Source organism: Gossypium hirsutum, chromosome D02, assembly GCF_007990345.1.
Source record: "Gossypium hirsutum isolate 1008001.06 chromosome D02, Gossypium_hirsutum_v2.1, whole genome shotgun sequence".
In the NCBI taxonomy this organism is placed as follows: domain Eukaryota; kingdom Viridiplantae; phylum Streptophyta; class Magnoliopsida; order Malvales; family Malvaceae; genus Gossypium; species Gossypium hirsutum.
Genome location: NC_053438.1, coordinates 808,341 through 877,535, shown reverse-complemented (window position 1 = coordinate 877,535; position 69,195 = coordinate 808,341). Strand labels below are relative to the sequence as shown.

Sequence of the window (69,195 nt, the reverse complement as noted above, 5' to 3'; positions counted from 1 at the left end):
TAATGTGCTTATTTCAGTGGATTTGCATGCAATCATAGAAATAGGACGACATAAATATACTAGATTAGAGTCAAATCTAATAGGGGAATCCATAGATCGAGTTAATGTGACAATAGGGGTTTTAATTAGAAAGAGATTTCAATTAATCAACCTAGAGACAGTTATTCTTACTCTTGAAAGAGATATTAACATAATTTAGGGGTTTCTACGGATCAAGACACAAGTGAATAAATCGTTTAATTTAGATTCATAATAATAGGTGAAGTCTAGGTGGTTTCTTTCTTGGGTATTGTCCATCTCATTGGTAATCTTCGAATATTTTCCTATTTCATTCTCTGTTGCATTCTTAGTTAGATTAGTTTAGTAATTTTAGATTAAAAGCAATCACTCCAATTTGTTGGCTAAATAATAGAAAAACAGTAATTACTAGTACTTTTAGTCCTCGTGGATACGATATTTCCTACTCACCATAACTATACTATTGTTTGATAGGTGCACTTGCCTTTGTCATATTTATAGTTAGTTTAGTGACCATCAAGTTTTTGGAGCCGTTGACTGGGACTAAAATATTAGGAACACTTTATTTTTATTAATTTAGCCATTTATTTTTATTGGATTTTATTTTTGTTTTTAGTTTAATTTTTGTTTTCTAATTTTTGTTTTACTTGCTTCTGGCAGGTTCCTTTAGTTTATGACTAGAAGAAACCCGTCGGGACCATTACTATTTGACAGGGAAATTGAAAGTACAGCTTGCAGAAATCGTTGAAGCAAGGCAGAGTCGACAGAGTATAGTAGACAATCAAAAGGACGTTATTATTATTACTGAGGAGATGGGTGATAATCAGAATAATCAGCTACCTCCTGCAGTTGCTGCAAATCTAGATCTTGTTCCTCATACTATGTACGATTATGCCAAGTCCACTCAAACTAGGGTTGAATCGAGTATTGTGAGAACTATTATTACTGCAAATAATTTTGAACTAAATCCGAATAACAATTTGTTCAATTCGATGGTTTGCAAGATGAAGATCCAAATACTCATTTGGCTAATTTTCTGGAAGTCTGAGATACTTTCAAGATAAATGGTGTTTCTGACGACGGCATTTGCCTATGGTTGTTCCCTTTCTCGTTGAGGAACAAAGCTAAACAGCGGTTGAATTCTTTAGCACGAGGTTTTATCACTACATGGGATCAAATTACTGAGAAATTTCTGCTGAAGTACTTCCCACTGGCTAAGACGGTCAAGTTGAGGAATGATATTTCTTCCTTCGTTCAAATCGACTTAGAAACGCTATATGATGCATGGGAGAGGTATAAGGACTTATTGAGATGGTGCCCTCACCATGGGCTACCTTTATGGCTACATGTTCAAACCTTCTACAACGGTTTGAATCCCTCGACTAGACAGTCAATCGATGCAGCAGCCGGTGGTACTCTAAACAATAAAACATCTGAAGCGGCTTATGAGTTTATAGAGGAGATGTGACTGAATAATTACCAGTGACAAGTCATGAGGACAAAGCCAATGAAAGCAGTCGGTGTTTTTAACTTAGATATGGTCACCATGTTATTGAATCAGGTAGAATTTTTTAATAAGAAAATCGATGGTTTATGTGTTTCTAAGAAAGTACATCTGGTGGTGTAGTGCGATACGAATGGAGGAGGAATGAACGATCCAGAATATTTACCCTAAGGTCTTAGCACAGAGAACGAACAAATCAACTATATGGGTAATACTTCTATGCCTCAAAATAATCCTTACAGTAACACCTATAATGCAGGTTGGAGGAACCATCTCAATTTCTCTTGGGGTAGTCAAGGAAATCAAAGAGCATGTCCCCCTCCAAGCTTCCAACAACAACCTTACCAACAAAAGAAGAAGCTGAACCTTGTGGAGATGTTAACGAAGTTTATCTCAGTGTCAGAAACCCGTTTTCAAAACACTGAAACAACGCTTAAAAATCAACAAGCATCGAGTCAAGAGCATTATGGTTTTGGATTCCTCTAAGACGAATTATCACTGATAGCTATTATCTTATATTCGTTTTACGATTGATGAAAATTAATCTTTTAAGAGTTTGTAATTGTTCTCTCTAATAGTGTCATTTCTAAACTTAAAATTTAAATTTTTGCTTTAAAATATCTTATCACTGTACTCATAATTATCAACTATAATGTTTTATATATTAAATAAGGATTCTTACAATGCTTCTTCAGAAGATTCCTAAAATATATTAAATTTATCTCGATTTTGGTTGATGTTCACGTAATAATAATATATATAACATTAATAAATTTATTTTGATTTAATCTTAAAAAAGGAAAATAATAGTTCAATCATCATTTTTGTCTTTTCTCAATAGAATCCATTATCCTTTAATAAATAATAAAAATTAAAAATGTGGACTGGTTATGGAAGTCTGAAAGGTACGAGTGATGGGGCCTTAAAAATTGTCGATTTTTTTTCTATTTATCTCATTTAAGTACAAATCATTCACATACATACACACATAAAATGAATTTGAAAATCGATTCTGCATCATAGGGATGGGTCAACATCTTTTAATCAATGAGCCTTCATGCTGATATTTATTAATACATTCTGAATTTGTTATTATTATTATTTTGATAATTGGGAGAGGAGAATAAAATTGTTAGGGAGCAAATTCAGGCTCTCATACCTATGATATAATGTTTTTGTCATTGGGGCGAGTGGTTGTTGGCAAAATAATTTCTAAATTTATTAATTAGATGGAGGGAGTTGTTTAAATTAAAGTAATTCAAGTTCGATTATTGAAGTTTCTAAATTTATCTAGCAAACTAAGCAAAGCAGTTACACTTAATGGAAATGTTGAGGATTATGATGATGGTAATGAAGATTAATATTTTCGGAGTTTTTTATTTTCTTTTCAATAATTTTATCTGTAGAATTCAAACTTGAATTCTCTCTTTTAAATGGGGTCTTTTGTGATTGATGGAATATCATTGCTATGAAATGTATTAATTAATAAAATCTCTAGAAAATTATATTAACACATTTGGTACACTAACACTTTACTGAGAATAAAATGTTACTTACAAAATCACCCTTATTAAATAAAAGATAATATTAATATATTTTAACATTTTCAAATATTTGAATTAATCCACAAAAGTATGATACTTGAATATTAAATCAAGATTGTGAAAAGATAAAATTTACAATTTTTTCCACATATATATAACTTGAAAGTATTTTGATATTAAAAATAGATATTAATAAAAAATATTTTAACATAATTTATCTTAATCCTAATTTTTAGATATCAGAATTAGATTTCAACTAATTAAATTTATTAAAAATGATAATTTTTCATAAATATGTGTGTACCAAATTTGATTTGGTCTTTAACAAAGGGGACAAGATAATTCAATGCTATGCTCGTGTTTGTCTTTTCTCGGTGTCATCTCGTTAAAAATTTGTCCTTTCCCAATATCATGAATTGACACAAAGTTGAGAAAATCATGTGGCCTTAGGGCATAACATAATCAGACTGTGTCTTTTTATGTGCATCTATTAAGTTAAATTAAATAAATGTGTGTTTCTTTTATGCAATATTATGTTTGTTTGAATATTATGTATTAATAATCTCATGTACTTTTAATATGAGAATGAATGAATGAATAAATAAATTAATGTGTGGTGTTTCCTAATTTTTCATTATTGTAGTCTCGTATTTATTGGGAATGATATAATGTTATATGTCAAAAAAATTAATTTTTAAAATCTTATTTATTTAGACTTCAAAGGAATTTAATGAGATAACTAAACATGTAATATGGTCGATCCCTCCCTAAATTTTTTTTTTCAAAGTTTCACTATCATAAATATGATACATACATATGTTTGATCAATTACAATGTAAAATTAAACCAATACACAGCATAATCGACGAAGAAGAATTGGACAAAACCCACACATAGGCATATGCACATGAGGGGACTCGAACTTGGATATTCAAGCCCAAGGATGACAATAAAGCAAGGCAGGAGAAGATGTTGCTAAATTCACTGCCACTCCGTAATTGACATGCTTCTCCATTATCCAACTCACTCCAATATGGATGTAGAGGTAAATTACACTTTGCCCTCTAAAAATGATAAAAATTTGATTTAATCCTTTAAAAATTATAAAATTATAAAAATTTAAAATTTAATTTTGACCCCTAAAAAATTTTCTACCTTCACCCCTGATTATAATAATAATTAAAATTAACAAAATATTCAAAAATTTTTGTGTGTTAACTTTGAGTTTTCATATCAAATCTTTCATGCAATCTATATATTTATTCATTTCTCAACACATTGGATAATAATTATACCTACATAAATTGATTAAGTGCCAAATTAGATAAATTTCATGTTTAAAATTAATTAAAAATAAATAATAAAAATATTTCGATTAAGTGCATTATCATTTATTCAACGGGCTATCTTTTTAGGTGATTTTGCTTCAATTCTTTTATATTTTTTTCGATTTTTCAGATCTTGAGATCTGCATCACTATTCCATATATTCATCACATGCAACAATTCATGGACCAATATGGTTGTCAGTTGTCACTTTAATGTCTAATTGCTGCTACGTTAATCTGCAGAAGATCTTTAAGTTTCTTACGTCGTTTTCTTCTATCATTAATCAATATTCCATTATCGTATATGTCCAATAATTGATAGAATCTTGAATATTTTTTATTTGGTAAAATCTCATCACCATTGAAATTAATTGTGTTTGTCATGATAAGATTTATGTACATTGTCCTTTTCCTATAAAATAAAATGTAGGTGAACTATAAATATTTATTCAGTCTGAGTGTTTCTACTAATTAATAGTTATTAAACTATTATTTTAGAAATTGAGTCTTAACTTGATTGGTATGAATATTGTTATCAATGTAAGAGGATGCAGGTTTGAGTGCGTTGAAATGCATTATCCTCTTATTTATGGGTTGGGGAGGGGCTATGGGTAGTTCTAGGCAGTTTGTCAAAAAGAACTGATATGATCGGAACCTATAAAAGATTGTTAAAAAAAAGTATTATTTTAGATATTGTTTTATTTTATACTTATTGTATTGTATTAAATTTTAAAAAATAATATCGATTGAACCTTAGTTTACTTGATATTATTACTAATGAAATAATTAGGAGGACATAGATTCGACCGCATTTAAGAGCATTTTTTTCTCCAATTTAATAGTTGAGAACAATTTTGGATTGAAGGAGGCATTGTTTAAAAAAAAATCATTTCCTTAATAATTGAGACGTGCAAATTCATAAATTACTCTAGGAAGCTAGAATTGAATTATAAAATTTTGAGAGATCAAAAAATAGTTTTACCATCTATTATTGTAATATCCCTAAACTGGGTCTGGTAGTTTCGAGTATATTTTTTGCGTACCGAGTGTGAAACTAGGATGGTTTCTAGTAATTTTTAATTTAATTTAGGAGGTTAATTTTATCTAAAATTTATTAAATAATAATCCAGAAAAATAAAAATATTTTTGGAAAATTAATTTTAAAGTAATTAAATAATTATTAGTAAAAATAATTAATTTGGGTTGTAAAATAATTTTAAAATAATTTTTATTGGGGGTTAATTTGAGTTAAATTTAAATATTAATTAAATTGGATTTAATTGTAAAATTTGGAATTTTGAATGGAAATGATCAATTGGTTAAGTGGCCATTAGGCGAATTCCCCAATTTTTAAATTTCTTGTGGGTTGTTTCAATTTTAAAAAGAATGCATCTAGCTTACTTTTCACACAATTTACATCATATTAGAGAGCTATAAATTTCATTTTATTTGTATGGTTTTAAAGATCTATCATCAGAGAATAGATCCAACCAATTTTTTTCTCAAAATACTCTATCAATTCATCCTAAATCATTCCTAAAAGTAGCCAAAAATATTCTAAAATTTCTCAAGCTTCTTAAATCAATATTTTCAATCAACGAATTTATAGGGAATCAAAGGTAATTATTATTTCTAAACTTGTTTTTATGAAGATTATAAACATTTTTACATGATTTGAGAGTCAATTACATGGGTTTTTTTATCAATGTCATCTTCAAAAACTTAAGGTGCTTTAATGGTGAATCTTGAATTTTAAGAGGAAATCTACAAATCAATGGATGTTATAACTCAAAATGGACCTATTAAAAGATTTTTTATCTTATTTATCAAGATTAAAAATAATTTGTGAGGTCGTTTGAAGAAATCCGAATTTCATCATCTTCATGAACCGATTTTCCGGATTTTTGTGAAGTTGATTTAAATGTGAAATTGATGCTTAGTTTATGTGTATATGGTTTATTATAGATGTTTGGAAGTGATTAGGAGGGCTGGATAGGCCGATTTTGTGAGGAATTGAGTTTTTGACTTGATGTTACAAATCTGGTAAGGTATCTTTATGAGGGAATTTCAATTAGCATAGTTAATTAAAAGTTATGTTTAATCTAGATTTAGAAAGATGGTAATGTCTACTTTATCTCTGTTGAAGCTTCAAATCTTGAAGAGAACCGCGACAACCGGAATTGAAGCTTGAAATTGCATAGTTGATCTTATTGTGGTAGAAAAAAATTGTGCGGTGAGTGTTTCTTAGGGCGATTTGGTAAATTGATCCTCAATTATGTTTAATTTAACTTAATTGATGATTAAAATTAATTAATTATGGATGAATGATTAATTTTGCAATATTGGTATTAAATGTGCAAAACTATTGAATTTGTATTGAAAAAAAGGTAAATCAGTTTTTGGGTGATGTTTTGCTATTTAATTGGATTAATTTTAAGGATGATTTAAAACATGTGTACTGAAATTTTTGATCATGATATGTTGGTGTTATATTTGATAATTGAATATGGGAAATTGGTGTATGAATTGCTAGATTTAATTTAATGCTAAATGACTATGTTACATGTTATACATAAGCATATTGTCACATTAAATTGATCACCATAATGGCTGATTTATATGCTATGTTTGACTGAATATATTGAAAACATGCATTGTGGATCCATTGGATATAGTTGGCATGACATAATATTTGTAAGTACTCACCATTATTTATGACATTGTGAGCATATGGCTCTAGGTGGACTGATTTGTTTGGAGTAGATAAGGGAGTGTTGAGCATGAGTCTCCACTCAATGGGTTATTTGAGGCGCTATAAGGGAGTGCGTGCTTCAGCCCATTCAACTCGGTGGATTGTATTGATATTTGTGGGAGTTCAGAGATCCGTTTATCCGATGTATAATCACCCGATTAAGCCATGAAAAGTGTATGCCAATATATATTTATGTGTGATTGTTGCTATATCAATTGATAATTGAAAGCCATGAATAATTGATTTTTGGTATGGAAAATGCTTTTGGAAATTAAATTGGTATGTTTAATTATTTTAGCTGACAATTGGTGAATGATGGATGGTGAATTAAGCATGAATTGGATGTTAATTTGTTTGTCTTTTTATTACCATTCACTGAGATTTTTAAAGCTCACACCTCACAATTCGTGGAGATAATCGTCAGGATTGAGGAGCTGAGGAGTCGAGTAAGAGAGTTCCAAGAGACTTAGGCTTTGTAGAGACTTTAATATACATTTTAGAGACTGTAATCGAGCATTGTGGAACTCTCGAGAATTAGTTTAATTTTGGTTGTAATTGGACATTTTATTTGGATGGTTTTATAATAATTTTAAGGCATGTTTGAGTTTAATTATTGAATGATTTACAGTGTTTTGTTGCTTGATAACGCGGTGATTGATAACACGGTCTGTGAAGCATGAAATTTTTACTAACGATTGTTTAAATGAAACTTCCATGGAGTAGTTTACTAGCGACTAAGGTATGCCACTTGTTTGATTTATTCGGTGTTTGACATGCATGAAATTGATTGCCTATTTCTATTAAATTGAGGCTTAATTGATGTCAATAAATACAATTGAAGTTGTGTGTATATGTATGTTAATTAAACGTAGTTAAATCAGATTTACTTGGTCATTAAAATATGCAAAATCGGGTTTTAAAACGAGGTTTTTGCAAAAATAGGTGCAGTGGTTTTCACACGGGCGTGTAATTGTCGACTTGGACATGTGGAAACTAGAGTTATCACACACAGGAGTGTGGGATTTCCACATGGGCGTGTGCGATCTGCCAAAAAGTTTTTCATGACACGAACACTGGCATTTAATGACACATGGTCTGGGGGACACGGCCATGTGGGATTTTGGGTGTTTGAATTTTTGTCTTTTTAAATTGATATTTTAATTTGTTTAAGTTACAATTTAGTCTTGCAAATTGATTAGTCTAATTAGAGCCCTAGATGATAAGGAAACTTGGTAAAATTTTAGAATTGGCCTCGTAATGGGTAAAATTCGATAGAAACACACTTAATTTGTAATTTCAAATAGGTTTTAATAGTTTGTATTTATTATAATTTAGTCCCTAATAATAAAACTTGAATTAGACATAGTAAACAAACTCAAATTAAGCTAAAATTTTTAGGCTTACATAATTTTGACTAAAAGAAGGTTGGTAAACATCTAGATCTAAAATCAGATTAGTTTTACCATAGGTGGTAAAATGATGAAAATGCCCTTAGGTTAAATTACTTAGAAAAGTTTTAAAATTGGCTCGTAATTTGCTTCCGCATTAATAATTAACTAATAATCAGATAAGATTGAGGTGTTACAAGGTCGTGGTGTGTCTTGGGTGGTCGTTAGCCGGAGAGTCACTTAGGTGGCTAATGTAACTCTTCGAATTCGGGCCAGTCCGTTCCGATTGGGTTTGGGGTGTCACAATTACTTTATGATTTCATCATTTTTTAAAGGATTGAAAATGACTATTTAGGGACTAAATTAACAACTTATGCATTGTCCGCTTCAAATTTCAAATTTTGAAAAGTGTAGAGATTAAAAATGATCAAATTAGAGAATATGAACTAAATCAATAACTTACGCAAAGTACAAGACTACTTGCAGAATTTGATATAATGAATTTAATTGCTATTATTTGGTTCATGATCAAATAATTTTATTGTTGAATGTATTATTATATGATAATAACAAAAATAACATTAATTAACTATTTTTTTGATATAATTGGATAATAAAATAAAAATAAAAATTAAACCCCAAGATAAATGATAAATAGATATTACATATATATTATTAATTATTATATGATGATAACAAAAGTATTTTAATCATGATGCAAACTTTTACCTTCATGTTTTTTTAAAGGATTATTAATATAAAATTACAATTATAATTATTTTATTAATATTATTTTTTATAAAAAGAAAATAATTTAAATTATATTTATTTTATTAAAAATTTCATTATTAATAATTTAATTAGACATTGGATCCATATTAAATCATATTTATTATTTTAAATTGATTATCTACAGTTATATGTGAATTAAAACTAAGACTTAACATGTTTGATTTTTTGTTATTTTATTATTATTTGACATGTTCGATTTTTGTTATTTTATTTTTAATTATTTATTATAATTTGATATCTAATAATATGTTTATTATTTGATATTAATAGTATTTGTTTTCCGGAACAAAAATCAAATTAGAAATTAAATAAGTAGACAAACAACAATTTCTCTTGATGCAATCATTCAAAAAGACACCCTAACATTTACACCGGTTCAATTTTTTTTTGAAATGGAAAATGTTAAAGGAAAACATGTTTAATTAAAAATTTTAAATTAAATAGTTGTAGTTATTCGAGTTATCTGAGTTATTCAAAACCATTCAAATAAACGAAATTAAATTTTTCAGTTTAACTCGAATAGAATTACATAATTTGAGCTATCAGAAAATCCAAATAAGAAAAAGTAAAACTACATTATTTTGATAAATGTTTACTTTTTCTAAAGTTAAAAGTCAAAACCATTAAGTCAAAAGAGAAAATTAACTATGTTGTTTCGATAAATGTTTACCCATCAGTCTTACTTATGTAGTTAAATAATCTTATACTTCGTCTACTAGTTAAATTATCAGTCCATGTAAACGCAACATTGAGTATAAATAATACAATGTTCCCTTCACATTCATGCAAAAGTACACTCTTCGTAATGGGAATACTTTCGTATCCAAAGTGGAAGGTGGCACTTTCACCGGTTCTAATTATTGCAACATTGACATTCTTAGCAAAGAAGAAAAGCTCAGCTCTTCGATTTGAGCAACTACTTTTACCGGCAGCACGACAGAACCTGAATCAAGCAGTGTGTGTTGGTGTGCATCTACTAAATTAAATAAAACTGTGCTTCCTTCATGGAAGCCAATGTCTGCGTGTGAGCGCTCTTTACTTATTATATATTGATAATCTCATGTACTTTTGATATGAGAATGAAATAAATAGATTTGTGTATAGTGTGCTCAAATAGTGTAAATATCATGTACAGAATTTGTTCGTTGAAACTCATAAAGCGAAATATGCTTAAGCTTGATCAAGAACCGCAAGGAGGTCCATTTTCGTGTGGAAATGCTCGTCTTGGAAAGGCAAATTTATAATATCAAGTATGATCTTAATAATTCTAGGATATACTGTGAAAGCATCCTTCATGTGGCCAAGAATTCCGCCAGTAATTATACCCAAAAATTAGAAAATTTACATGTGAAACTCTGTTAAATAGAAACCAGGACTAGCAGTTGTATTGCTAATTTTTCACTCAATTTTGGAGCGAAATACACTTTCGACATCGACCTTCCACTCGTTTCCACTCATTTCTAAGAGCCAAATTCAGTCATCTGCAGAAATACGGTCAGGAATTGAGAGAGGATAGACCAAGACAATGACCTTCGCAGTGGAAGTTGCACACAAAGTTGTGCCCCCGATGACCAAGGTGAAATTGCAACAAAGGGTAAATGTGATATTGTTCCTTTCACATTTATGCTAAAGTACACTCGTTATAATGGCGACTCTTTATAATGGAAGTTGTACACGTTCACATTTACACTAACACCGGTTTTAATCACTGCAACATCAACTTTTGTTGAAAAATATAAAATTGGTAATTTGGCGTCAAAGACAATGCTCACTCCGGCGCTCACCAAGTCTGTGAAAGTTTCCATATTTATGATAGTAATTTATTGAACCAATGATTTGAGCTATGTTATTGTAGATATCTAGCTCATTATGAAAGAGTCCATATTTTCCGTATGTGTTATTATTATAATGTACTATTCTTATGGTATTATTGTTGTTGAAAATTGGCCAACCATGCTGCTGTGATGTTTTTGGTTAAGTGCATGCAGCTTGTAAACATACTGCACAGACCTGTCCATGGGCCGGGCCGGGCTCAGAAAAAATTTTGGCCCGACTCTTAGGCTCTGGCCCAGCCCAGCCCGAAATATGGGCCTGAAATTTTGTCCAGGCCCGACCTGAGAAAAAATAATAAGCCCGAGCCCGGCCCGGCCCTGTTTTTAATAAACACAAAAAAAAATAAAAATAAAAAAATAAAAATATTTTAAAGTATTTTAAAATTAAAAATTAAAAAATAAAAATAAAAAATATATATTTATTATATTCGGGCCGGGCCGGGCCCGGGCCAAAAAAGTTGAGCCCAAGCCCGACCCATTTTTTAAACGGGCCTCGTTTTTTACCCAAGCCCATATTTTGGGTCTATATTTTTACCCGAACCCTCCCATATTTCGGGCGGGCCGTCGGGATGGGCCGGGCCGCCCGGCCCATGGACAGCAAATATGCTTGCTGTAACAGCAAGGTTTTCTCCTTAGGGTGGGTTTGGATGGGCGATTGGGTGCGGTGCGGTGCGGTTAGCTTACTTTTTGTCTCACGCTACAGTATCTAATCTCACCGCCACCGTTGTTTTTACACTAACCGCAAGTAAACGTACGCACCGCCCATCCAAACTCACCCTTAGTTTCATTGTAATCAAACTAGTTGAAAATGAACAAGTTGATGACAACTTGATGCATTAGGTGTTGAATGACTAGTTTAGGTGGCTTGTTTATGTGTACAAGCAATGTTTATCAAGTTACTAGCTAGGCTACTTAGTGGTAGTAGGTAGTATTTGGTAATGTATTTGACTATAAATGTATTGTTTTTCTAGTTGAATAATGAGCTGAATTAGCTATCAGCCATAAGCTCCCTTGCTGCACATTTGTGAGCAAGTAAAAATATTTCTTGCATCTTGCTTCATCTTTGTTCTTAGTTCCTAGTTCCAACAATTGTTTTAGTGGGATTGAATTAGATCTTCATTAGTAAGCAAGTCTAAAAATTATAATATATATATTTGAGAGACTTGCTTAAGTGAATGTATTAAGAGTCGGACACTTAATCTTTTCTTGTGAGACTATTATTGTAAGTATGTTGTTTTTGCCAAAGTATACTTAATTGTATACATATGAGAAGGGGAGCGATTGGGATTATTTCAAACCAAAGGCTTGAAGCCTTATTATATAGAGGGTAAGAGGTAGCTTAGTAAAATCAACCAAACACAAAAAATCTTCATCTTTGGCGAGTTATCTATTTCACTGAACTTTCAGTGTCTTCCCTTCCTCATCTCTGATGAAGTCATCTTTAATAGTGCCTCTAAATGTGCTCTTTGAGAGGAGATTCATCCATAGGTGTTTAAACATGAGGATATTAATCAAGTGAATAGCACACTGACTGTCACGATAAAGATGTATGTGACGTTGAACTACTCCCAAATCTTTTGACAATCCAATAAGCCAAACAGCTAGCCTCTTTAACAACTCTTGAAAGTGCCATATACTCTGGCTCTGTAGTTTTTAAAATTACAAGTATACTTTCAACTTACTGGAGCTCTAGCAAGAGTAAATGAGGATTTGGATTAAAAATATTAAAAATTAAATCAAATAATTTTAATGAATTAAAAAATATTTATTTTCTTACATTGCTAACGTACAATTTCCATGTCTTCTACTATATTCTTAACCAGTACATATCAATTTAGGTTTTTTTATATATTAAATAAAATTTTTTTAAATGAACATCATACAAAAATTGGGTTTTAAATATTAGTGGGTTTTGGCTTTTAAGAATATTAAGTTTTAATGAGTATTTGTATCAATTTAAATTTGAATTTAGGTATGTAAATGGGTTATGGCCTTAATTGGTTTATTCGGTTTAAAATGTCAAAATAAAAACCAACAAAAATTAATATTAATTGGTTTTCTTAATTACTTTAATTTTAGGGATTATTTGAGAACTCGTTGAAAAATCAAATCAACAACAAATTAATATTTTGAGTGATTTTATTTTTTAAACATGTATGATAAACCATAATAAAAAAATTTTTCATTTTTTAATGAAAAAGTATGAAAAATTATAAACAGATAAAAAGCTACTTATCATGTAATTTTTTTTATTTTAATTTATTTCTTTTCAATATTACTTTTTAAATATTTTTACCTTTAAAATTTTAAAAATTACATTTATAAAAAAATTAATTATATTCTGTACTTAATTTTAAATAATATATTTTATAATCTAATTCAATACTAATTTTTTAACATTTAATTTTTTTAATACTTAATTTTTCAATTTATCCAACCAATTTTCCTTGAGAAATTACTTTTGTTATGTCATGGGAATCACTTAAACTTAGTTTACAAGTGAGAATATGTACTTTTTACTTTAAAAAAGATGTAATGTTTTGGAATTACATTTATCTTTAGTGAATAAATTTTAATTTGTAGTCTGCCCCTTTTCTGCTTTGCTTAATCATGCCCAAAGAAATGGATAAATTAAAGAAAGAAAATGTTGGATTCCATAAATTCCTTCCTATTAACAATTTATTAATATTATAAATATAGCATTTTTATGAGTTCAAAGAAAATATTTTGATTTACTTTAATTTAATTGTTATTATTTTAGTTTATTTTTAGCAATTTAATTCAATTTTTTTTTTGAAGATTTAATAGAGAAGAATATGAGCAATTATAAAGTAGCCTATTTGCTTAAAATGAAAATTACAGTGGAACTACTATACTGCAATGGTCATTACGATTGTGAAAATAAAAACTTAAATAGCACAAAGGTTTATTTATGCAGTTCGGTTTCTTTACGTCTACAGAGCTTAACTTAATTAGCAAGTGATTTCACTATCTTTAATGTTCAATACAACAAGTGATTCGCATTCTATCACTTTCCAAGTATAGAGATCTCTCATTTGTACCTAATTAAAGATGAGAACACTCACCTCCAAATCCTCCCCTGAGAACTGATTGAGTAATAAACACTTCAACAATGTTTGCAATAATAGTTTGCACTCTCTCACAAAAAAATAATTCATCAATGAACAAATTAGAATGTACTGAATAAGCTCTCTTACAAAACCTAGATAAGCCTTAAAGCATATATTAATTTCAGCTTGCTAACATAGCGTTTAAATGCATACAAAGTAACTCCTTGAAAATGACTACTACATCAATAACAATCAAAGTGCAATCACTCAGAGATATGCTCTCCAAAATCATCAACATTATCTCAATCAAAGCACAATAACATAGATGTAATGTTTATGGATTGTATTCTACATTGTTATGTCATAGAATTCACATTTAGTGTTTTAATAATAGGATCGATGGTTGAACAGGTCAAATCAATGATTCCTGATTCAATTATTCCAATCAATTCAATTGCTAAACCAACAATAATTAATTAATTAAAAATTCATAAAATTTTTAAAAAAATTAAATCGGTTCAACTTGTTCAATTGTTGATTTTTGTCTCGGTTTTCGATTTTAACCAATTTTAAGTAGTTTTTGAGTTACTTCGTTCAACCCCTTTATTCGGGCTATTATATCAATCAGTTCTCAATCTATCCAACCTAGACTTGTTCCAATAATACAAAGTCACATCATCAAATCTTGACAAAATCTAAATTTAAGAACCAAAGTAGACATAGTTACCAAGTTTAGGGACCAAAAATTATTTTATTTGTTTTTACTACTTTGCTATGCGAGAATTCACTTTTACTTTATAGTTTTTACTTTGAAAAGATGTAATGTTTGGATTGCATTTTCTTATTGGTCTCTCCAATGGTACTTTGCTTGAACATGCGGGAAAGAATGTGATAAATTATAGAAACCAAATTTTAGTTATAAATTGTGAAGTCGAGGAGGTTGTGGTAAGCATAAGCAAGAAAGAAACGAAATAGAAGCTAATTGGTAGAGACTCATCTATCCGTTCAAGTTTAGATTAAAAAAGAGAGAAAGAGAGAGGGGCAGTGAAAATGGCAATTGCATGGCCAAGATTTATGGTGCTCAAATGTGAGGCGAGGAACAAATATTTGAGCTATATGCATGAGAGTTCCAATTGTCATGGGTATCTCAGATTTTCGGAAACTTTGGCTTGCAGTCCACACACAAAATTTGAGGTGGAGAGGGCCAAAAGCAGTGGGGAAGATGGGTTGGTGCACATAAAGAGCTGCCACAACAACAAATACTGCAAACGAGTCAAAAATGTTTCCATCACTGGAAACTCAAAAGAGCAGTATTGGATTTCTGCAGCCGCCGACAAGCCGGAGGAAGGCCGAACCGAGGAGTCGTGCACGTTGTTCAAGCTTATCCCAGTGGACACTGCAACAAATAAGATCCGAGTTATGCATGTGCAATCAGGTTGCTATTTATGCTTATGGTGGGTAAATTCTCCAACGTTTAATAACTGTGTGTTGGCAAACTACAAAGTTTTTGATGGTAATTCCTGTGATCTCTTCACAGTCATCGACTGGGAGTTGCTTGCGAAGCCATTTGCGTCGCCAAGGTTTATGGTGCTCAAATGTGAGGCGAGGAACAAATATTTGAGCTACATGCATGAGAGTTACGATTGTAATGGGTATCTCAAATTTTCGGAAACTTTGGCTTTCAGTCCATACACAAAATTTGAGGTGGAAAGGGCCAAAAGCAGTGGGGAAGATGGGTTGGTGCACATAAAGAGCTGCCACAACAAAAAATACTGCAAACGAGTAAAAAATGTTTCCATCACTGGAAACTCAAGAGAGCAGTATTGGATTTCTGCAGCAGCCGACAAGCCGGAGGAAGGCCAATCCGAGGAGTCGTGCACGTTGTTCAAACTTATCCCGGTGGACACTGCAACAAATAAGATCCGAATTATGCATGTGCAATCAGGTTGTTATTTATGCTTATGGTGGGTAGATTCTCCAACGTTTAATAACTGTGTGTTGGCAAACTACAAAGTTTTCGATGGTAACTCCTGTGATCTCTTCACGGTCATCGACTGGGAGTTGCTTGCCAATAAGCCATTTGCGTCGCCAAGGTTTATCGTGCTCAAATCCCATCAGAATAACAAATACTTGGGCTTTGACCGTGAAACCGAAGATTATAAAGATGGGTATCTCAAATTTTCTGAAACTCGGGTTGCGAGCCAATATGCAAAATTTGAGGTTGAGATTGCTCAACGCGGTGGCATAGATGGCTTAGTGCACATAAGGAGCAGTCAGAACAACAAATATTTGGTTTCCGATGAAACCAGAATCACCGCGACCGCCAGGAAGCCGGAGGAAGACCGATCCAAGAAGTCATGCACATTGTTCAAGCTTATCTCTGTAGATGATGCAGCAAATGATGTCCAAATTGTGCATGTGCAATCGAGAAAATATTTATGGGTAATACGTGAAACTCCCAACCTCTTCACGTCCGAACATCTCGATGAGTATTCCCGTGATATGTTCACAATCATTGATTGGGAATCGCTCGTGTTTTTGCCAAGGCATGTGGCATTCAAAGGAAACAATGGCCAGTATCTTTGTCTTCGTCAGATCGAGGGTCATCCGTATTTGCAATTTTCATCTGGTGATATTGGTGATGCGGGTGTGACCATGGAGGTTTTCATGAATAATGATGGAAGCATTCGCATCAAGCCTGCTGGTTCCAATAAGTTTTGGCGGCGGAGTCCGAATTGGATTTGGGCGGATTCCGATGACACTACCAGCAACAAGGACACCTTGTTTCGACCCTTCAAAGTTAACGACCAGACAATAGCTCTTCGCAATTTGGGCAACAATAACTTCTGCAAGAGCCTCAGTAAGGAGGGAAAGACTAATTGCCTTAACGCAGATGTCTCCTCTATTACAAAGGAAGTCCAGCTTGGAGTGGAAGTGCCTGTTTTGGAAAGGAAAATTTATAATATCAAGTATGATCTTGATAATTGCAGGATCTACGACGAAAGCAAACTTGTGATTGCGATGAATTCTGCTAGTAACTATACCCGGAAATCCGAATCTTTAGACCTGAAACTTTCTTACACAGACACCCACACTCGTACTTGGAAGGCTAATGTATCACTAAAGGTAGGGGCAAAAGCTACCATGAAATTCGGCCTTCCAAAAATTTTTGAGGGGAGCATTGAGTTATCTGGCGAAATTCAGACGGGATTTGAGTGGCAAGATACCAAGACAGTGACTTCTGTGATGGATGTTCTACACAAAGTTGTTGTGCCTCCGATGACTAAGGTGACAGTGAATCTGACTGCGATAAATGGTACATGTGATGTTCCGTTCACGTACATGCAGAAGGACACTCTTTATAATGGCAACATTGTCATATCTGAAGTGCAAGGCGGCACTTACACTGGTTCTAATTACTACAGTCTCAACTTTCAAACCAAAGAAGAATCACTCAGCTCTTCCGTTTAAGCAACTACTGCTACGGGGAAGGCACGACAGGATCTGAGTCAGGCAGGGTGTGTGTATGTACGAAACTAAATAAAACTGTGCTTCTTTCATGGAAGCCAATGTGTGTGTGCACTTTTATTTTTATTATGTATCGATAATATCATGTACTTTTGATATGTGAATAAATAAAGAGATTTGTGTGTGGTGTGCTCAAATACTCTTAAATATAGTGTCCAGAATGTGTTGTTTTGAAACTCACACAGCAAAGTATGAACTTCAAGGCAATCCAATTCAAAGAAATTTACTTCCATGGGAGCAATGTGTTTTCAAGCAATAAAGCCACACTAACACATGATGGAGCTCTCTCATCTGCAGAGCTCTCGAATATGGAGAAGGGTCCTTCTTTTTACACATACGTATGTATTAATAATAGTTCGAAATATAGTGGAGTTCACCGCTTGGCAAGAGACCAACCCAACACAGGTACAAAGTCATCAAGCTTTGCATTTAAAGGGGTGAAAATAGTGAGTGGGTGTGTTGAATAGAAAAGACTAACCTGTTTTAGATCAAATTTTATCATGTGAACGCAAGTACTTTTGATCAATTGTTGGAAGAGACGCATTTTATTTACTAGATCTAAATATCAAGAGTGAGTTCATACTCAACACATCAATTATTAATGTAAAATTTCAACAAAATAGAGAAGATGGTGGAGGTTTGGAGCGGTTCACTCTTGTAGGGTGGAGAGCTGTTAGTGGTTCCTAAAAAGTGTATATAGAAAAGTCTTTTGGTGGAGATGATTGTGGCTGGTGGAAATACGACTAATGTGACTTGAATTTAATAGATTATTTTGCGATTCATACTAATTTAAATTGTATAACTCTTACTAATTTAGATTGTATAGCATATGCATGCATTATTAAATTGATATCAATAAATGAAGTTCATAAATCTAAATTAGTATGAGTTATCAAATTAAATCAATTAATAGGTTATTTAAATTTAAATTTAATAGATATTTTTCATAAAATATGATTAATAGATTTTTTTTCATGTGAAATTTATATATTTTATTGAAATAATATTTTAATTAGGATCATTTTATTTAATAAATTATAATTAATAACCTCAGTGCCAAAATCAGAAAATTTTTTTAGGGGTGTCGAAATTAATTTGTAATTTTTACGATAGCAAAAAAAAGCAATTTAACAATTTTAATAGTCTATATATTTATAGTTTTTAAAGGATTAAATCAAATTTCTATATTTTTAGGGGGGGTAAAGTGTAATTTTACCTTTACTAATTTAAATTTTAAAAATTTTAAAGGGCCTAAATGAAAATTTTTCATTTTAGGGAGGTCGGGGCCCCTATTTGCCCCTCTAGTTTCGCCCTTGAATAGCCTTGATTATATGAAATAGCTATGATTTTATTTAAAATTTTAGATCATATGATGTTATAAAAAACTAATTTAATAATAAAGAATGTCACAGCTATGGTTGATGCTATTATAAGTGAAATGTTGTTATAGAATATTAAAATAAAGTATAAAAAACAATATTTCTAGATTAAATAAATAAATTTATATTTATGGTTCATTTTTAGGGTTCGTAATTATCCTTTTTAATAATGTCTTTTCTAAAATTCAAACTTACGTCTTCCTTTAAAAATACAATGTTCTTACCCTTGTACTTAGTTGTACTTTTTTTTTAATTATGTATATTTTGTGTACATGTTTCATTTATTATATATTAATAATCTCATATACCTTTAATTTTCATCTTAAACAATTTTTTTCATAATCTAACTTCGCTCAGAAGGGCGAAACTAAAAGAAATTTTTAGAGGGTCGAAATTAAATTGTAATTTTTACGATAGTAAAAATACAATTTCATCATTTTAATATCTAATATCTTTATAATTTTTAAAAGATTAAATCAAATTTTTATATTTTTAGGGGTCAAAGTACAATTTTACTTTTATTAATTTTAAATTTTAAAAATTTTAAATGGTTTAAATATAAAATTTTCCATTTTAAGGGGGTGGGGGCCCCCGCCAGCCCCCTAGTTTCACCCCTATTCACTCGACTCTGTATTAATGATTTTTAAGGGATAAAAATCAAATTAATACTTGAATTGGCCTAATATGTAATTTCAAATATGAACTTTTATTTAGTGCAATTATACACATCAAACTTAAATTGTGATTCATAGGTATACATGAAACTTTAGTTTTGAATCAACTGTACACATTTAAAGAAATGAATATAGATATTTATTTCAATATCAGATTAATATAATTGTTTATGCAATATATCAATGTAAAATGGTATTAACTCAATAATATTGTTAGTGATTTATGAAAATTGAATCAAATCAAAATCCATTTATAAAACCGCACAAAATCAAAGTCCATATATGACATTACACATTGAATCAAAATTCATGGATAGTTTTGATATTTATCTCTATTTTTTTTAAAATGTTGAATTTTTACTCTAACTCTTTGTTTTTAACGTTATTTTAAAATATGATAAATCAATATTTTTTTTAAAAAGTGAATAAAAAATTAAATTTACAAAAAGTAAAATATACTTCTAAACTATATAATTGTAATGTAATGCAATAAAATTCTTTTAATATGTTTCAACGCACCCGAATCTATATTCTCTAACATTGGTAATAATACTTATACTAATTAAATTAAAACTCAATCGACAATAATACAATAAATTCAAATCATACACGTATATATAAAATCAATAATATTATCACTTTCATATTTTCTTCAATTTGTCAGTATTGCCACAAATTTCATTTATGGTCGGTCCAATATATTGAATGAAAATCCTTTCAACATCCCGTAGCATCCACAACTATTGAAATTTTATTTGTATTTTAAATTTATGTATGATTTTGAATTAATCCAATAATATTTTCATTTATATCAATTTAGATATTATCTTTATTAAATATATTTAAAAATAGTAATTTTTTTATAATAAATAAAAAATACACATGTTAAATTATTTTCTTTAATGAAAATACTAACTAAAACATTAAATTTTTAAACATGGCGATCCACATGTATTTCATGTTAACTTTTTTGAATTTTTATATTTTTATATTTTTGAAATTTGAAATTTTGTTTATTTTTTGAATATTTTAATTTAAATTATTTGATGTGCATATAAGAAAAATAATATCATGTCAGCATGAAGTACACGTGGACTATCATGTGGATCATCATGCCAACATTGTTAAAAGAAATTAATGTTTTACTCGCCAGTTCCGTTAAAAGTAGCGATTTTAAGTCTTTTTGAAAAATTAATGGTCAAATTTAACTCTTAACAAAATATGCAAGCATTAAAGTCTACATTTATCATTATGCCTAAAAAAGATTATTTATTATTTATTTATTGGGTAAACTACACAAATGGTCACCCAACTTATAAGTTTTCATTTTAGACACTCCTCTTACTATTTGTTTTCATTTTAGTCATTAGGACAATCTCGGCTTCTGTTAACAGAAATATCATAGAGTGACTAGAATGAAAACAGATAGTAATAAGAGAGCCTCAAATGATAGAAAAAGTTCCGAATGCCTAAAATAAAAACTTATGAAAATTGTGTCATCATTTATCCTTATTTATTTGGGTTTTAGCTAGGAAACAAAATATATATTGTCTGGTTAAGTGGTGTATGGTCCATATGTATTAGAAAAATGAGTGAAGTATAATTTAATTTCTATGTTCCATAAATATCATTTCTGAAAATGGTCTCCCTTGAATCAATTTCACTTCTTCTTCCCTTGTGTGGCTAAGCAAATTATTGTTTATTTGGTGTTTCTAAAATCTGAAAATGGAGAAAAACCAAGCTTACAAAGCTATGCAAAGACCAAAGCATGGCTCTTCTGCTGGATCTGAAGACATGGAAGATGCCATGGTTTGTACCCTTTCCATATTTTCAAGCAATTTCTCTTCCTTTTATGTATTTTTAAGGTTAAAATATTTCTTAAGTCTTTGTATTTTTCAAATATTAGAAATTTAATTATTTGTACTTTTATTTCTAAAAATTTATTTTCTCTACTTTTTAGGTTTCAAAATTCAAATCTAGTTGGTAAGATTGCAAAACTTTCTAGGTTAAATTTGTTATTATTTCATTTTGAATTTAAAAAAAAAACCCCTCAATTGGTAGCCATATAATTAAAAAAATATCGTAATTAACCAGAATTTAACAAAAGAAAATTTAGCAATGTGGACGGTTAAACCTGATTTTTGACATCTCAAAAGTAGAGGAATTTAATTTCTGAAAATAAAAATGTAAGAACTAAATTTCAAGTTGTTGAAGAGTACGGAAACTTATAACATGTTTTAACCTTACTTAATTTTTACCATATTCGACTAGTTTTCTTTTACCCTCTCAACGGTTCTCTATTTTTATGGTATCGATTAGACCATTCATTTTTCAGTTTAACCGATTAAGCCTCAGGTTACACAGCGGTCAAAAGTGAAGTCTTGGGACTGTAGCTCAAGTTCCTCCTCCTCCTCTTCTGACTCTGATTCATCATCGTCCTCAGAATCTTCGAATAGCGATGATGAAGAGAGAAGATCAAGAATATTGAAGTCAAAATCTAGAAGAAATAAGAAAAAGAAGAGCAAATCAACAAAAAATAAGAGCTCAACAAGCTGATGAGGTCCTGTCTGAAGACTTAATGGTATGTATGTATGTATGTATGTATGTATGTATGTATGTATGTATGTATGTATGTATGTATGTATGTATGTATGTATGTATGTATGTATGTATGTATGTATGTATGTGTATTGAGTATTCGTAAGTCCAAGTTTATATTGTCTTATGGTTGACGTTTGTCGTTAAATGTTTAAATATTGAGAAGTATAGGATTGGATATTATCCCTTTGTTATTAATAAAAAAGGTAATTGTATAATTAAGAGGTGTCTCAATTATAGGGATTTGATGAAATTAGTCTCTCTATTATTAAATGAATCAATTTAGTCCCTGAATTATTAAAAAAATCAAATAATGTTAAATTAGAATAGAGTTAATATTTATTGTTTAACATCATTAATATTTTTGAAGTTTTTATGGTTCTATAGATGAAATATTTTGTTTAGAATTGAACTGTAATTGAAAAAAAAAATGATTTTGAAGATATTTTTTCATATAGTAAATGTTAACTTTGTTACAATTTGAACTTATTCTATTTTTAAAATAGTATAGAGGCTAAATTGATCCATTCAATAATAAATAGATTAAATTAATCTTGTCCTTATAAAATTTTTGAAAAAATCTTTCATATAAACCCAGAAAGAAAACCTCGAAAATGTGAAGTGAAGGGTAATATGGGCCCATCGAACAGTTAGTATTTTTTTTTTTGAACATTTATCTTATTAAGCTTTTATTATATTTGTTATTTTTTATATGATGACTCTTTTTAAAATGTTGATAATCAAATTTAAATTTAAAAAATAAGGGTTAAATTGACAAAAGTTACAAACATGAAGGGTTAATTTTGAAATTACGTCTATTTTCTTTTCTCCAAAATACTCGTCTAGGGTTGTTCAGTAGGTTAAACGACCGGTTACCCGACCCGAAATAACATTAACTGAATTAACCGACCTTTCAAGATTTTTAACCGTTAATTGAATTGAAATTTTTTAAAAAATTAACCGAACCGAAATTTTTTTAGTTAATTCTGTCGATTAACCGAATTAACTGAAAATTATATGTTTTTTTATTTTTGGTTAAAAATTAACTGAATTAATCAAATTACACTAATTACCCGAATTAATCGAATTAATCGAATTAACAAAATTAACCGAATTACTCAAATTAACCAAATTAACTGAATTAACCAAATCGAATCACTACATAATTAAAAACATTACATAAATCTTTGAATAACTACATAATTAAAAATATTACATAAGTCTTGAAATTAACACATAATTGAAATGCAAGTCTTTAATATTCTCCATTTGTATCCATTTCTTCTCTCCAAAAGATTTCCAATTGCATTAAACCTACACAAAAAAAAACGTGTAAAAATTTAGCATATAATAGAAATATACGCATTTAAAAAAATCAAATAATTTAAACAAACGAATAGATTATAAGTTAACAAGAATAAGATAGTAAGCATATCTTTCAACTCACAAAAGCTCATGAATTTAGGGTAGGTTCTGATGCATTCTAAGAAAAGTCTAAACATTAAATTAATTAAATAAGTAGTAGTGATATGGTAAAAAATTGAAGCTATTAAAATAAAACAAATAAATATACCATTTTCAATCTTGTCAAGCTCTTGAATTCGTTCTTCAATCTTTTTGATGTCTTCTTGTGATGATGATTGTCGAATCCAATCTTGAGTACACACAAGGGCTTGTACAATTTTAGGAGTTAAAGAACTCCTATATTGATCAAGCACACGTCCCCCGGTGCTAAATGCAAACTCTGAAGCAACCGTAAAAACCGGTATAGCTAACAAATCTCTGGCCATTTTTGAAAGAGTGGGAAATCTAGGGCTGTTCACTTTCCACCACAACAAAATATCAAAATCTTCAACAAATCCCTCATTAGCCTCAGCTAGATATTTATCCAACTCAGATGTTTTATCCTCACCACAAATTTCCAACTCACGCTTTTTATACAAAGCTTGTATTCGCCTTTTCATTTTTTGTTGTGATTCACCGAGAGAAACATGTGTTGGCACACTCGATTGGCTACAAGTACTATGAAGTGGAGGCTTATACTCATCAAACAATTCATACAAAGATTCCTTCAATTTTTGCATCATTTCACAAGCTTTTTCAGAACTAGACATTTCACTAAGTACAAATTCAAGGTACTTTAGTTTTTGCCTAGGATCTAAAACACAAGCAACAAACATAAGCAAATTTATCTTATCAATACCACCCCAATACTTATCATACTTCTCTTTCATCTTGATGGCCATAACATTGAAAGCAACATTACTATTTAACTGAGCATCTCGTAAAAGAATATCAATTTCAGAAAGCTCATCCAAAAAATTATTGGACGTGACATATGAAGTGCCAGAAATACGCAAAGTGAATTCATAAAAGTGTTCCAAGAAATCCCTCAAGTTTCTAACATTATTCCAATCATCCACACTAGGCCAACCCTCTCCCCTTTCAAGTTCAGCCCTAAAGTTTGTATCTTGCTCCTCAAATCTCTCAAAAGCTCTCTCAAAGTTCTGAGCAGTGTCTAACATTAAATTAGTCGAGTTCCACCTAGTACAAACATCAAGACACAACGTCTTCTTGCACTCTATCTTTTCCACCACAACACACTCCTTAAACTTTTGTAATCTAGCTGGAGATTGTCTCACATATCTAACAGCCCCCTAACACGTTCAACAGATTTATTCATTTCCTTTAAGCCTTCAACAACAATCAAATTCACAATGTGTGCCATACATCTCATACGAAGATATTTACCATTTTGAACTAAACCCCTCGAGGGTTAAATTTCTTTCTCAAATAACCAATAGCAACATCATTTGAATTTGCATTATCAACAGTAACAGTAAACAACTTATCAATCCCCCAATTCAACAAGCATTTCTCAATTACCATCCCAATGTACTCACCCTCATGACTAGAAATTGGACAAAAGTTTAAAATCTTTTTATTCAATTTCCAATCGTTATCAATAAAGTGAGCAGTGATACACAAATAATTAACTCTTTGCAAAGAAGTCCATGTGTCAGTAGTTAAGCAAACTCTAGAATAAGAACTTCTCAAAAGTTGTTTTATCTTGACCCTTTCATCTAAATACAATTGATAAACATCCCTAATCATAGTAGTTCGTGAAGGAATATGAAACCTAGAACATGCCACAAACATAAATTTCTTAAAACCTTCACTTTCAACAAACTTAAAAGGTAATTCATCAATCACAATCATTTGTGCTAATCCTTTCCTACATGTTTCTTGATCAAATCTCCAAGTTGAAAAATTTCCTTCCCCCCTTCAACTCTCTTTCTAGGTAAAACTAGTTGTCCTTGAACATTACTAGGATTTTTCTTACATGAACCAATATGATATTTCAATGACCCTATACCATTTTTTTTCATATCACAACAAAATTCCTTTTGACAATAATTACATTTAGCCTTACTTGCACATTCACTATTAATAATCTTAGTGAAGTGAGACCAAACTTCTGACCTTTGAGGAGTGGCTTTTCTTTTCCCGGTAGTCCCCTTTGTTTGGCTTGAAGCTCCAACTCCCGAATTTTCAGAATCTATCGAAGTAGGAGGTGTAACACTACCCTTAATAGATGTTGGTTCGGTTGACATTCTGCAAGAAAAAAAAGTATATAAATATTAAACATATTTTGATGTTGAGTTTTACAAAAAACATAGTTGAGTTGGATTATGTTAAAAATGTGAGAGATTAATATAATCTTTTGAACCGCCACAATTTTAGGTTTTTTATGTAAAGCAGCGATAAATTATGTTTAGCTGTATAGCGAAGCAAGAAATTTAGCTTCCTTTTGTATTATCTAACCAAAGTTTCCATCTGATATGTGACCCAAAATGAATTCAGATAATCTTGAATTCACTTCATTCATACCGCTGCTTTTAATCAAGGTAATGATGTTTAATGAGTTTTAGGTTAAATTTCAAAATCTATAAACAAGACCATTATCTCCTTTGCACTAAAATATATATACATAATAAAAAATCGAGTTCGAGCTTTAATTTAATTAGTTCATATCCTAAAAGTTAAAATTTTATAAATTTGGATTCGAATCTTGATTTCCGGACTACAATTTTCTTTGCTAAAAGGAAAAAAAAAAGTAAACAAAGAAGTTGAGTTTAGCTTAATTGATTGATACTATTAGCTTTTAAGACCTGGAATGCAACAAGTCTTAATTTGCAATCTAGACCAAAAAAAGGAATAGCAAAACAGGGATGGGGAAAAGAACTGCAAGATTTACTTGATATGAAAAAGGCAAAGAGACAGAAAGAACAGAGAAGGCCAAGAGTATTAACCAGTTCATGGCTCAAATAGAACCCAAATTTTTCAGGGAAAAAAAGCAAATCAAGATATCTCCATGTCTTTTTTTTTAATGGTCTAAGCTCTAGTCTCCTAACACATTATACATGATATTTTGTTGTAGTAGACATAAATCAACGGTTAACACAAACACAAAAAGAATATATATAAAATCTATATTAAACACAAATATGACAGGGAAAACACACACAATTGCTAAATATTACTGAATTCTTTAAAAGGGAAAAAAATAAAGGATTAGAGGAAACAAAAAGAAAGAAGAAGAATAAAAGGAAAGAAACTTTAAGATAAACTTTCTACCTTTTGGTGCTAGTTGTTTGGATTCTATAGTTATGGAAAGGGAAAGGTACTTGGCCTTTTGCGATAAGGATTCAAGTTGAACTGTAAAAGAAGGGCCTAAATGGACTTTTCTCTGTCTTCCAAGTTGCATCCTGTTTCTACTCTACCTATGTTATGGAAAGGGAAAGCTACTTCGATCCAATTGTGTGTAGAAGAAATAGAGCATAGTTGCAATTACAATGGATTCTATGTATCAGTTCATGAGAGATCTTTAAAAAATAAAAGTAAGGAAGATTCAGCCAACATTATCAAAAAAAAAAAAAAGACATTAAGATTAAGAGAATAAGAAGATTAACTTGAGTTCCCAAATTATATATATATATTTAACTACTAGTGGGATTTATGGTACAGAAACTTACTTGGCCCTACCTCTCACCATTTCATATATATATATATATGTATATATATACAGAACTCGCAAACCCTGCTCATACCATCAATGGAAAGAAAAAGGAATCCCAAAAACCAAATTAAACCCCAAAAAAACAAAACGAAGAAAAATCAGTTTCTACTTAAGCTTAAGTATAGCTGTATAGCTGTATGGCCAAACAAAAGGAAGAAAAATCAGTTTCTACTCGCCGATAATGTTTAGCTGTATAGCGAAGCAAGAAATTTAGCTAAAGGCGACAGGGAAGGGAAGGAGGGAATTTGACTCTAACCTTAGCCTTTGCTTAGCTTATAATGTGGAGATTGTTTCTCTAGTTTCATTCTTAAAACAGAATTTGCAGAAATGGAGGCTTTAGTTGGGGAAAGTACTCTTGAGCTAGTAAAAGCCTACCTCAACTTGCCGGTGAGGATGGTAACCTGGTAGACGCCGGAGTGCCGGACGAAAGGTGGCTGGCTTGGCAGAGATTTTGGGAGTTTTCAATTAGGGATTTTGGCAGAGAGTTTAGTTTTAGTTTTAACTTTAAAATTTTATTTATTAAATTATTTGTAATTTTTATGATTGAGTTGTATTGGTAATTGGGTTGGGTTGGATATTTAAATTTGAATTGGGTTTAGGTGAATAGTTATATATTATAATTTTATTTATTAATTTTTTCGGTTAAATCGAAAAATTTCGGTTAATTAACTGGTTTCGAACTGAATTAACCGTTAATCGAAAAAATAAAAAATAATTAACTGACTTCCGATAGAAAAAATTCGATTAACTAAATTCGGTCAGTTAACCGAATTTTTTCGGGTTCGGTTAACTAAATTTTTTCGATTTTACCCGAATTTTGGACACCCCTACTTAGCAACTTACATGTTTTAGGAGGATAAAAAAGAGTTTTACCTCCAAAAGCAATCGCAGCTGATGCACATCATCTCTTCCAGGAAATAATGGCTTCCGATCCATCAGCTCCATAAAAATGCAACCCACTGACCATACATCAACCGCTGCACTATAATTGAAGAGTTCAGCAACAGTTCAGGTGCACCATACCATCTTGTAACAACATATTCCGTCATAAAACAACTTTCGGAGGTGACACGAGCCATTCCAAAATCACATATTTTCAGGTCACAATTAGCATTCAAGAGAAGGTTGCTAGGCTTCAAGTCCCTGTGAAGAACATTTGCAGAGTGTATATACTTCAGCCCACGTAAGATTTGATAGAGGAAATACGGCAGAAACACAAAATATCCAGCATAAACTAAGGTCACTGTTCCTCAGAACCTGGCAGAGTATACACAACTTCATAAAAAGCAACCAAATGTCTACATTCGAACCTGACAATGCTCTTCTGATAAAGCTTGATTAGAATGGATTAGCTGATGCAGGTCAGTGTCCATCAGCTCATAAGCACTATAAACATCATTAAAGCATTCTATCCTGAGTGGTGGGATTATATCCCTGATCGCAATTACCAGTAATGAAAGATGCAAATGAGACTAACTCAGAATGATAACAAAAGAGATATTGCTCTCTCTACATGTGTCTCTCTCAAGGTTTTTGTGTATCCATCACTATAGAAAAATGAATCAGGACAAAGAAAGGACAAGTTATAATCAAATACTGATCCTAACAGCCCTTTAGTAGAGGAGGAGAGGAAGAAGATGATACTAGGAGAGCTTGGAGAGTGTTTATCCACACGTTTTCATGGTCCATTTGAAGAAGCATCTTGATCTCACGAAGAATTCTCTTTGCATAATTTAGGTTATCAAATGCATTCGCTATCTTCTTCAATGTCACTTCTTCATTTGTCTCGTAATTCAATACAGAACCAGAAGAAGAGTTTACCATACGATGCCATAGCCCCCCATACCAATGGGTTCAATAGGAGGTTTATATTTAGCAGTGACCTTAAATATCTTGCCGTATATATCATACCCAATAAACCTATTGCCGTGCCTAAGAATTGCCGGAAAATTCTCCAACCCAACAGTTTGTTGCGGTGGTTGCTGGTGACGTTGTCGGTTGAGTTTGGGGCTTTTATTTTTGGGTAAACAACATCCAAAGTCACTAAAACTATTAATAAATTTATATTTTGGTCACTTTAATTTTCAGAAAGTTACAAAATAGTCGTTGAACTATTTAAAATTTTTTTGAAAGTTTTTATTATAAGTTACTATGGCATTTCTATTTATACTGCTTGCACTAATCAAATGTTTTCCTTCCCCTCCTCTTTTACAACTAAATTTTTTTTTATGAAATAATTTTGAATATCACAAATCTACAAACAAAATCCAAATAACTTTCTCTCTAATCTCTGACATTGATCATTATTTCAACTTGAATCTAAGGTACATTCTTCTACTCGTTAATGGGTACTAATCCACCGTATCAATCGTTGTCATTTCAAGCTTACTAATCGGACTTCTACGAAAAAAAAAACTTAACCTAGTAATTCAAATAAAAACTTTTAAATAGTTCAATGACTTAAATGAATACTTTCGAATAACTTAATGATCATTTTGTAACTTTGTAAAGTTGAATAATAAAAATATACACTTACTAATGGTTTAATGTGTTTAAATGTAACTTACATTTATTTTTCTAATTTGATCCAAATGTTCAACCATAAAACCTACTCGGATTCAAACGTCCATAGAGCAAATAGAAAACCTTTACCTTTACATGAGCTCTAATTTTAAAGGAAAAAGGTCAAAGATACAAATTTTATATTGAAAATAATTAAATTAAATTATTAATTTTCGACAAGGGTAAAAGGTATAATTTTTCAAAGATCCTTCAAGTAAACAAAAAGCCTTTAAAAGAATTAAATATATTCATGTTAAATACATATCCAGCGCTCGGATTAAACAACAAAAGAAATCAAGAGAGCCATTACAAACACCAACAGAACTGTTTTAGTTTCCCGCATTCTGCCAATAATTAAAGTCATCTTCCATTCAAGATTTCATCCCGTCATGGATGGAACATATATACAGGAAGGAGCCAATCATAAAGCATTTTTAAACCACACCGATCGACGAATAGATGGCATGTAAATCATCACGGTTGCACATATTCCGGGTTGAATGTAAGCGCTTCCCGATATATTAGCTCCTTCATCTGCTCCTCGGTTAATGCATGTTGCTCGAAGTCAAAGTTAAATGGGGTCATGCAGACAGGCTCATCGCTTAGGTCATGCAGCGATGATAGGTAAGGATGAGCTAGTGCATCCTCAACTGCAAGATATACGGAAGCATGGTACATGAGTTCCAAGGTAAAAGTACAATGGAGGCCCCTATAGTAGGAGTCAGATTGCATTTTTCTTCCACTACTCAAAAAATTGGCAAATTAACCCCTATACGTTAAATCAAAGAGCAAACTATAGTCTTTTTGTTAAAACTTTCATCTATTCCTACAGTTAAAAACTGATTCGTGTACGCCAACATACCGTACATGTGGCACACCACATATCTATGTTTGGTTATTCCGTCAGTCACCTTAGTTTTTAACAGTACAAAAGAATGCAATTTTTAACAGAAATGACCAATTTACTCTTTGATCTAACATACAGCGACTAATTTACCCATTTTTTAAATAGAGGAGCCTCATGGTACTTTTACCTGATTTCCAACTCAAGAGTGAAAAGAATTGCGAGATGGAATAAGCATGAGGCAAGAAAAAATTAACTTAAAAAAAGGTGACTATTTTGCATGCACTGGCGAACTTTCGTAAGAGAATTGAAAAAGAAAAAGTATAACACAAGCAATGAACTCACCGGTAATCCTTAGTCTAGGATCAAATGTCAACATCTTTTCAACAAGATCAATAGCTAAAGGGTGGACAGTTGGAAACTTTTCGGTGAAAGATTGTCGGTGATAAAGAGGAAGTTGCTGGATGTATCTCCTGGCATTTGCATTCAAAAACCCCAACTCAGCCTCGGATGGGGTGCCAATCAGCTGCACGCAAAGAGTCAATCATTCATGGTGAAATGTTACAAGCATTTTATTAGTTTATCAAGTGAACCTACTTAGCAACTTATTTGTTTGAATTTCAGAAAATTTTATACTGGATGGAGGATAAAAAGAATTTACCTCAATAAGCAATCGCAGCTGATGCACGTGATCTCGTCCGGGAAATAATGGCTTCCGATCCATCAATTCCATAAAAATGCAACCTACTGACCATACATCAATAGCTGCAGTATAATCTGAAGAGTTTAGCAAAAGTTCCGGTGCACGATACCATCTTGTAACAACATATTCTGTCATAAAATCACTTTCGGAGGTAACACGAGCCAGTCCAAAATCACATATTTTCAAGTCACAATTAGCATTTAAGAGAAGGTTGCTAGGTTTCAAGTCCCTGTGCAGTACATTTGCAGAATGTATATACTTCAGCCCACGTAAGATTTGATAAAGGAAATACTGCAGAACACAAAAAAGAGGCCATTAGTTAGAGACAAGTTATGTTAGAAATGGTGCTGCTTTTAGTCATTTGTTCATTACTCAAGTTCAAATTCTGATAAGATTAAAATTACTAGAACTTCGTATTACAAATAAATAAAACTATCATTTAATAGAAAGAAGGTTGATTTACTTTTTGCAATGCTTTCCTTCAAAATTGTTTGAATCAACCGTAATCCTATGTACAAAGCCTTTGGTGCCTTAAACTAGAGACCTAAGAAAATAGAGGAGTCAAAAACTACGTGTCTTCGTTTTCGTTTTTGCTTATCATTTCAATTTCAGTAATCATTCCGATCTAAAACCAAGGTCATTGTTCCTCAGAACAAGGCAGAATGTACACAACTTCATAAAACTTCAAACTTCTCATAAACAATATAGACATCACATACAATATAAACTAGTGATTTAAGGAATATGATTCTTAACATAAAAAGCAACCGAATGTTAAAATTCGAACCTGACAATGCTCTTCTGATAAAGCTTGATTAGAACGGATTATCTGATGCAAGTCAGTATCCATCAGCTCATATGCAATATAAACATCATTAAAGCATTCTCTCTTTGGTGGCGGGATTATATCCCTGATTGCAACTACCTGCAATGAAAAATCTGAATGAGACTAACTCACAATTATAACAAAATTGAGATTGCACGCCTATGTGTGTCTCTCTCTAAATATAATAGTTGTTTCTGTGTATTCATCACTACAGAAAAAAGAATTGGTACAAAGAAATAAAAAGTTTTAATCATATAATTTCAAGGTTTAGATGGGAAAACTGACGTTCAAACAAAAAACTGCTAGCACTAACATTGGCATTAGCAAACACAAATCTGACAAACCTGTTCATCAACCTGAACAATTGAACAATCAAGTTTTGCCCAAATAAGACTTATACATGGATCGGTAAAAGTACCATAGAGATTTTGTACTAGGAGTCAAATTGTATTTTGCCCCTTCTTAAAAAATGGGCAAATTAATCCCTGTACCTTAGAACAAAGAGCAAATTGGTCCTTTTTATTAAAAAATTCAATCATTTATATATTGTTAAAAACTGACGCGGTTAATGATATAATTAGACAGTGACACATGGCATGCCACGTGTAACTCATGTGAACGTACAAATACCAGTTTTTAACAACAGAAATGGACGGAATTTTAACAGAAGGTCCAGTTTGCTCTTTAATCTAACATACAAAGACTATTTTACTCATTTTTTTAGTAGAGGGGGCAAAATACAATTCGGCCTCCATGATACTTTTACCTACATGGATCCTATTTATACATAATAATCAGATTAATGTAGCCACTGTAGGATCAAACAACACTGTGTTACAACTTGGTAATACAATTTAAGGGCTTTGAAGCTTTTTAATGTTAAATATAACCCAACTGCTAAAGGTAACATAGAAAAGCTCTTAATCCCTGTTCTTCATTCAAGGTTTCCAAATGCTGTAAAACAGCATAAACTAATACTTATCATTGCAATTCCCCTCTTGAATCATTCACAACTAACATGATGCACATTGAATGTATTTGATAATTATAGAAAAAGTATTAATTATGTCCATGCAAAGCGGAAAACCAATGACACTAATGAATTAAATAAGCTACTTTCGTATGAAATAACACCTGAGCATAGCTCATTCATCATTATGAGACGTTATTAACTCTAACCCTGTTGAACTCTCGAGTTAAAGTTAACTTAATACACCTATGATTCTTCGAATCCTTTGTTTTTCGCTAAAGTACCTATGTCGGCCACATATTCAACACCTCAAAATGCAAACGAAAACAGGTTATGATACTTCAAATATATGAAAAACTTTAGTTAAAAAACAAATGCACCCATATCCACATTCACACCTAAATTTGAGCAACATAGCCATCAATCAACAACGTTAAAACAGCCAAAACACAGCCAAAAAAGAGGGAAATATAAATACCAAATACAGAAAGGATTAATAACAAATGTATCGAATTAAATGCTTTTTTCTTTTTAAAAAAGGGGGGGAATTAAATCAATTTCCACTCACTGACGTTTTCATGATCCATGTGACGAAGCAATTTGATCTCACGAAGTGTTCTCTTAGCATCAATTTTGTTATCAAAAGCATTCGCTATCTTCTTCAACGCCACTTGTTCATTTGTCTCGGAATTCAACGCAGAACTACCCAAAAAAATGGGAAAAAAAAATTAAAAATCATAATTTCATTAATTAACAAAACCCAATCAAATAACTAAGGTGAAATCAGAAAGACGAAGAGTTTACCATACGATACCATAGGCTCCTTTACCAATGGGCATAATAGGAGGTTTATATTTGGCAGTGACCTCAAAAATGTTACCGAATATATTATACTGAATAAACCTCCCACCATGGCTAAGAGTTGCCGGGATATTCTCCAACCCAATTCCCATTTGTGGCGGCTGTTGCTGGTGGTGTTGTGGGTTGGGTTGCTCCGCCATCTCAGTGTCCGCCGCCTGTGGTGGTCCACCGCCTTCCATTATTAGGTGAAAATGAAAAAAAGAAACAAATTGGGAGCAGGTGGATGGCTTAGGGTATTTTATTGGTCAATGGATCTGTTCTTATTTTTGGTGGGGGATATTTTGCTGTCCCGTACATTTGTTTTGCTGTTTATTTTCCCTTTTTAGTTTCTTTTAGGTAAATTACACCAAGGGCATTAAGTTATTAATAAATTAATATCTAGTCATTTAATTTTAAAAAATTACAAAATGATCCCTAATTTATTCAAAAGTTGTCATTTAAGTTATAAAATTTTTGTTTAAATCATTAGGCTATTAATTTCATTTTTCAAAGATCAGCTACAGGGGCAAAGCTTCGAATCATTCGAAATCGTAATATTCAAATTCAAATTAAAATTAAAATCAAGAATTTACTAGTTTTATAATTGAAACCATAGTTTTCAATTCGAAACATAATCTTTTAAATACTAATTAAATCATTCAAAATTCATAAAAATAAAACTAATATAGTTAGATATAGTAATTAACTACTGATGACAAGCTTGAATATACATGGTTTATCAAGTTGACATCTTAAGTTTCTTGATTCGAAATTCATATAATTTTCGACTCAGTTAACCATTTTTTATTTCGTTTTCACCAGAATATTCATTGTTTCACAAGATATCATTTGATATAATTTTAAACAACAAAGTAGCTAAGGTTTTCTTTCTCCCCTTTACTTTGGCCGAAACTTACTATAACATCATCTAGCTATTTTTGTTTCGTTTTTACACTTCTAACAAGTTAGAAATCGTCTCTTAATTATTTTTTATCTAAAAACATACATATTTCACTTAATTCTATAACCTTCTATCAATATCCTTTAATGGCAACTTTTAATACACTTGATAAAATAAAATAAAAAACTATTGGTACATATATATATATATAACAAGGTTTAAATATTCAAAATCTATGAAAAATTTGAAGAAAAACATAGCTTATACTTAAATTTTGGAAGAAAACGATGGGGAAATAGGCACGAATATGAAGAAAAAAGATGATAAAAATATATTCATCTTTTTTTTTCTTTATATATATTATTATCATATTACTTATAACATAATATTATTTTAAGTACAACATTAAATAAATATTAAATTATTATTTAACAAAAATATTATTTAAAAGTTATCATGAATAATTTAACTTATTTAAGAAGATTTTCCTTTTATTTTTATCAAGAATAATTTTTAAATGGGGCCTACTTATATTTTTAGAGGGCTATAGTATATTCACAAAAGTGAAAATTACAAAAATCTTAAATCTTGGGTGACCTACTTATATTTTTGAGAGGGCCGTAGTATATCTACAAATGGCTAAATTGTAACAATTTTAAACCCTATCCAATAGATTGACCTCCATAAGACGCATTTTATGCAATAATCACAAACTTTGCACCTTGGCCCGTGACATAAGCCGCTCCAAAAGAAATGAACAAGATTATAATGTGTCTAATCTAAAGACACTTATCGTCGGTCTAGTATTAAGTTTTGTTTAAGTACTCGTATTCGTTGCAAGCAATTGATTGTTTTAGTGCCAGTTGCATTTACAATTACAATAAACTTAAAAAGAAAAGAAAACCATGTTAGATATCACCTAAATCCAAGTTACAAATCAGATAACATTTCTCTTGTTTTTTCTCATGAGTGTAGGCTGTTAGGAAAACTCGATTGAAGGCTTTACCATGAGAAGTTTCTTCTTGTTTATCATCTCAATTCAAGGAGATACACGTATGCTTGAAATGATATACATTACACAAGAAGCTGTGAAAGGAACATCAAGCTATGGAGATTTGTACTTTCATTCTTACTTTGGTTCAAGACAGGCCATTAAAGATAAGGTTTGAGAACTTTGGGATTTAGCCTGTTATAATACTGGAATTAAGCCTCTCTGTGATGAACTGATGTTTCAAGACAATGGGACATCACCACCCTTGATTTGACTATAGAATTCACACCACCAATGCTTGTGTTTCACAGGTTGATCAGTTTATTACGACATGGATGACACCCTATGCCGAGTCTCAGCACAGACCAAATTGGTTAGTCACTGGAACAAGTAGTTCCAGAAATCGGAACATTTGTTAAACCATGCATAAATGGAAATCGCATGCAGTGATGTTTCACTTTGTTTATCATAAAATCACATGCGGGTAAGAAATGATTCGAAAAGAAACATTCAGTTAATGTACTTTTGGAAAAGAATATGGCTTTTGAACAATAGATTTTCTGATATGCCATATATTGGAATGGAGATCAAATTAGGACACTTACAGATGACCACAGAACTTGACATGCAGAGGCAAGTAATCTGGTTTTCGTGACAGCCTAAACTCGATGGAAAACAAGAAGAGAAATGTTATCTGGTTTGTGAACATATTTTCGATTTCTTTTATTTTTTCTTTTTTTGTGAATGTAAATTGCAACGAATACAAATACTTAAACAAGACTTCATACCAGATCGCAATGTAGAAACTCCACAAGCCAAGTTCCTCTCCAATCAGCACCCTTATTATGAAATTACAATTCAACAAGGTTATGACATGCAATCACTGGATCGAGACTCGTTTGGAGAAGTTGTATACAAAAGCTTGAAAAACAAAGTTAACTATCCGGTTCCTCAATGGTTAAGATATCAATTTCAAAAGCTACATAAATATACATACACACATGCATATAAACCAACCATCAGATATACTATATGGCCATTAGTGAAATATATGTCACAAACAAGACATCTATACAAAACCAAACCAGACACTGATAAGTTCTAACCATAATATAAAACATGACTACAAAATCACAATTAGTGATTTCTTTGAACGCTTTAGTAACTGCAATAATTTGATTTGGGCTCCCCATTTCTGACTCCAAGTCAGGGCAGCCGTACTTATTTTGAGCTTTTCCAGAACCATTGCATTATCCAAGAAATAACTAACCATTTCAATCATACGTGGGTCAAAGTATGAAATTTCAATCTCCTTGAGGTGAAATGACAAACAAGAAGGAACTTTCATACGTAAAGCCTTCCATCGGGTTCCCGCATCATCCTAAACTCATGAAAAAAGAAGAAAAGTTATTTGGTTTGTACCATGAATTTAGGTGATCTCGAACATGCTTTCGATTTTTTTTAAGTTTATTGTAATTGTGGATGTAACTGACACTAAAACAATCAGTTGCAACGAATACACGTACTTAGACAAAGATTTCATACCGGAAAATTGAGGGTAAGTGTCTTTAGATTAGGCACACAATGTAGAAACTCCACAAGCCAAGTTTCTCTCCCATTAAAACCAACACCAAGATATTTGAATTCAATAAGGTTGTGAAATATAGGAAGTCCACTAGTTAGGAAAATCTGCACAGACAAAAACTTGGAGCTATTATATAATGTTAAATTGTATAATGTTAGAAGGAAAATCACACATGAATACTAAGTTTACTAACCGCTGCATCAGTGGTTAAACTTAGAGACCGCACATTGCAAATTCCTTGAATAAGATGAGTTGCACTTGTTTCACTATTAATGGAATCAAACTGATAGATGCTAATATCGGCTTTTTCTAGGGACTTCATGGTACTCAAAGTATAACTTGCAGCTACTGCGGCATGATATTGAAAATAAACAAGAATGGGAGCATTAATCACCACCACATAATTGAAATATCTGCCTTCTGTCACATCAAACTCTAAAACCAATCTCTTAAGCGAAGGACTCTGGATATTGACCTCACTTATATCAAAACCACATTCAATAAAAGCCAAATCTTCTAAGACATGGCAATTGGAAATTAACCTATGAATGGAATCACCGAAAAGTACCGAGTTTCTAAGCTGCAAAGTCTTCAGATTCCCTAAACAAACGTCAGATGGGACCTTAATCTCAGAATCTACTGCATCCAATTTCAGTGTCACCAGTGAGTGGCAAGTGAATAAAAGAGCTGGTAAAGTATCCCCAAGATTCTTTAAGTCCAAATCAATTTCCTTAACACCACGGCACAATGCAGCACATATCCAGCCAGAAACATCAAAATCATGCTCTTTATCATTCCATGAAACATTATCATTTAGCCTAAAGCAATCTAAACTTACCTGATCGGGGAATTTCAATAACCTATCAACAAAGTTCTTGAAGCTGTCAACATTTCTGTCAGTCAAACCACTCATTAAAGAACCATCAAATTTAATGGTGGAAATTGAAGCAAAGAGGTATCTCCACTTGGTAGAAATAATAGAGGTTCGAACTGCATCTTTAATGGGAAGGAAAGACAAAATATGAAAAAGAATATGATCCGGAAAACTACTTATCCTGTCTTCCACACACATCGCCATAAGGTAAGAAAACTACAGACCTGTCCGACGGCCGGCGATAGGAACCGGATTGTTTTTCCCTTTTGTTTTTAGGTTCAGCTTCACTAGCTTATGTCTGGCTTCTGAGCAAACTTTGAAGACTTGGGTATAGAGGAGGTCCGGGAAGCTGAGCTGCGAAAGCTGACGACCGTCGTGAGTGGCTGTGAAGAATGCTTTCGTAGAAGCAGCTAGGGATACAAAAATTTAGTGTTAAATGTGAAAAGAGATGACTATTTTCGTTTTCCCGTACCTTTATATAAAATTTAAGGTTAATATCAAAAATGGTCCCTTAACTTTTATCCAATGTGCAATATAATACATATACAAAGTAAATGTCATATTTAATACCTGTACTATTCTTTCATGTCTTTTCTTGATTGATCAAGTATGAAGTATGTAAGCCCCATCATCTCCAGAAGAAATGAACAAGACATGATATGTGTGCCTAATCTAAATATACTTATCAGCGATCCATTGATTGGCTTAGTGTCAGTTATATTCACAATTAGGATAAACTTAAAAAGAAATGGAAACCTGTTCGAGATCACCTAAATCCATGTTACAAACCAGATAACATTTTTCTTCTTTTTTCTCATGAGCTTGGGCTGTTGGGAAAACTATATTGAAGGGTTTACCAAGAGAAGTTTCTTCTTGTTTATCATTTCAATTCAAGGAGATGCACATATGTTTGATATTATATACATTACACAAGAAGCTGTAAGAGAAAAGGAACATCAAGCTATGGAGATTTGTACATTCTTATAAGCAGCAAAGAAGGCTTCCATTGTTCCTGTTAAGGGCTACTACTAACTTTGGTTTAAGGCAGGCGATTGAAAATGAAGGTTTGAGAACTTTGGGATTTAGCCTCTTAGAATACTGAAATTTAGCCTCTCTGTGATGAATTGATGTTTGAAGCTACTGGGACATCACCACCCCTGATTTGACTATGGAACTCACACCACCAATGCTTGTGCTTCACAGGTTGGTCAGTTTATTACGACATGGATGATTGGATGTCACCTTACATAGTTCAAGCAGAACAGACCAAATTGGTTAGTAACTGGAAGAAGTAGTTCCGTCCCTTGAGGCAAGCACCCTTGATAACCAAATAATCTTGAATGTCTGCAAATGGTAGAGCTGCCCGATGACTTTGGTAATCTACATATGTAAGTTCTTGAAATCTCAAAGTACCTTAAATGCTTTAGCCTGCCAATAGAGAGTGACAAGGAGACTCACAAAAAATAAGAACTCGTAAGCTTTTGAAGTCCCTTACAGCACGGATGGAGCTAGACTCGAAGAACAAAGAGTGCCACAATCTCACCCCATTAACAACATTTTCTTGTCTAATATGAGAAATGGATTTGCAAGATCATGAACTAAATCATTCATCTTACATGTTGTAATGCGACCATATTGATCCTGCTCCACCTCCTGCAATAAGGAATATGATAGCAACGCATTGAAGTTTGACTGACAGAAATGTTAGCAGCTTCAACAACTTTGTTGATAGGTTATTGAAATCCCCCAATCAGGTAAGTTCAGATTGACTTAGGCTGAGTGATGGGATTTCTTGGAATGACTGCCTTGTGCCAAGATGTTAAGGAAAGTGATTTACATTTAGCTAATATTGGGGATGTTCTCACTTCACCAGCTCTTTCATTTACTTGCTATGACACTTACCCTCACACTTAGAAGAAACCAAAAGCATGTTCGAGATCACCTTTACTTCATGGTACAAACCAAATCACTTTTTTCATGAGTTTAGGATGGTGTGGAAACTCCATGGAAGGTTTTACCTATACAAGTTCCTTCTTGTTTGTTTGAAATGATTACTTATTTCTTTGATAATGCAATGGTACTGGAAAAGCTCATGATAAGGATGTGAACCCTGTCTGGGAGACGGTAATGGAAAGTCTGCAAACAATTATTGCAGTTACCAAGTAATTCAAATAAAATTATATGCATAAATATATATATGTATTGTAACCAAAAGAAAGACTACGCTTCCAGTGTTCCTGTTGTAGGCTAGCTTTGATTCAGCACAGGCCATTGGAAATGAAGGTTTGAGAACTTTAGATTTTAGCCTGCCAGAATACTGGAATTTAGATTCTCTAGGAATGAAATCATGTTTGAAGATCCCTTAATTTGACTATAGAACTCACACCATTGACACCAAAGCTTGCGCCTTACAGGTCTGTCAGTGTTGATAATATCAACTCTCATCTTCATCTCTGGACTTCTGGTGCATTCTTCTGTCAAAATATCATCTCAAAATTAATTTGGGAAAAGTATTATCAAGGCGTTTTTACCAAGAGTTAGATTATATTTTGACCCTTTACTTAAAAAATAAGTAAATTTGTTCTTACATGTTAAATTAAAAAGTAAATTGGTCTTTTTATTAAATTTTCATTTATCATTCATTCCTACCATTAAAAATTGATTCTTTTAAGTCGTCAGCAAAGGGATGATATTTTTAACAAAATAACCAATATGCTTTTTGATCTAATATAACAAGATTAATTTACTTATTTTTTAAATAAAAGAAGAAAATACAATTTAACTCTTAGTAAAAAGGCCTTGATGATACTTCTACCAAGAAATTTCCGTCATTATGCTGTGAATATTATGGGAGCGTATTAGAGCAAAATTTGATTGGCAGATCTTCAGCCTCTTGTCGATGTTATGTTACACTGGTGTTATGTTACACTGAAGGGGTTTCTTGGTACTATTTTATGATATGGTTAAAACTTATTGGTACCTCATTTGGTTTTAACTACATCCCAGCTTACTAAATTTTTAGTAAATATACATTTTAATCATTAAATTTTTAAAAATTATAAAATAATCATTAAATTATTTAATTTTTTTTATAAAATCACAAGTTGCTAGCATATTTGTGACATTCAATCACAAGAACACCATATATACATCAAAAGTTGCTAGCAAATAAGAGAAGAAAGATGGATTAGATTATAAAATTTATAATTTTCAGCCACATAGATGCAAAAAAAAAAAAAATCCAAACCCCCATTAAATTAAAATATTTTGACTCAACCGAATTTGCATTTCACAAGAATCTGACCATTCAAAAGCCTTCAAAAAATGTTCAACACTGACTGACCTGTAAGGCGCAAGCATCATTTAAACATCATTTCAGTCCTAGGAAAGCTAAATTCCTGTATTCTAGCAGGCTAAAATCTCAAGGTCTCAAACCTTCATCTTCAATGGCCCGTGTTGAACCAAAGCTAGCCTATAACAGGAACAATGGAAGCCTTCTTTGCTGTTGGTAAGAATGTACAAATCCACATAACTAGAGTGCTCCCCTTTTTCTTGTTCTAAAATAGCTCCAAATCAATCTGATATTCTTCCTGTCAGAGCTTGTTGCGTAACGCATATCATACGATTGTTTCTTACAAATTAAAATATGTTTCTATTTTGCCAATCATGGGGCTACATATCAATTTCAAAGGCTACTTTCGGCTAAAATACATTATATACACAAGTATACATACACACATACATATAAACCAACCATCAGGTATAGTCTATTGCGATTAGTGAATGTATCGGATATTAACAGTGAAATATATATTACAAACAACACATCTATACAAAACCAAGCCAGACACTGATAAGTTCTAACCATAATATAAAACAGTACTACAAAATCACAATTAGACATTTCTTTGAACTCTTTAGTAACTGCAATAATTGGTTGATGACTTTCGTTTTCTGTCACAGTCATGCCCTTCATTTTGATTATGAGATTTTCCAAAACCATTGCATTATCCAAGAAATAACTAACCATTTCAATTATATGTGTCTCAAAGCATGAAATTTCAATCTCCTTTAGATGAAATGACAAACAAGAAGGAACTTCTATAGGTAAAGCCTTCCGTCGAGTTCCTGCAACATCCTAAACTCATGAAAAAAGAAGAAAAGTTATTTGGTTTGTACCATGAATTTAGGTGATCTCGAACATGCTTTCGATTTCTTTTAACTTTATCATAACTGTGGATGTAACTGACACTAAAACAATCAACTGCAACGAATACACATGAACTTAGACACAGACTTCATACCGGAAAATTGAGGGTAAGTGTCTCTAGATTAGGCGCACAATGTAGAAACTCCACAAGCCAAGTTTCTATCCCATCAAAACCATGACTATCATATTCGAATTCAATAAGGTTGTGAAATATAGGAAGTCGATTTGTTAGGAAAATCTGCACAGACAAAAACTTGGAGCTATTATATAATGTTAAATTGTATAACGTTAGAAGGAAAATCACACATGAATGCTAAGTTTACTAACCGCTTCATCAGTGGTTAAACTTAGAGACCGCACATTGCGAAGTCCTTGAATAAGATGAGTTGCACTTGTTTCACAATCAATGGAATCACTTTCCCAGATGTTAATATGGGCTTTTTCTAGACACTTCATGTTAGTCAAAGTATAGCCTTTAACTACTGTATCAGTATATTGAAAATAAACAAGATTTGGAGCATTAATCACCACCACATAATCTATATTTTCGAATTCTACAAGATCAAAAACTAAAACCAATCTCTTAAGCGAAGGACTTTGGATATTGACCTCCTCACGCAAATATTCAAAATCACAATTAATAAAAGCCAAATCTTCTAAGACATGGCAATTCGAAATTAACCTATGAATGGAATCACCTACAAATTCCGAGTTTATAAGCTGCAAAGTCTTCAGATTCCCTAAACAAACGTCAGATGGGACCTTAATCTCAGAACCTACTGCAACCAATTTCAGCGTCACCAGTGAGTGGCAAGTGAATAAAAGAGCTGGTAAAATATCCCCAAGATTCTCTAAGTCCAAATCAATTTCCTTAACACCACGGCACAGTGCAGCACATATCCAATCAGAAACATCAAAATTATGATCTTCATCATTCCATGAAATAATATCATTTAGCCTAAAGCAATCTAAACTTACCTGATCGGGGAATTTCAATAACCTATCAACAAAGTTCTTGAAACTGTCAAGATTTCTTTCAGTCAAACCACTAATTAAATAACCATCAAATTTAATGGTAGAAATTGAAGCAAAGAGGTATCTCCACTTGGTTGAAATAATAGAGGTTCGAACTGCTTCTTCGATGGGAAGGAATGACAAAATATGACAAAGAATATGATCAGGGAAACTACTGATCCTGTCTTCCACACACATCGCCATAAGATAAGAAAACTACAGACCTGTTCGACGGCCGGCGATAGGAACCGGAGTGTTTTTCGCTTTTGTTTTGTGGTTCGGCTTCACTAGCTTATGTCTGGGTTCGGAGCAAACTTTGAAGACTTGAGTATAGAGGAGGTCTGGGAAGCCGAGCTGAGAACGCTGACGGCGGCCGTGAGTGGCGGTGAAGAAAGAGAAATGTCTCTGCTTTCGTAGAAAGGCTAGTGATGCAAAAAATTAGTGTTAAATGTGGAAAGAGACAAGTAATTTCGTATTTCCATACCTTTATATAAGATTTAAGGTTAATATCAAAATTGGTCCCTTAACTTTTACCCAATCTGCAATATAATACATATACAAAGTAAATCTCATATTTAATACCTGTACTATTCTTTCATGTCTTTTCTTGACTGATCAAGTAAGAAGTATGTAAGCCCCATCATCTCCAGAGGAAATGAACAAGACATGATATCTGTGCTTAATCTGAAGATACTTATTATCGATCTGTATAAAGTTTGATTCAAGTATTCGTATTCGTTACAAGCAATTAGTTAGTTTAGTGTCGATTATATTTACAATTACGATAAACTTAAAAAGAAATGAAAAACATGTTCGAGATCATCAAAATTCATATTACAAACCGTATAACATTTCTCTTCTTTTCGCACATGAGCTTAGGCTGTTGATGCAAAAAATTAGTGTTAAATGTGGAAAGAGACAAGTAATTTCGTATTTCCATACCTTTATATAAGATTTAAGGTTAATATCAAAATTGGTCCCTTAACTTTTACCCAATCTGCAATATAATACATATACAAAGTAAATCTCATATTTAATACCTGTACTATTCTTTCATGTCTTTTCTTGACTGATCAAGTAAGAAGTATGTAAGCCCCATCATCTCCAGAGGAAATGAACAAGACATGATATCTGTGCTTAATCTGAAGATACTTATTATCGATCTGTATAAAGTTTGATTCAAGTATTCGTATTCGTTACAAGCAATTAGTTAGTTTAGTGTCGATTATATTTACAATTACGATAAACTTAAAAAGAAATGAAAAACATGTTCGAGATCATCAAAATTCATATTACAAACCGTATAACATTTCTCTTCTTTTCGCACATGAGCTTAGGCTGTTGCGTAAACTCGATTGAAGGCTTTACCAAGAGAAGTTTCTTCTTGTTTATCATTTCAATTCAAGGAGATACACATATGTTTGAAGTGATATACATTACAGAAGAAGCTATTAGAGAAAAGGAACATCAAGCTATGGAGATTTGTACATTCTTATAAGCATCAAAGAAGACTTCCATTGTTCCTGTTACAGGCAACTAACTTTGATTCAAGACAGGCCATTGAAGATGAAGGTTTGAGAACTTTGGGATTTAACCTGTTAGAATACAGGAATTTAGCCTCTCTGTGATGAACTGATGTTTGAAGATAATGGAACATCACCACCACCCCTGATTTGACTAAAAGCAGGTAAACAAGTTCAGTATTTTTGAAATCAGCATCCTACATTCAATCCTCGTCTTCGGAATCCGCACCGGCAGCGGCATTAAGTGTGTGTAATCGTTCAATCAACTTAGCTTTCCTTTCCTCATACGTCAGCTTCTTCAAGTTGATCGCACGCATAAATATTTCAGCTATGAAGTGGTCTCCTTAGCCCGATCCAAGCATACAAGGAAAAGGGTAACTCAAAGGAAAGCTATACACGGAAATACTAGTGGGAAACAGTACAAACTAACAATAACGATTGAACTCTAGGCCAAAATCGAAAATTGAAAATTGAATGCTTAAAAGGCATGCATAAATATTTCAGCTATGAAGTGGTCTCCTTAGCCCCATCCAAGCTTAAAAAGAAAAGGGTAACTCAAAGGAAAGCTACACGCCGAAATACTAATGGAAAACGGTACAAACTAACAACGATCATGTTACAAAAGTGAACAGTTCGCAACAAAAATGAAATGAAATGATCACTCTGAATCACACCAATAAGCCAACACCCAACAGCCTTACCTAAAACAGGTAAACTTGCAATTCGATTTTTATGATACCTTTAGTGCATCAAAAACATGGTTTCCAGTTGCTGTCCTGATCAGTCCAACATCGAGGACAGCTCGAAAAGGCCTCCTTGTGTCAGTTGGTTCAACCGAGAAATCCTCTCCGGTGGCCTAGAAATATACAAACCTTCAATAAAGAAACTATGCGAAATAAACCAGATATACGGTAGCATGATCGTATATGTATAATACCTCCAGTCTGCCTCGATATTCATCGTCCATTTCAAGTAAGTTAAGGACACGGTTTCCCAAAAGTAATCCAGTGCAATAAGCTGGCCAAATATACCAAAAAAGAAGAAGCCATATGACACGAAACTGATTTATCAATGCACAATCCAGGTGAAATAAGTAACATCACCTGCAGCATAGTTTGTAAGACCGACTTCAAGTCCATAACAAGGAAGCTCGTGTGAGTAAGCGGAAGCAAGAACCATACCACCAGAAATGTTAGCAGAAATTATTTGTGCAGTGATATCTTTGTTGCTCTAATCTCAAACAACTTCAAACAAAAACGTGATCCATGTCAGCAACGTTTGTGCTTAAACATGGTATAAAAACAAAAGATTTATCAACTATATGTTCATTGGACTAAAACTATAACGAGACATTATAAGAATAGGCAGATTTTCGGATACAAATCGAACAACGAATCAGTTTACAGAACCTAAAACAACTGTTTGAACTAGTAAGGTTTTGACCAAAGTTTTCAAAATAAAAATTCCATTTCAACCATTTGTTGGTTCAACCAGTCCATATTAGTTCCTAAGTCAACTTCTCAGGTTCTTCAAAAAGCTGAATACAAGCTAATAATAATTTGTTGCCCCCACAAAACTGAAACAAAAGACAAAGCAAAGATTATGCATATAAGGTACAGAAACATACAATTAATCTACTTTTTGGAAAAGAACATGGCTTTTGAACAAAAGATTTTCTGACAAGGGAAAAACAAGAACAAAATTTTAGGAACTTACCAGCATTGGTTTCATCAAGGATGACTAAAACTTTAAAGTATCAACTGGATTGGAGAGGTGTTCGATGATAGAGATAGCCTTGGACAAAGCCACCTCTATGGCTTCGGTCATTCCTGGTTCCCAGTAGTCAAGAAAGCAAGTCAACGAACAAGCATGCAAGAAACAAAACAGAGATGGTATTGTGAAATGGTTGTTTAATTATTACTAGCAATAGATCCCAGCGTATGCTGCTTGCTGGGTTTCTATTTTTTTAATTAAATTTATTTTTGAGTACTTTATTACGTGATACTAATGACCAATATCATTAGGACATGTGGTAGTGTAGTTTCATATATTTTGATACGTGGTAATTTTTTATTTATAAATTTTAAATATTTTATTTTTGTCACGTGTTAAAATATGATAATATCATATATTATCATGTTATTGGTCATCAATGTATTTTAACAATGTTATGGCTTTTCAAGTTTAGATATAAGTTAGGTTAAAAAAAAAAGTTAACTACCAAATATATACAAATTGTCAAATTTAAGTACCTCCATATATATATTAATTTATATATATTTAAAATTTATTAAAAATTCAAAAAATAAAAAAATAAATTATTTAAAAAATAGAGAAAAACAATTCAACTAGTTCACCGATTTTTCTAAGCTTGATTAGTTGTTTCAGTTCACGGGTTAATCGATTCAACCTTTTATCTTTGGGCCAATACCTCAATCAGTTCAATTTTTGGCAAGGATTTTCAGCCTCTTGTCGATGTTACCTTACAATAGAAGGGCCTCTTGATACTATTTTATGTTATGGTTAGAACTTATTGGTACCCGATTTGGTTTTGTATAAATTACATCCAAAGTCACTATACATTTTAGTTATTAAATTTTGAAAAGTTCTAAAATGGTATTTGAACTATTCAAAAGTATTCTTTTAATCATTGAACTATTTGAAACTTTTATTTAACTTATTGGGAATAATAAAAAAATCCAAACTCCTATTAAATTAAAATCTTTTGACTCAAAACTGAATTTGCATTTCACAATAATCTGATAATTTCGATACTACAAAATCTCAATCAGACATTTATTTGAACTCTTTAGTAACTTCAATAATTGGTTGCTGCTTCTGCTTTCTGTATCAAAGTCAAGAGATCCATACTTATTATGAGCTTTTCCAGAACCATTGCATTATCCAAGAAATAATTAACCATTTCAATCATATGTGTGTCAAAGCATGAAAATTCAATCTCCTTAAGGTGAAAGGACAAACACGAAGGAACTTCTATACTTAAAGCTTTCCATCGAGTTCTCTCAAAATCCTAAACTCATGAAAAAAATAAGAAAATTTATTTGGTTTGTACCGTGAATTTAGGTGATCTCAAACATGCTTTCAATTTTTTTTAATTTATAAATCACATGTACTTAGACAAAAACATCATACCAGAAATTTGATGATAAGGGTCTTTAGATTAGGCGCACAATGTAGAAACTGCACAAGCGAAGTTTCTCTCCCACAAAATTTGAATTCGATAAGGTTGTGAAATATAGGAAGTCGACTTGTTCCGGAAATCTGCACACACAAAAACTTGGAACTATTATATAATGTCATACCATATAACGTTAAAAGGGAAAATAAACACACATACTAAGTTTACTAACCACTTCATGAATGTTTAAACTTAGATACCGGACATTGCAAATTCCTTGAATAAGATGAGTTGCATCAATGCTTAAATTGGAATGAAAGCCATAGATGCAAATATCGGCTTTTTCTAGGGACTTCATATGACTGTAACATTCAACTATTGCCGCATTATATCGAAAATAAACAAGATTTGGAACATCAATCACCACCGCATAGTTTAAATCTCGGTCTTGTCTCGCAATAAAATGTAAAACCAAGCTCTTAAGCGAAGGAATTTGGATATGGAGCTCCCTTGCATTCTCAACAAAACATTCAATGAAAGCCAAATCTTCTAAGACATGGCAATTGGAAATTAACCTATGAATGGAATCATCACCGAAAAAGTACCCAGTGTATAAGCTGCAAAGTCTTCAGATTCCCTAAACAAACCTGAGATGGGACCTCAATCTTACAACCTCTTGCATCCAATCTCAGTGTCACCAGTGAGTGGCAAGTGAATAAAACAGGTGGAACATCCCCAAGATTATGTAGTTCCAAATCGATTTCCTTAACACCACGGCACAGTGCAGCACATATCCAACTAGAAACATCAAAATCATGATCTCCATCATTGCATGAAATCCCATCACGTAGCCTAAAGCAATCTAAACTTACTTGATCGGGGAGTTTCAACAACCTATCAACAAAGTTCTTGAAGCTGTCAACGTTTCTGTGGGTCAAACCACGCAGTAAATAACGATCAAATTCAATGGTAGAAATTGAAGCAAAGAGGTATCTCCACTTGGTTGAAATAATAGAGGTTCGAACTGCTGCTTTAATGGGGAGGAATGACAAAATATGACAACGAATATGATCAGGAAAATTACTGATCCTGTCTTCGACACACATCGCCATAAGATAAGAAAACTACAGACCGGTGCGACGGCCGGCGATAGGAACCGGAACTTTTTCGCTTCTGTTTTGTGGTTCGGCTTCACTAGCTTATGTCTGGCTTCGGAGCAAAGTTTGGGGACTTGAGAATAGAGGAGGTCTGGGAAGCTGAGCTGAGAACACTGACGGCGGCCGTGGGTGGCGGTGACAGCCACCGGATTGGATTTGTGGAAGGAAAAAAGAGAAAGCTCTTTGCTTTGTAGAAACGGCTAGAGATACAAAAATTTAGGCTTAAATGTCAAAATTGATCCCTTAACATTTACCCAATATGCAATGTTATACATATACAAAGTAAACGGCAAATTTAATACCTGTATTGATTGATCAAGTATGAAGTATGTAAGTGTCACGCGGCTAGAACATTAGTGTCACAATCTGATCAAAAGAATAGAATAGTCCCAAAAAAATAATGCACTCATATGTGAAACATGAGGGGACACTCTTTATTTATAATTGAACTTCCTAAAATCAACAATATAGATTGAATTAAATCGATGGATGAAATCGAAGCATATATACAATTAAGGATGAGATCGAAGCATATATACAATTAAGCGATTTACATAATCTCTTAAATTACAAAATCAAATCTTATCATATTACATATTCCCTTTACATAATCTTATCAGTTTAATTTCTCATATTTAAGTAGACAACTTCTTCATCAATTCTTAGAATCAAGCCAGTTTATTTCTCATATTTAAGTAGACAACTTCTTCATCAATTCTTAGAATTGGGCGAGTTTAATTTCTCATATTTAGGTAGACAACTTCTTAGAATTGAACCAGCTTAATTTCTCATATTTAAATAGATAACTTCTTTATTAATTTTTAGAATTGGGCCAATTCTCGTGGGTCAAGTGAGCCTCGTCTATTCAGGTTTGTAGGAGGAAATCTAAAAATCAATCCAATTTAGTTCGATTATTTAACACATGAATTTGACTTTTTTTAAGGTACAGGAATTTGGATTATTGTTTTGCTGAATTTGAATAAGAAAAAGGTATATTACACCCAATGTCGCTAAATGATTAATAACTTTATATTTTGGTCACTTAACTTAAAAAAATTATAAAAAAATCACTAACTTAAATAAAAACTTTTAAATAATTTAATTATCATTTTGTAATTTTTTTAAAATTCAGTGACATTGAGTGTAAATTACCCTTTAAAAAATTATTTTGTCTATTATTAAAAATTAAGTGTTAAATATAAATAAATTGTTTGATAAATACATCCATGTTGATGACCAACCATAATCATGTCTCCACTCTTTATGGTGATCCCACCAGCCAACCTACCACCTTTGATGACCACGACAACATTGTCTTTACTGTTACTTAAAGCTTCTTTCTTAGACTGTATTCTTTATTGCTTTTCAGATGAACTTTTATATATAAAAATAATTTTTTTAGAAGTAACAAAAAACAGACATCATTTCAGAAAAAATTTCACTTATAAAGAGCACTTTTAATTTTAACTTCTCCATCTGCCAAAAGTGTTTTTGGCTTCTATTTACATTTTTAACCTTTGTCTTCTTCCAAAATTTTTAGTATTTATATTTAGTATATAAATATTATCCCTTTTTAAAACTTTAATCCAAATATATGTAATTTTTTAATATGTTAAATTTATGTTTTCTATATTATGTTAATATCTAATATGGGTTATATATTCAAATACATTTTAAAATAAAATAATATAAATGTGTTAAAAGCATTAATTAAAAATAAAAAATAAATTTTAAAATAATATAATTATGTCAATATCTAATTATAAATATTTAATTATTATATTTAAATATTTAAATATACTTTATATATTCTAATTAAATTTAATAAATAATTAATATTAATTACTTAAAAATATTTAAAATTAATATTATATATTAAAATGTTAACAATAAGTTATAATAAATTATTTTTTATAATTTTACTAAAATATTATAATATTAACTAATTTGAATATTATTTAAATATATATTTATTATTTTATAATATCATTTCTACAATAGACCTTTTATTTCCCAAAAACACTTTTTGTCAGTAATACCAAACAGTCAAATTTTTCAAAAGTACTTTTTAAAAGCATTTCTTATTTTTTTACAACACTTTTTAAAAACACTTTTCAAAAGTAATGAAGAACTGACCATTAATAGGATGATTACTTTGCTCTTTAATCTTCTTACTACAGGACTAATTTACTCATTTTTTTAGTAGAAGTACCTCACTCATAATTTCATGATAATTTCACCAAATTTCTTTCACGCAACACTGAAACTTTCAGATGATATTTTGACAGAGGAATCCACCAGAGAGACGAGTTTAGAGTTGGATATTATCAACACTGACTGACCTGTAAGGCGCAAGCATTGGAGTCAATGGTGTGAGTTCCATTGTCAAATCAAGGGATCTTAAACATCATTTCAGTCTCAAGGAAGCTAAATTCCAGCATTCTAGCAGGCTAAAATCTCAAGTCCTCAAACCTTCATCTTCAATGGCCTGTGTTGAACCAAAGCTAGCCTATAACAGGAACAATGGAAGCCTTCTTTGTTGTTGGTAAGAATGTACAAATCCCCATAACTAGAGGGCTCCCCTTTTTCTTGTTCTCAAATAGTTCCAAATCAATCTGATGTTCTTCCTATCAGAGCTTGTTGTGTAAGGTATATCATACGATTGTTTCTTACAAATTAAAATATGTTTCTATTTTTCCAATCATGGGCTACATATCAATTTCAAAGGCTATTTTTGGCTACAATACATATATATACCCATAAATATACATACACAAATACATATATAAACCAACTATCAGATATTCAGTATTGCTATTAGTGAATGTATAGGATATTAACACTAAATGTATATTTCAAACAACACATCAATACAAAACCAAACCAGACACTGATCAGTTCTAGCCATAACATAAAACAGTACTAGAAAATCACAACTTGACATTTCTTTGAACTCTTAGGTAACTGCAGTAATTGGTTGAAGACAATCGATTGTTGTGTCTCGGACAGGGATTTCATTCCTATCATGAGCTTTTCCAAGACCATAGCATTATCCAAGAAATAACTAATCATTTCAAACATTTGCGCGTCTCCCTTAAAGTTCAAAATTTTAATCTCCTTGAGGTGCAAAGACAAACAAGAAGGAACTTCCATGTGTAGAACCTTCCATTGAGTTTCCACGACAACCTAAACTCATGACAAGAGAAGAAAACTTAGAAAAGTTACTTGGTTTGTACCATGAATTTAGTTGATCCCGAACATGCTTTCGATTTCTTTTAAGTTTATCGTAATTATGAATATAACTGACACTAAAACAATCAATCGCAACGAATACACGTACTCAGAAAAAGACTTCATACCAGAAAATTGAGGGTAAGCGTATTTAGATTAGGCGCACAATGTAGAAACTCCACAAGCCAAGTTTCTCTCCCATTAGAACCAAGAACACCATATTCAAATTTAATAAGGTTGTGAAATATAGGAAGTCGACACGTTCGGAAAATCTGCACACAAAAATACTTGAGGCTATTATATAATGTTAAATTATATGATGTTAAAAAGGAAAATCACACATGAATACTAAGTTTACTAACCACGTCATTAATGGTTAAATTCAGAGACCGCACAGTGCAAATTCCTTGAATAATTCCTTGAATAAGATGAGTTGCACTTGTTTCACGATCACTGAAACCAAACAGATAGATGCTAATATCGGCTTTTTCAAGATTTGGAGCATTAATCACCACCACATTATTGAAATCTCCGTATTCTACCACATCCAAATCTAAAACCAATCTCTTAAGAGAAGGAGTTTTGATATTGAGCGCACTTGCATACGCAAGATGACATTCAATAAAAGCCAAATCTTCTAAGACATGGCAATTGGAAATTAACCTATGAATGGAATCACCGTCAACTACAGTGTTTCTAAGCTGCAAAGTCTTCAGATTCCCTAAACAAACGTCAGATGGGACATCAATCTTACGACATTCTGCATTCAATTTCAGTGTCACCAGTGAGTGGCAAGTGAATAAAACAGCTGGTACAGTGAGAACACACCCAAAATAATCTAAGAACAAATCAATTTCCTTAACACCACGGCACAATGCAGCACATATCCAACCAGAAACATCAAAATCATGATCTTCATCATTCCATGAAATCCCATCACGTAGCCTAAAGCAATCTAAACTTACCTGATCGGGGAATTTCAATAACCTATCAACAAAGTTCTTGAAGCTGTCAACATTTCTGTCAGTCAAACCACTCAGTAAACTATCATCAAATTCAATGGTAGAAATTGAAGCAAAGAGGTATCTCCACTTGGTTGAAATAATAGAGGTTCGAACCGCTTCTTTAAGAGGAAGGAAAGACAAAATATGACAAAGAATATGATCCGGTAAACTACTGATTCTGTCTTCGGAACACATCGCCATAAGATAAGAAAACTGCAGACCTGTCCGACGGCCGGCGATAGGAACCGGAGAGTTTTTCGCTTTTGTTTTCTGGTTCCGCTTCACTAGCTTATGTCTGGCTTCGAACTCTGATGGCGGCCGTGGGTGGCGGTGACAGCCACCGACTCGGATTTGTGGAAGGAAGATAAGGAAAGCTCTTACCTTTGGTAGAAGCTGCGAGAGATACAAAAAACTTATTTATGCCGTACTTTCTTAGCTTTATATAAGATTTAGGGTTAATATCAAAATTGATCCCTTAACTTTTACCTAATGTGCAATATAATACATGTACAAAGTAAATCTCAAAGTTATTACCTGTACTATTCCTTCATGTCTTTTCTTAATTGATCAAGTGTGAAATATGTAACCCGCAGCATCTCCTGAAGAAATGAACAAGACATAATGCGTGTGTCTAATTTAAAGACACTTATTCTCGATTTAGTATGAAATTATGTTTAAATACTCGTATTTATTGTAATTGATTATTTTCGATATTCACAATTACGAAAACATTTTTCTTTTTCTTCTCTTGTGAGTTTAGGTTATTGCAAAAACTTGATTGAACCCAACTTTGGCCTCGGATAAGTTCCCAATAAGATTTTCAAGATTTTTGCTCCACCGGTTGGTTCAGTTGGTTCATACCATTTCTAAAGTCAGACAATCCAATCTCTTATTTCAGATCAATATCCCGATCCAACTAGCCTTTGCTATCTAAGATGCATAATTAACATGATATTGGACAATCCATTTCTCATATTAGACTAGAAAAGCCATAGCGTAAAAAAGGACCTAAGTTTTTAACTTCTGTGATGATCAAATTTCCAGAACTTACATTACATATGCAGATTACCTATGTCCATCAGCCAACTCTAACCATTTGCAGACATGTTCATAATAAGATAATAGATAAGAGGAAGCATTACCTGAATTCACAAGGTCGGAAACATTAGAGATAACAATTTCTCCTCTCTTCAATAGTTAGCGATTCATTAAATCTGGACCATCTGCCACGCAAAGGAGATGTGTATCGTCTCTCCGATATACAGTCTTACTATCATACACTGTCGACGATTAAAGGCAGACCGGACTTGCATTGGCGGGAGGTTTAAGATTGGTTATTTGTTTAAAAAAATCATAAAATAAAAAATAAATTATTTAAATAATAGGGAAAATTCACCGATTTTTCTAAACTTGGTTATTTATTTCACTTCACAGGTCAATCGATTTAACCTTTATCTTCATACCAATACTACAGTCAATTAAATTTTCAACCGAACAATCTAGTTTGATTCTAAAAACATTTATTTAATCGATGAAAAACCAAAAATGTTAAATTCAATTTTATCCAACCTACTTTATGAAAATGTAAATAAATTTGACTCTTAGTATATGGACTGTCATGTTAATTCTACCAAAGAATTTATGTCATTATGTATTGTGAATATTATAGGAGCATATTAGAGTATAATTTGCTTGACAGGGATCTTCAGCCTCTTGTCGATGTTATATTACAGTAAAGGGGCTTCTTGGTATTATTTTATGTAGGTTACTGTGATGTTTTTTTTTTTAAGTCTAGCGAGCTCTATGAAAAAACTGAGGAAAAAAAAGAATAATAGCTGTTGATTCGAACAAGCGAGCACAATAAAAAATTATACATAAATTATTTTAACTAATTAATAATTTAAATGAAAACTTTTAAATAATTAAATGAAGTTGCTAGCGAATAAGAGAAGAAAGATACAAAAATGCAAAAACAAAATCCAAACCTCTATTAAATTAAAATAGTTTGACTAAAAACCAAATTTGCATTTCATAAGAATCTGATAATTTAGTACTATAATTAGACATTTCTTTGAACTCTTTAGTAACCGCAATAATTGGTTGCAGGCTTTATTTTCTTGTGTCGCAATCATGGCATTCACCCTTATTATGAGTATGGATTGTTTTTCATCCTTCTGATCGACTTTCTTTATTCGGTTATTCGGATGCTAACTATTGAAGATATCAACATCAACACGTGGTCATTTATTGACCAACTCTATCTTCATATTTTTGCTATTTATTTGTTAGCCATTTTTTACTTATTTGTTTGGCTGTTACTAAATTTTTAGTGAATTTATTTTGCCTAAAAATAGTTCTTTGCTAAGCCTATAAATATGCACTCATTTCATTGAATAAATCATCATCCCTTTGCGTCTTATTCTTCCTGTTAGTTATTTGTTCTTTTTATTTTATTTTATTTTTCCATTTGTCAGCTATTTGTTCTTCAATCTGGTATCCGAGCTAGGTTCTCTTGGGCACGACATCGCTGTCTTTACTGTTACGTAAAGCTTCTTTCTTAATGGGATGGTTATTTTGCTCTTTCATCTTCATACTACAGGATTAATTTACTCATTTTTTTAGTAGAAGTACCTCACTCATTTCATGATAATTTCACCAAATTTCTTTCACGCAACACTGAAACTTTCAGATGATATTTTGACAGAGGAATGCACCAGAGAGACGAGTTTAGAGTTGGATATTATCAACACCGACTGACCTGTAAGGCGCAAGCATTGGTGTCAATGGTGTGAGTTCCATAGTCAAATCAAGGGATCTTAAACATCATTTCAGTCTCAAGGAAGCTAAATTCCAGCATTCTAGCAGGCTAAAATCTCTAGTTCTCAAACCTTCATCTTCAATGGCCTGTGTTGAACCAAATCAGCCTACAACAGGAACAATGGAAGCCTTCTTTGCTGTTGGTAAGAATGTACAAATCCCCATAACTAGGGAGCTCCCCTTTTTCTTGTTCTCAAATAGTTCCAAATCAATCCGATGTTCTTCCTATCAGAGCTTGTTGTGTAAGGTATATCATACGATTGTTTCTTACAAATTAAAATATGTTTCTATTTTTCCAATCATGGGCTACATATCAATTTCAAAGGCTATTTTTGGCTACAATACATATATATACCCATAAATATACATACACATACATATATAAACCAACTATCAGATATTCAGTATTGCTATTAGTGAATGTATAGGATATTAACACTAAATGTATATTTCAAACAACACATCTATACAAAACCAAACCAGACACTGATCAGTTCTAACCATAACATAAAACAGTACTAGAAAATCACAACTTGACATTTCTTTGAACTCTTTGGTAACTGCAATAATTGGTTGAAGACAATCGATTGTTGTGTCTCAGACAGGGATTCCATTCCTATCATGAGCTTTTCCAGGACCATAGCATTATCCAAGAAATAACTAATCATTTCAAACATTCGCGCGTCTCCCTTAAAGTTCAAAATTTTAATCTCCTTGAGGTGCAAAGACAAACAAGAAGGAACTTCCATAAGTAAAACCTTCCATTGAGTTTCCGCAACAACCTAAACTCATGACAAGAGAAGAAAACTTAGAAAAGTTACTTGGTTTGTACCATGAATTTAGTTGTTCCCGAACATGCTTTCGATTTCTTTTAAGTTCATCGTAATTATGAATATAACTGACACTAAAACAATCAATCGCAACGAATACACGTACTCAGAAAAAGACTTCATACCAGAAAATTAAGGGTAAGCGTCTTTAGATTAGACGCACAATGTAGAAACTCCACAAGCCAAGTTTCTCTCCCATTAAAACCAAGACCACGATATTCAAATTCAATAAGGTTGTGAAATATAGGAAGTCGACACGTTCGGAAAATCTGCACACACAAAAACTTGAGGCTATTATATAATGTTAAATTATATGATGTTAAAAGGAAAATCACACATGAATACTAAGTTTTCTAACCACTTCATCAATGGTTAAACTCAGAGACCGCACAGTGCAAATTCCTTGAATAAGATGGGTTGCACTTGTTTCACAATCACTTGAATCAAACCGATAGATGCTAATATCGGCTTTTTCTAGAGACTTCATGTTACTCAAAGCATAGCCTTCAGCTACTGCGTCAGTATATTGAAAATAAACAAGATTTGGAGCATTAATCACCACCACATAATTGAAATCTCTGTATTCTACCACATCAAAATCTAAAACCAATCTCTTAAGAGAAGGAGTTTGGATATTGAGCGCCCCTGCATACGCAAGAAAACATTCAATAAAAGCCAAATCTTCTAAGACATGGCAATTGGAAATTAACCTATGAATGGAATCACCGTCAACTACCGAGTTTCTAAGCTGCAAAGTCTTCAGATTCCCTAAACAAACGTCAGATGGGACCTTAATCTTAGAACCTTCTGCATTCAATTTCAGTGTCACCAGTGAGTGGTAAGTGAATAAAACAGCTGGTAAAGTGAGAACATCCCCAAGATAATCTAAGTGAAAATCAATTTCCTTAACACCACGGCACAATGCAGCACATATCCAACCAGAAACATCAAAATCATGATCTTCATCATTCCATGAAATCCCATCACTTAGCCTAAAGCAATCTAAACTTACCTGATCGGGGAATTTCAATAACCTATCAACAAAGTTCTTGAAGCTGTCAACATTTCTGTCAGTCAAACCACTCAGTAAACAACGATCAAATTCAATGGTAGAAATTGAAGCAAAGAGGTATCTCCACTTGGTTGAAATAATAGAGGTTCGAACTGCTTCTTTAATAGGAAGGAAAGACAAAATATGACAAAGAATATAATCCGGGAAACTACTGATTCTGTCTTCGGAACACATCGCCATAAGATGAGAAAACTGCAGACCTGTCCGTCGGCCGGCGATAGAAACCGGAGAGTTTTTCGCTTTTGTTTTCTGGTTCCGCTTCACTAGCTTATGTCTGGCTTCGAACTCTGATGGCGGCCGTGGGTGGCGGTGACAGCCACCGACTCGGATTTGTGGAAGGAAGAAAAGGAAAGTTCTTACCTTTGGTAGAAGCTGCTAGAGAAACAAAAAAAAATTAGTGTTAATGTTGTACTTTCGTAGCTTTATATAAGATGTAGGGTTAATATCAAAATTGATCCCTTAACGTTTACCCAACGTGCAATATAATACATATAAAAAGTAAATGTCAAAGTTAATACCTGTACTATTCCTTCATGTCTTTTCTTAATTGATAGAGTGTGAAGTATGTAACCCGCATCATCTCTTGAAGAAATGAACAAGACATAATGGGTGTGTCTAATTTAAAGACACTTGTTCTCGATTTAGTATGAAATTTTGTTTAAATACTCGTATTTATTGCAATCGATTATTTTCGATATTTACAATTACGATAACATTTCTCTTTTTCTTCTTTCATGAGTTTAGGTTATTGCAAAAACTTGATTGAACCCAACTTTGGTCTAGGATAAGTTCCCAATAAGATTTTTAAGACTTTTACTCCTTACAGTTGGTTCAATTGGTTTATACCATTTCCAAAGTCAGACAATCCAATCTCTTATTTCAGATCAATATCCCAGCCCAACTAGCTGGTCCAGTTTTAAAAACAATGGTTCCCAGCAGCTAGCCTTTGCCATCTAAGATGCATAATTAATATGATATTGGACAATCCATTTCTCATATTAGACTAGAAAAGCCATAGTGTAAAGGACCTAAGTTTTTAACTTCTGTGAGGATCACATTTCAAGAACTTACATTACATATGCAGATTACCTATGTCCATCAGCCAACTCTTACCATTTGCAGACATGTTCATAGTAAGATAACAGATAAGCGGAAGCATTACCTGAATTCACAAGGTTGGAAACATTAGAGGTAACAATTTCTCCTCTCTTCAATAGTTAGCGATTCATTAAATCTGGACCATCTGCCACGCAAAGGAGATGTGTATCGTCTCTCCGATATACAGTCTTACTATCATACACTGTCGACGATTAAAGGCAGACCGGACTTGCATTGGCGGGAGGTTTAAGATTGGTTATTTGTTTAAAAAAATCATAAAATAAAAATAAATTATTTAAAGAATAGAGAAAAACAATTCAACTAATTCACCGATTTTTTTAAGTTTGGTCATTTGTTTCAGTTCACAGGTCAACTGATTCAACCTTTATCTTCAGACCAATACCACAATCAATTAAATTTTCAACCGAAAGATCTAGTTAATTCTAATAACATTTATTTAATCGATGAAAAACAAAAATGTTAAATTCAATTTTATCTGACCTACTTTATGAAAATGAAAATGTAAAAGAATTTGACTCGTAGTAGAGGGACTTTTATGGTACTTCTACCAAAAATATTTTGTCATTTATGTATTGTGAATATTATAGGAGCATATTAGAGTACAATTTGCTTGACAGGGATCTTCAGCCTCTTCTAGATGTTATATTACAGTAGAGGGGCTTCTTGGTATTATTTTATGTAGGTTACTGAGATGTTAATTTTTTTTAAGTATAGCGAGTTCTATGAAAAAATTGAGAAAAAAAAATAATAGCTGTCGATTCGTACAAGCGAGGACAATGAAAAATCATACATCAATTATTTTAATTGATTAATAATTTAAATGAAAACTTTTAAATAATTAAATGAAGTTGTTAGCAAATAAGAGAAGAAAGATACAAAAATGCAAAAACAAAATCCAAACCCCTATTAAATTAAAATATTTTGACTCAAAACCGAATTTGCATTTCACAAGAATCTGATAATTTAGTACTACAAAATTACAATTAGACATTTTCTTGAACTCTTTAGTAACCGCAATAATTGGTTGCGGGCTTTACTTTTATGTGTCGCAGTCATGGCATTCACCTTTATTATGAGTATGGGATTGTTTTTCCTCCTTCTGATCGACTTTTTTTAGTTGGTTATGTGGATGCCAACTGGGGGTTAGATTTTGATGATCGGCGATCTATGACGGGCTACTGTGTGTATTTTGGTCATACACCTGTCTCCTGGTGTTCCAAGAAACTGCAGTGTTTCCCGGTCTACGGCTGAGGCTGAATATCGGAGTCTTGCTGCGGCTACTAGTGAAGTTACTTGGTTAGTCTCGTTACTACGAGAGTTACACTTTCAGAGTATTGATTCTCCAACCATTTGGTGTGACAACTCTAGTGCAGTCGCTGTTGCTGCTAATCCTGTTTTACATTCCAAATTAAAACATGTCGAGCTTGATTTGTTTTTGTTCGTGAGAAGGTAGTTGACGGCTCGATTATTGTTGGTGAGGTTCCTGCTTGTGAACAAGTAGTTGACATTCTTACCAAACTATTTTATGTATCATATTTTGCTCGATTTCGAGAACTTCTTCGGGTTTTACCTCTTGGGAAGTTGAGTGAATGTTAAGAGTATAGATTGTTAGTTGGTTATTTCAGTAACTGTTAGGATGTTAGCAATAGCAACAAATAAGTTGTTAACAATAGCAGTTACTTAGATACTCTATAAGTATCTTTGCTAAAGTGTAAAACGGTAAGTTTGGATGAATAGAGAAGTTTCTTGATTCAGAATACATTTTCATTCTTTCCTTTTCAGTTTATATTGTTAGCTTAGCATAGTTGTTGATAAAAATCGATCGTGTTCTTCCTATCAGAGCTTGTTCTGTAAGGTATATCATACGATTGTTTCTTACAAATTAAAATATGTTTCTATTTTTCCAATCATGGGCTACATATGAATTTCAATGGCTATTTTTGGCTACAATACATATATATACCCATAAATATACATACAAACATTCATATATAAACCAACTATCAGATATTCAGTATTGCTATTAGTGAATGTATAGGATATTAACACTAAATGTATATTTCAAACAACACATCTATACAAAACCAAACCAGACACTGATCAGTTCTAACCATAACATAAAACAGTACTAGAAAATCACAACTTGACATTTCTTTGAACTCTTTGGTAACTGCAATAATTGGTTGAAGACAATCGATTGTTGTGTCTCAGACAGGGATTTTATTCTTATCATGAGCTTTTCCAGGACCATAGCATTATCCCAAAAATAACTAATCATTTCAAACATTCGCCTGTCTCTCTTAAAGTTCAAAATTTTAATCTCCTTGAAGTGCAAAGACAAACAAGAAGGAACTTCCATATGTAAAACCTTCCTTTGAGTTTCCGCAACAACCTAAACTCATGACAAGAGAAGAAAATTTAGAAAAGTTACTTGGTTTGTACCATGAATTTAGTTGCTCCCAAACATGCTTTCCATTTCTTTTAAGTTTATCGTAAAAAATCATAAAATAAAAAATAAATTATTTAAAGAATAGAGAAAATTCACCAATTTTTCTAAGCTTGGTTATTTGTTTCAGTTCACGGGTCAATCGATTCAACCTTTATCTTAAGACTAGTACCGCAATGAATTAAATTTTTAACCGAACGATCTAGTTTGATTCTAATAACATTTATTCAATCGATGAAAAAACAAAAATGTTAAATTCAATTTTATCCAACCTACTTTATGAAAAAGAAAATGTAAAAGAATTTTACTCTTAGTATAGGGACTTTCATGCTACTTCTACCAAAAAATTTCTGTCATTGTGTATTGTGAATTGTTGCGGAAAGGATCGATTCGAGAACTCCGATATGACTACAAGTAAATTGACCGGAACGAAAAATAAAGTGAACACAAGGATTTACGTGGTTCGGCTTTAATGCCTACGTCCACGGGCAGAGGCGAAAAGAAATTTCACTATAACAAGATGAAGATTACAAGTGTTTTACACTCAAGACACAACCCGAGAACCTCACAACTCTCAACCCCTATAGAAAACCCGAAAGCTAAAATCCTAGCTTTCAAAGAACAAGCTTTGCTCTCTCTTGGTTTGGGATGATGAATATGGCTAATGAACCTCTCTATTTATAAGAGAGTTCAAGGACATAATTGTCCAAAACTTTGGCAAAGATTTGTGGTTGAAAATGGACACCAACAACCATCCACTAATCCACTACCACCAACAACCCACTACCAACAACAACAATCCACTACCAATTTTAAGCCATTTCTTAACAAATCTCCACCTTGGCTTGAAATTTACCAAGCTGAACATCATAGTGAATTCCTCGAACTGGATCACCTCTTCCAAACGCCTCTCTGGCGCTAATCAATCCCGAATACCTATCAAGTCCAAGCAATGCTTGAACTTATATGCAGGGATCACCTTAGTTAACATATCTGCAGGATTCTTCTCGGTAGCAACCTTGCTGATAACAATGTCACCTTGCGTAACATGTTCCCGAACAAAATGATATCTGACATCAATGTGTTTGGTCCGTTCATGAAACATCTGATTTTTAGTCAGATGTATGGCACTCTGGCTATCGCAAAATACAACAGTGAAATCCTGTTGTAAACCCAAACTGCTTACTAGACCTTTCATCCACAATGCTTCTTTCACTGCTTCTGCTAACGCCATATATTCCGCCTCAGTCGTAGATAAGGCTACGGTAGACTGTAACACAGCTTTCCAACTAATGGCTCCTCCAGAATAAGTGAAAACATAACCCGTCAGAGATCTTCTTTTGTCCAGATCTCCAGCATAATCAGAGTCCACATAGCCCGTGACACTGCTAGTGCAGTCACTCTGATCATATACCAAGCATAAATCTGCAGAACCTCTCAAGTACCTGAGAATCCATTTCACGGCCTGCCAGTGTTCCTTGCCAGGACAACTCATGTATCTGCTGACCACACTAACTGCATGTGAAATGTCTGGACGAGTGCAAACCATTGCATACATCACGCTTCCAACTGCACTCGAGTATGGAATGTGAGACATTTGCTGCTTTTCTTCATCAGATTGTGGTGACAACTCTGCAGAGAGTTTGAAATGTGGTGCCAACGGAGTACTCACAGTTTTCGCTTTATCCATGCCGAAGCGTTGAAGAACCTTTTCAATGTAGTTCTTCTGCGACACACGAAGCTTGCCCGCCTTGCGATCTCTGTGAATATCCATGCCCAAAATTTTCTTGGCAGCACCCAGATCCTTCATCTCGAACTCACCACTCAACTGCGACTTTAACTTGTTGATTTCCGACATGTTTTTGGAAGCAATTAACATGTCATCAACATACAGCAACAAATAAATGTGCGAACCATCTGAGAGCTTCCGATGATAGACACAAGCATCATAGTCACATCTTGTGTAACCATGCTGAATCATGAAGCTATCAAACCGCTTGTACCACTGCCTTGGGGATTGTTTCAATCCATATAAAGACTTCTTTAATAGACAGACATGGTCTTCTTTACCAGGAACTGTAAAACCCTCTGGTTGACGCATGTAGATTGTTTCCTCGAGCTCACCATGCAAGAACGCCGTTTTTACGTCAAGCTGCTCAAGTTCTAGATCAGACTTGGCCACCATGGCAAGTAATACACGAATGGAAGAATGCTTTACGACTGGGGAGAAAACTTCATTGTAGTCAATCCCCTCTTTCTGAGTGAAGCCTTTAGCAACCAATCGTGCCTTGAATCTAGTTGCTTCAACCCCTAGGATGCCTTCCTTTTTCTTGAAGACCCATTTGCAACCAACTATCTTCTGGTTACTTGGCGGCTTAACCAACTCCCAAGTATGGTTCTTGTGAAGAGATTCTATCTCCTCACTCATAGCAATTGCCCACTGTGCCGACTCATCACACGTGACAGCCTCATTATAACTGGAAGGTTCTATACCAATGGACTCCGCCACACTGAGCGCGAAAGACACCAGATTAGCGTAACGCGGATTTGGTTTGATTTGTCTCTTCGTTCTTCCAGTGGCAATGCTATATGGTTTTTCTTGAGGTGACTCATCTTCATCGGAATCTTGCACCTCAACTTGATCATCCTGGACTGAAGTACCTTCCGTAGGAATTGGAGCGTCCACCTGACACTCCACCTGCTTCTCAACACCGTGATCTCCCATTCTATCTGACTCCTCCTTTTCCCGGGAATTTGTGGTGGATCGAAGCATGGATGACTCATCAAAAGTCACATCTCTGCTGATGATGAACTTGGACGAAACCGGATCAGGACACCACAACCTGTATCCTTTCACCCCTTGGCCGTATCCAAGAAATATGCATTTCTTCGCCCTCGGTTTGAGTTTTCCCTCATTTACATGAGCATACGCAGGGCAGCCAAACACTCTTAAACCAGAGTAATCAGCAGGAGAACCAGACCATACTTCCTCAGGAGTCTTCAGCTCAATAGCTGTTGACGGAGATCTGTTAACCAAATAACAAGCAGTATTAACAGCTTCAGCCCAAAATTCTTCACCGAGCCCAGCATTTGATCGCATGCAACGAGCTCGCTCCAAGAGAGTTCTATTCATGCGTTCTGCAACTCCATTTTGTTGTGGTGTTCGACGAACAGTGCGGTGTCTCACTATTCCTTCATTTTTGCAGAACTCATTGAATTCACCTGAGCAAAACTCCAAGCCATTATCCGTCCGGAATCGCTTGATCTCCTTTCCTGTTTGATTTTCGATCAAAGCTTTAAATTGCTTGAAGTTGATGAGAACCTCATACTTGCTCTTCAGAAAATACACCCAAACCTTTCTCGAGTAATCATCGATAAAGGTAAGCAGATATCTGTAACCACCTTTAGAAATTGTCGGAGAAGGCCCCCAAAGGTCAGAATGGAAGTAATCCACTGTGCCTTTTGTCTTGTGAATCCCAGTGCTGAACTTTACCCGAGTCTGCTTACCGAAGACGCAGTGCTCACAGAAATTCAACTTTCCTGTACACTGCCCAGACAATAATCCTCGTTTGCTTAGCACCGATAAGCCTCTCTCGCTCATATGCCCGAGCCGCATATGCCATAACTTCGTGGTGTCAGAATCTAGATCATCTGATGATGACACTCCCGCAACACCTGTAACCGAGGAACCATCGAGGAAGTAAAGGCCCCGCTCCAAATTACCACGTATCACAGTCAAAGCACCCGAGAATACCTTGAGAACTCCACCTTCAGCAGAGTACCGAAAGCCTTTCTTGTCCAACGTACTCAAAGAGATCAAATTTTTCTTCATTTCTGGAATGTGCCGAACATCAGTTAGAGTTCTAACAATACCGTCAAACATCTTTATACGAACTGTGCCAATCCCCATGACTTGACATGCGTGGTCATTTCCCATTAGTACTGAACCAGAATGCTTCTCGTATGTTGAGAATGCATCTTTCGAAGTACTTATATGAAATGTAGCTCCCGTATCAAGAATCCATCTCCCACCAGCGTAAGAGTCGGATACTGCAAGAACGATCTCGGCATCACTTGAAGAATCTGCATCAGCTACATTCGCACGATCATTTTGTTGCTCCTGTGATTCTGATTTCTCCTTCCTTTTCGGACAATCTACCTTCATGTGCCCGTACTTCTTACAGTAGTAGCACTGTATTCTCTTCTTGGACTGCGATCTAGGATGGCTTTTACTTGAACTTCCACCCTTTGCCTTGGATCTTCCTCGAGCAACCAAGCCTTCGCCTTCATTGTTTTCGACCACCTTACCAGTGATTTTCTTCCTCAACTCACTGGAACTTAAGGCATTTTTCACCTCCTCTAGAGTCAGGTCATCACGACCGTACATCATTGTATCAACAAAATTCTCATACGAGGGAGGCAAAGAACACAAAACAATTATTGCTTGGTCCTCATCATCGATTTTGTTATCGATATTATTCAAATCCATGATAATGGAATTGAATTTATCCAGGTGCTGGGAAACAGGTGTACCTTCCTCCATCTTCAGGGCATAGAGTCTTTGCTTGAGGTAGAGCCGGTTCGTCAATGACTTCGTCATGTACTTGCTCTCTAACCGGAGCCACAAACCGGACGCGGTTTTCTCATCCGCTACTTCTCGTAGCACTTCATCTCCTAGACATAGCAGAATAGCACTATGTGCTCTTTCTAGCATGTCATCCTTTTGCTCTTCCGAAAGCGTGCTTGGTAATTTATCTTTACCAGACAATGCTTTTAGCAATCCTTGTTGAACCAGCACTGCCCGCATCTTGATGCGCCATAAACTGAAACTATTTTTCCCGGTAAATTTCTCGACATCATACTTAGTCGATGAAACACTTGTAGCCATAATTTGGAACCTTTGAATGAATGATAATATTTTCTTCCTGATGTGAAAGATCAGACAAAGCTGCAGTCACAGGGCAATTCAGAAAATATTATCACTCCTTCAACTACGCTCTGATACCAATTTGTTGCGGAAAGGATCGATTCGAGAACTCCGATATGACTACAAGTAAATTGACCGGAACGAAAAATAAAGTGAACACAAGGATTTACGTGGTTCGGCTTTAATGCCTACGTCCACGGGCAGAGGCGAAAAGAAATTTCACTATAACAAGATGAAGATTACAAGTGTTTTACACTCAAGACACAACCCGAGAACCTCACAACTCTCAACCCCTATAGAAAACCCGAAAGCTAAAATCCTAGCTTTCAAAGAACAAGCTTTGCTCTCTCTTGGTTTGGGATGATGAATATGGCTAATGAACCTCTCTATTTATAAGAGAGTTCAAGGACATAATTGTCCAAAACTTTGGCAAAGATTTGTGGTTGAAAATGGACACCAACAACCATCCACTAATCCACTACCACCAACAACCCACTACCAACAACAACAATCCACTACCAATTTTAAGCCATTTCTTAACATGAATATTATAGGATGTTGCGAGAACTCGATGGAATATAAAACGTTTATATTCATATTCCATCGAGTTCTCGCAACATCCTAAACTCGTGACAAAAGAAGAAAAGGTATTTGGTTTGTACCATGTCGAGCATGCTTTCGATTTCTTGACAAAGACTTCGTACCTGAAATTTGACGGTGAGTGTCTTTAGATTAGGCGTACAATGTAGAAACTCCACAAGCAAATTTTCTCTCCCATAAAATTCAAATTCAATAAGATTGTGAAATATAGGAATTCGAATTGTTAGGGGAATCTGCACACACAAAAACTTGGAGCTTTAATGTTATATAATGTTAAAAGGAAAAAAGAAACGCACATGAATACTAAGTTTACTAACCACTTCATGAATGTTTAACCATAGAGACCGTACATTGCAAATTCCTTGAAAAAGATGAGTTGCACTTGTTTCATAATTACTGGAATCAAACCAGATGCAAATCTCGGCTTTTTCTAGGGATTTCATGTTACTCAGACTATAGCCTTCAACTCTTACGGAATCATATCGAAAATAAACAAGATTTGGAGCATTAATCACCACCACATAATTGGAATCTCCGGCCGGAAAAAAAAAATCTAAAACCAAGCTCTTAAGTGATGGAATTTGGATATTGACCTCCCTTGCATCCGCAACAGAACATTCATCAAAAGCCAAATCTTCTAAGACATGACAATTGGAAATTAACCTATTAAGAGAATCACCGACAAGTACCGAGTTTGTAATGCACAAAGTCTTCAGATTCCTTAAACAAACCTCAGATGGGACCTCAATAATCTTAGAATCTTTTGCAGTCAATGTCAGTGTCAGCAGTGAGTGGCAAGTGAATAAAAGAGCTGGTAAAGTATGACAAAAATTATCTAAGTACAAATCAATTTCCTTAACACCACGGCACACAGCACCACATATCCAACCAGATACATCAAAATCATGATCTCCATCATTCCATGAAGCAATTTCATCAGCACGTAGCCTAAAGCAATCTAAACTTAGTTGACCGGGGAATTTCAACAACCTATCAACAAAGTTCTTGAAGCTGCCAACGTTTCTGTGAGTCAAACCACACAGTAAATAAGTATCAAAGACAACGGTAGAAATTGAAGCAAAGAGGTATCTCCACTTGGTTGAAATAATAGAAGTTCGAACTGCTTCTTTAATGGGAAGGAATGACAAAATATGACAACGAATATGATCCGGAAAATTACTGATCCTGTCTTCGACACAAATAGCCATAAGATAAGAAAACTACACCGGTGCGACGGCGGGCGATAGGAAGCTGCTAGAGATACAAAAATTTAGGGTTAAATATAAAAATTGGTCGCTTAACTTTTACTCAAAAAATAGAATAGTAATGGAAAACAATGGGTGAGGGAGGCTCTCTATTTATACTCCCTTGTATAGATTGAGTTACATTGGTGATGAGATCAAAGCATATTGAGATTATGTTAATCTCTTATATTACAAAATCAAATCTTATCAAATTACATATATTAAATAAATTATAAATTTAATAAAAATTTAAAAATAGTTGGGAAATTAACTTAAAAT

General features: G+C 33.0%; 9 protein-coding genes, 1 long non-coding RNA gene, 1 other non-coding gene and 1 pseudogene across 20 annotated transcripts; 2 read left to right on the top strand and 10 right to left on the bottom strand.

Annotated features, from left to right (window-relative positions):
* Nucleotides 1–1,243: 1,243 nt before the first annotated feature.
* Nucleotides 1,244–1,350, bottom strand: LOC121215050 (small nucleolar RNA R71). Its single transcript, XR_005910786.1, has one exon. It is a non-coding gene; the product is annotated as a small nucleolar RNA R71 (small nucleolar RNA).
* A 20,067-nt stretch (nt 1,351–21,417) lies between these two features.
* On the top strand, nt 21,418–22,410 carry LOC107906125 (protein FAM133). 5 transcript variants are annotated; one of them, XR_001686675.2, is made up of 2 exons: nt 21,418–21,618; nt 22,174–22,410. XR_001686675.2 is itself a non-coding variant. In XM_041087944.1 (2 exons), the coding sequence occupies exons 1-2, from the start codon at nt 21,535–21,537 to the stop codon at nt 22,363–22,365; spliced, it is 291 nt and encodes a 96-aa protein (XP_040943878.1). In that variant the 5' UTR covers nt 21,418–21,534; the 3' UTR covers nt 22,366–22,410. The 5 variants fall into 5 exon arrangements, 1 of the variants encoding a protein (XP_040943878.1); XR_005910002.1 differs by having other exon boundaries at nt 22,165–22,410; XR_005910000.1 differs by having other exon boundaries at nt 22,145–22,410.
* A 1,138-nt stretch (nt 22,411–23,548) lies between these two features.
* On the bottom strand, nt 23,549–28,042 carry LOC107903077 (zinc finger BED domain-containing protein RICESLEEPER 2-like). 3 transcript variants are annotated; one of them, XR_005909999.1, is made up of 3 exons: nt 27,863–28,042; nt 25,891–26,022; nt 23,549–23,721 (listed from the first exon to the last, which is right to left on the bottom strand). XR_005909999.1 is itself a non-coding variant. In XM_016829143.2 (3 exons), exons 2-3 carry the CDS (start codon nt 24,930–24,932, stop codon nt 23,663–23,665), a joined length of 1,011 nt encoding a protein of 336 aa, XP_016684632.2. In that variant the 5' UTR covers nt 24,933–26,022; nt 27,863–28,020; the 3' UTR covers nt 23,549–23,662. The 3 variants fall into 3 exon arrangements, 2 of the variants coding, with proteins under 2 accessions (XP_016684632.2, XP_040943876.1); XM_016829143.2 differs by having other exon boundaries at nt 23,981–26,022; nt 27,863–28,020; XM_041087942.1 differs by having other exon boundaries at nt 23,981–26,022; nt 27,744–27,879.
* A 2,419-nt stretch (nt 28,043–30,461) lies between these two features.
* Nucleotides 30,462–34,490, bottom strand: LOC107903096 (mitogen-activated protein kinase homolog MMK1-like). The gene is made up of 6 exons (NM_001326924.1): nt 34,197–34,490; nt 33,965–34,094; nt 32,384–32,521; nt 31,555–31,887; nt 31,239–31,419; nt 30,462–30,699 (listed from the first exon to the last, which is right to left on the bottom strand). Exons 1-6 carry the CDS (start codon nt 34,430–34,432, stop codon nt 30,524–30,526), a joined length of 1,194 nt encoding a protein of 397 aa, NP_001313853.1. The 5' UTR covers nt 34,433–34,490; the 3' UTR covers nt 30,462–30,523.
* Nucleotides 34,491–36,026: 1,536 nt separating this feature from the next.
* Nucleotides 36,027–39,086, bottom strand: LOC107903129 (F-box/LRR-repeat protein At3g59190). 3 transcript variants are annotated; one of them, XM_016829185.2, is made up of 6 exons: nt 37,903–39,086; nt 37,670–37,813; nt 37,395–37,505; nt 36,913–36,963; nt 36,730–36,783; nt 36,027–36,467 (listed from the first exon to the last, which is right to left on the bottom strand). In XM_016829185.2, the coding sequence occupies exons 1-6, from the start codon at nt 38,785–38,787 to the stop codon at nt 36,441–36,443; spliced, it is 1,272 nt and encodes a 423-aa protein (XP_016684674.1). In that variant the 5' UTR covers nt 38,788–39,086; the 3' UTR covers nt 36,027–36,440. The 3 variants fall into 3 exon arrangements, with proteins under 3 accessions (XP_016684674.1, XP_016684667.1, XP_016684681.1); XM_016829192.2 differs by lacking the exons at nt 36,027–36,467; nt 36,730–36,783; nt 36,913–36,963 and having other exon boundaries at nt 37,072–37,505; nt 37,903–38,439; nt 38,548–39,086; XM_016829178.2 differs by having other exon boundaries at nt 36,027–37,505.
* Nucleotides 39,087–41,658: 2,572 nt separating this feature from the next.
* LOC107903108 (F-box protein At4g22280) lies at nt 41,659–44,275 on the bottom strand. Its single transcript, XM_016829160.2, has 3 exons — nt 43,121–44,275; nt 42,888–43,031; nt 41,659–42,721 (listed from the first exon to the last, which is right to left on the bottom strand). Exons 1-3 carry the CDS (start codon nt 44,009–44,011, stop codon nt 42,296–42,298), a joined length of 1,461 nt encoding a protein of 486 aa, XP_016684649.1. The 5' UTR covers nt 44,012–44,275; the 3' UTR covers nt 41,659–42,295.
* An 899-nt stretch (nt 44,276–45,174) lies between these two features.
* LOC107960640 (60S ribosomal protein L5) lies at nt 45,175–47,052 on the bottom strand. Its single transcript, XM_016896952.2, has 4 exons — nt 47,047–47,052; nt 46,434–46,560; nt 46,268–46,347; nt 45,175–46,186 (listed from the first exon to the last, which is right to left on the bottom strand). The coding sequence occupies exons 1-4, from the start codon at nt 47,050–47,052 to the stop codon at nt 46,061–46,063; spliced, it is 339 nt and encodes a 112-aa protein (XP_016752441.2). The 3' UTR covers nt 45,175–46,060.
* LOC107960648 (putative F-box/FBD/LRR-repeat protein At3g59240) lies at nt 47,047–50,646 on the bottom strand (annotated as a pseudogene).
* A 1,764-nt stretch (nt 50,647–52,410) lies between these two features.
* Nucleotides 52,411–54,267, bottom strand: LOC107903155 (putative F-box/FBD/LRR-repeat protein At5g22670). 2 transcript variants are annotated; one of them, XM_041087941.1, is made up of 4 exons: nt 53,521–54,263; nt 53,220–53,310; nt 52,986–53,129; nt 52,411–52,812 (listed from the first exon to the last, which is right to left on the bottom strand). In XM_041087941.1, exons 1-4 carry the CDS (start codon nt 54,060–54,062, stop codon nt 52,549–52,551), a joined length of 1,041 nt encoding a protein of 346 aa, XP_040943875.1. In that variant the 5' UTR covers nt 54,063–54,263; the 3' UTR covers nt 52,411–52,548. The 2 variants fall into 2 exon arrangements, with proteins under 2 accessions (XP_040943875.1, XP_016684690.1); XM_016829201.2 differs by having other exon boundaries at nt 53,220–54,267.
* Nucleotides 54,268–56,068: 1,801 nt separating this feature from the next.
* Nucleotides 56,069–56,952, top strand: LOC121214402 (uncharacterized). Its single transcript, XR_005909998.1, has 2 exons — nt 56,069–56,399; nt 56,566–56,952. It is a non-coding gene; the product is annotated as an uncharacterized lncRNA (long non-coding RNA).
* A 106-nt stretch (nt 56,953–57,058) lies between these two features.
* LOC107903118 (putative F-box protein At1g58310) lies at nt 57,059–58,976 on the bottom strand. The gene is made up of 3 exons (XM_016829169.2): nt 57,867–58,976; nt 57,634–57,777; nt 57,059–57,460 (listed from the first exon to the last, which is right to left on the bottom strand). The coding sequence occupies exons 1-3, from the start codon at nt 58,758–58,760 to the stop codon at nt 57,197–57,199; spliced, it is 1,302 nt and encodes a 433-aa protein (XP_016684658.1). The 5' UTR covers nt 58,761–58,976; the 3' UTR covers nt 57,059–57,196.
* LOC121214889 (F-box/LRR-repeat protein At4g14103) lies at nt 58,849–68,880 on the bottom strand. Its single transcript, XM_041089387.1, has 4 exons — nt 67,990–68,880; nt 67,777–67,905; nt 59,670–59,742; nt 58,849–58,952 (listed from the first exon to the last, which is right to left on the bottom strand). The coding sequence occupies exons 1-4, from the start codon at nt 68,878–68,880 to the stop codon at nt 58,849–58,851; spliced, it is 1,197 nt and encodes a 398-aa protein (XP_040945321.1).
* Nucleotides 68,881–69,195: the final 315 nt, after the last annotated feature.

What these genes read in the sequence shown, in the direction of transcription:
- LOC107903096 (NM_001326924.1), bottom strand. Translation starts at nt 34,432, where the DNA reads ATGGAAGGCGGTGGACCACCACAGGCGGCGGACACTGAGATGGCGGAG. An exon ending in TATCAGAAGAGCATTGTCAG is followed by an intron (nt 31,888 to 32,383) that starts GTTCGAATTTTA and finishes TGTGTTCTGCAG; the next exon opens with TATTTCCTTTATCAAATCTT. An exon ending in TCCTAGACTAAGGATTACCG is followed by an intron (nt 30,700 to 31,238) that starts GTGAGTTCATTG and finishes TATATCTTGCAG; the next exon opens with TTGAGGATGCACTAGCTCAT.
- LOC107903108 (XM_016829160.2), bottom strand. Translation starts at nt 44,011, where the DNA reads ATGGCGATGTGTGTGGAAGACAGGATCAGTAGTTTCCCTGATCATATT. An exon ending in GTTTAACCACTGATGAAGCG is followed by an intron (nt 43,032 to 43,120) that starts GTTAGTAAACTT and finishes TTGTCTGTGCAG; the next exon opens with ATTTTCCTAACAAATCGACT. An exon ending in CACTTACCCTCAATTTTCCG is followed by an intron (nt 42,722 to 42,887) that starts GTATGAAGTCTG and finishes TCATGAGTTTAG; the next exon opens with GATGTTGCAGGAACTCGACG.
- LOC107906125 (XM_041087944.1), top strand. Translation starts at nt 21,535, where the DNA reads ATGGAGAAAAACCAAGCTTACAAAGCTATGCAAAGACCAAAGCATGGC. An exon ending in AAGACATGGAAGATGCCATG is followed by an intron (nt 21,619 to 22,158) that starts GTTTGTACCCTT and finishes TAACCGATTAAG; the next exon opens with CCTCAGGTTACACAGCGGTC.
- LOC107903155 (XM_016829201.2), bottom strand. Translation starts at nt 54,062, where the DNA reads ATGGCGATGTGTTCCGAAGACAGAATCAGTAGTTTACCGGATCATATT. An exon ending in ATTTAACCATTAATGACGTG is followed by an intron (nt 53,130 to 53,219) that starts GTTAGTAAACTT and finishes TTTTGTGTGCAG; the next exon opens with ATTTTCCGAACGTGTCGACT. An exon ending in CGCTTACCCTCAATTTTCTG is followed by an intron (nt 52,813 to 52,985) that starts GTATGAAGTCTT and finishes TCATGAGTTTAG; the next exon opens with GTTGTCGTGGAAACTCAATG.
- LOC121214889 (XM_041089387.1), bottom strand. Translation starts at nt 68,880, where the DNA reads ATGGCTATTTGTGTCGAAGACAGGATCAGTAATTTTCCGGATCATATT. An exon ending in GGTTAAACATTCATGAAGTG is followed by an intron (nt 67,906 to 67,989) that starts GTTAGTAAACTT and finishes TTGTGTGTGCAG; the next exon opens with ATTCCCCTAACAATTCGAAT. An exon ending in CACTCACCGTCAAATTTCAG is followed by an intron (nt 59,743 to 67,776) that starts GTACGAAGTCTT and finishes TTGTGAATTCAG; the next exon opens with GTAATGCTTCCGCTTATCTG.
- LOC107903077 (XM_016829143.2), bottom strand. Translation starts at nt 24,932, where the DNA reads ATGTTAGACACTGCTCAGAACTTTGAGAGAGCTTTTGAGAGATTTGAG. An exon ending in GCTTGACAAGATTGAAAATG is followed by an intron (nt 23,722 to 23,980) that starts GTATATTTATTT and finishes TTTTTTGTGTAG; the next exon opens with GTTTAATGCAATTGGAAATC.
- LOC107903118 (XM_016829169.2), bottom strand. Translation starts at nt 58,760, where the DNA reads ATGGCGATGTGTTCCGAAGACAGAATCAGTAGTTTCCCGGATTATATT. An exon ending in GTTTAACCATTGATGAAGTG is followed by an intron (nt 57,778 to 57,866) that starts GTTAGAAAACTT and finishes TTGTGTGTGCAG; the next exon opens with ATTTTCCGAACGTGTCGACT. An exon ending in CGCTTACCCTTAATTTTCTG is followed by an intron (nt 57,461 to 57,633) that starts GTATGAAGTCTT and finishes TCATGAGTTTAG; the next exon opens with GTTGTTGCGGAAACTCAATG.
- LOC107903129 (XM_016829178.2), bottom strand. Translation starts at nt 38,787, where the DNA reads ATGGCGATGTGTGTGGAAGACAGGATAAGTAGTTTTCCGGATCATATT. An exon ending in GTTTAACCACTGATGCAGCG is followed by an intron (nt 37,814 to 37,902) that starts GTTAGTAAACTT and finishes TTGTCTGTGCAG; the next exon opens with ATTTTCCTAACTAGTGGACT. An exon ending in CACTTACCCTCAATTTTCCG is followed by an intron (nt 37,506 to 37,669) that starts GTATGAAATCTT and finishes TCATGAGTTTAG; the next exon opens with GATGATGCGGGAACCCGATG.
- LOC107960640 (XM_016896952.2), bottom strand. An exon ending in TCTTACAAACTATGCTGCAG is followed by an intron (nt 46,348 to 46,433) that starts GTGATGTTACTT and finishes ATATTTGGCCAG; the next exon opens with CTTATTGCACTGGATTACTT. An exon ending in AATATCGAGGCAGACTGGAG is followed by an intron (nt 46,187 to 46,267) that starts GTATTATACATA and finishes GTATATTTCTAG; the next exon opens with GCCACCGGAGAGGATTTCTC.